Genomic DNA, 58,971 nt, shown 5'->3' with positions numbered 1-58,971 from the left:
AGGGGGCCAATAGCCAGGCCTGGGAGGGTGGGTGGAAGGCCCGGGCTCTGGGAAGGGGCAGGGAAACATCAGGACTGCGTGGCTGGGCCACACCTGGGCCCACCTGGCAGGTCGCTCCTAGCACCTCCCACGATGTGACATGGACAGGGGAAGTAAGTGTTCTGCGAAATGACAAAAGGTGCTCTTGATTTCCAGGTTTTATTTGCCTGTTATAATTCTGATATTATGTACATATATATATATACTTTTGTTTTTTGTAGAGGGCTTATCAGTAGACCAAGCACAGGCATACAGGGAGGCTGTGGCTGCTGAACAGGGGCATAGCAGTGCTGGGAGAACCAATCTTTCCTTTTTTTTTTTGTCTGTTTTTATTTTTCCTGGGATGGGTTCATCAAAGCTAATTGCTATCAATCCTAGAAACCACCTAGGGACTCGGACATCTGCCTACACACTAGTGATGTAAAGGGAAGGACAGGGGTACAAACTTTCAAAGTCACGGTGTATTTACATTCCCAAGGTGGGGGCAGGAGGAGGTTGAGGAAGACAATTGTTCAGACGATGGGAAGTGGGGGAGGGCAGGGCTGCTAAGGGGTCCTGGGAAGTGGGGGTGGCTGGAAGAGGCCGGCCGGTGGGCAGTGGGAGGAGGTGTGCCCGCCCCGCAGCCAGGTAGTGACGGAGGCCACTTGGATGTTGTCTGGTGGGTACCGAAGGCAGCATGTGTTTGGGGCTCCTGAAAGCCGGCTGTGGAGCGGGCTGGGCGGCAGGAAGAGGTGGTGCTGCCAGAGTGCAATGCTGGCGGCGGGGGTGGGGGGACTCTCTGGGCTCTCCAGATGGCCTCCCTTGCCCCTGCGGCCAGCTTGCCCACCTCCCATCCCAGTTGGAGCAGAGATGGCAAAGAAAAGACAGCAGATGGTAGGGACACCGAGTTTCATCCCCAGTCCCAGCCAGGCTGGCTGGGGAGTGGCTGGGGGAGGGGGAAGGTGCCAACTCTGGTTCTGAGGAGACCCCACCATGTCTGCCCCCAGTCAGGGAGCAAGAAAGACAGCATTTTGGAGATCCTTTCAGGCCACCCCTACTTCTCCCCCAAACCACAGCCTCTCTGCCCAAATGGGCTGGCAAGGCAGCATCCAAAGGCCCCTGACATGTGGGAGATCTGCCCCCAAGCTGGGTTTTGGCAATAAAGTGGGGACTGGGTGGTAAGAAGGGGATCCGAGGCAGCAAGTTCTCCTCTGCCCCAACTCCAGCCTCCCATGGGCTGGCTGGAGAGGAAGGGGCCTCGATCCCAAGGCCAGGGGCACAGCATCTCCTGTCCTGGATTCCACTATTCTAGGGCCACGGCAGGGTTGATGGGGGAAGTGGCCCCTGAGCTGTCGTTGCCCCCTGCCGCCTCCTTCTCCTTCTTGCCACTATACTGGCCAATGAAGGAGCCATCCTCGTTGAACTGAACATCCACACTTCCCCCATAATCGGCCAGGCTGTCGTCACTGCCCAGGGGCTTAATGTCCCCATTGAGCGATGGTTGGCTGCTGCCGAAGGCCTTCTCCTCGTTGTCACTGCGGAGGCACAAGGCAGGTGTGAGTGAGGGCACTGCCGAGCCCCTGCAGGAGCCTGGCTGGGGGTGAGGCAGATGCCCGCCTGCCTTCCATTTGCTTAGAATGCGCTCAGGAAGAGCAGCTCCGGCCACCCTGGCAGGCAGGTCTGGGGCTGTCACCTTTGGGCATTCCCCAGATCCTGGGGACTGTGAGGGAGCAAGTGTGCATTCAGCAGGGATTACAGGGCCTGGTTCCTGTCTGGGAAACTGTCTGGGGCCTCCCTTGGGGAGATGGGAGCAGTGAAGGTATCTGTTTGGAGAGAAGGGGCTGGGGTGTATTGGCCTCTCCCTGAAATGAGGAGCTGCCGGGCCTGGGGACTGGGAAGTAAGAGTCCTGTCAGAGCAGCCAGGGGACAATGGCACACCAGGCACACATTGTCTTTAGGGAGTCCCTGCTGTTGGCCCCTCCCCACTACCCCAGCCTTACCTCTCCAGGGACCTGAAGTCACCCAGCAGCACAGAGAAGAGAGAGAGGGGGTGAGATGTGAAGGCCAGGGTGGAGCTGAGTGCCAGCACCCACTCCTGCCCCAGCTCACCTGTACTCGCCAAAGGTCTCATCTTTCATCGGTCGGGCCTCAGAGTCCACCTGGGTGTCCTCCTTATCCTTCACTGGAGACACAGAGAGGGACAGCTTCTTCTCCCACCCTAGCCTGACCCAGGGCTCCAGGCCCCTCTACGCCCTGCACCTGCAGCACTCTGTCTCAACAGCGTCCAGAGGCAACAGGCCTTGAAAGAAACCACTCGTCCCCTGTGGTCCGGCCACCACTTGCCTGTGGCCCCAACCCCGGCCTAGGAGGATGATCCCCCTGCCCACCGCCACCATGCGCCTGTCGTCTTGTGGGGAGCTCGGGGAATCCAGGAGGCCTTGCAGAAGGGTGGAAGGGGCGAGGTGCTCCTCTCTACCCTCGGCTCCACCCCACTCACATGGGGCTCAGAGGCTACCTGAGTATTTGCCGCCCTTGCTGCGCTTGATGAAGCAGAGGATGAGCAGGACGAGGAGCAGGAGGATGATAGCACTCACAAAGCCGATGAACCAGCCTTCAGTGGCGAAGCCAGCAGGAGGGAGCCTCACGCGGCCTGAGGGTGAGACACCAGCCCCCCATGCTGCCGCCCAAGCCAGAACCCAACCTGAGGCCCTGAAGTATGCTCTTAAAGTCGGGGCCCTCTGGGGGGCTGAGGAGTGACAGGGACAGGGAGATAGTGAAGAGGGCATCTGCGGAAAATGTACAAAAGGGGGCTGATCTGGGGACACCCAGATTCTGGGAGGAGAAGCAGACAGGAGCCGTGGAGGGGCCTGGGCAGTAGTGGTCATTCAGGGGACAGAAGGGCATGAACTGTGCAGCCTCCACGCCTCCCTGGCAGGCAATGGCGGGCCCCCGGCGCCTCACCTGTGCCGTTGGTCTTCACAGCCATCTGGTGCCGGAACATCCTCTCCTTAAACAAGTGGATCTCATAGTCAGTGTCAGGCTGCAGGTCCCACTGCGTGTAGGAGCTCTGGTTGTAGCTGACATACTGTGGTGAGAGGGAAGCCCCGCCCTTCTCTTCTGCAAAGGCAAGAGGGTAGCAGCGGGGGTGACTTGGGGTGCCAGGCAGCCCTTCTGGCCCAGAGCTCCCTTCCCCACCATGCCCCAGGGCCCCCTTTCACGCTTACCTCCCAAGGCTTTGAACAAGATATGGAACCTAAAGTTGCACTGGCCCTCCTTGGGGACCCAGGAGACGACGCTGTAGTTTTCACCCGCTGTGGCTGAGATGTTGCCAAAATCTGAGATCCCTGGGGGATGCAGGGGCACGAGGAGAGTGTGGCAGCTGCCAGGCAGTCTAAGGCCCTCCCTCCTGGACCCGGCTGGCCAGGGCATCCCTGTTGGCAGGTCATTCCTCCGTCTCACCAGACAAGGCCATAGTGCCTCCTTCCCGTACGATGGCTTCACCAGGGCCCTCTTTGGTGGTGGCCTGAAGCTGGAAGCGGTACCGCAGGTGGGGACTGAGATCGGTCAGGTTGTGTGTCCGAAGTTCAGGGTCCCGAAGGTTGAAGGACAGCTGCCCCTTGCCCCCTTCATCCACTGTGGGGACAGGCAGGAGTTGGCTGTGGCTGCAGCTCTGCCCCCTCCCTGTGGCCCCTCCACCTCCCTTCCCTGCTGGGGCAGTGCACGCACAGGGGTGGTAGGAGAGCACGTAGCCGGTCAGCACACCGTTGTGGCTGAGTGGGGGCTGCCAGCGCAGCAGCAGGCTGGTGTTCGACTGGCACTCCAGGTGCAACGCCTCAGGGTGGCCAGGCACTGCAGGGCACAGAACCGAGTGGCAGGTAGGTCCTCGCCCAGGTCTGGGGAGGAGGGTATGGGATGAGGTGTGGGGTGCAGGACTCACCTCCCTCTGGGGTGCTGAAGGTGAACTCGCTGGCGGGCCCCAATCCCCGCCCATTAAAGGCCTGCACCTCCAGGTGGTAGGAGCTATAGGGCCGCAAGCCACTGAGGATGACACTGGTGGTGTTGGCGGGCACCACCACATGGTCTTTGTGGATATGTCTCTTGCTGTGCTTCCTCTGACTGCCCTCCCTCCAGTACGTCACCTGCACATGCGGACAGGAGACCTCACAGGGGCAGAAGGCACCCAGCAGGGCCCCCAGCGCACGCCCACCACCCTTGATGGGGACCCTCTTCTCAACCCAAGTCTTCCAGGAGAGTGGCTGACAGGTGGCAAAGCCCCCTCACCGTCCTGTCACTTTACCTCAGTGATCACCCTCCCGGGCCCCCACACCTTCAACCCTTACATTGTATCCACGGAGGTGGCCCTTGACCTGGGCCAGGTCCACCGGCCGCCACTTGACCAGCACGGCACTTGAGTTGAGGATCTCGATGCCTTCCAGCTCAGGGATTGCCTGGGGATCTGGAAACCACCAGTGACTTGGAAAGAGCCACAGGCTCTCACCCTAGCCCTGAGGCCAGGCCCAAGCCCCCAAACACAGAGAAGATGGATTCGGAAGTTTTATGAGGCACAGTTTGAGGAGGAGAGGTGCATTTGCATGATCTCAAGATCTCTCCCTGGGCTGCTTATTAGTTGCAAAGGTGAAAATCGTAGCTTATACAAAGGAGAAACCATGGCCAGGCGTGGTGGTTCACACCCATATTCCCAGCACTTTGGGAGACAGAGGCAGGTGGAACATTTGAGGTCTGGAGTTAGAGACCAACATGACCAACATGGTGAAACCCCATCTCTACTAAATATGAAAATTAGTTGGGTGTGGTGGCAGGTGCCTGTAATCCCAGCTAATCAGGAGGCTGAGGCAGGAGAATCGCTTGAACTCGGGAGGTGGAGGTTGCAGTGAGCCAAGATCGCTCCCCTGCACTCCAGTCTGGCTGACAGAGCAAGACTCCATCTCAAAAAAAAAAAGAAAAAAAAGAAAAGAAAGTAAAAAAAAAAGGAGAAACCAGAAAAAAACTTGACAGGGTACTTCAAGTTACCATCTGGTCATGTTCCAGATTCAAGGAAATGAAAGAAGCGTCATTGACTGATACAACTGGAATACCCTGCCAATTATAGAAATGTGAAGTGTGGGGAATTTCATAACGTCGCTCTGGTTATGTAAGAGAATATCCTCACCCTTAGGAAAGGCGCACACCAGCGCGGAGAGGTGTGGACATGGGCTGGGGTGGAAGCAGTGTGGACATGGGCTGGGGTGGAAGCAGGCGAGCTCCACCCTGGGCGAAGGAGCCTGCCAGATACTCACAGTCCTCTCCGGAGTAGCCAATGGTGACCTGGGGCTCTGGTCCCTTGCCCTGGCTGTTGACGGCCTGGACTTTGATCTCGTAGGGCACAAAGGTGGACGTGTTGGACACCACCAGGAAGGGGTCGCTGACAATCTGCTCCTGCCAGGGCCCTCGTGTGCCCTGAGGGCGCCACTGCACACGATACTGAACCTGGGGGGCGTTCCAGTCCATCCACCGGAGCGGCTGGAGGAGGCCAGCAGAAGAGGAGTTGGTTGGCCAAGAACACCAGCATTCTTTGGCCCGCCCCCCAGCGCAGACTGGCATCCCCAGACATCAGCCCCTTCCTTTGCACAGCCAAGGGGGAGCAACAGACACCCAGGTCATGGCCTCATGTCCCACAGGCAGCTTAGCCCAGGGACTCTCACCTTCCATGTGATGACCATATTGGTGGTCTCATTTCCTTCCCCCTTCACATCTACAGGGTTCTTCTCCGGGGCTGGAAAGGAATGTATTAACACATCAATGCTGCAGTCTCTTTTGGAGAACCATGAGGACTGAGGACCAAGGAACAAACGGCTCATTCTGGCACCAAGGGAGTCCAGTCCCCTCGCACTCCCCCTGGAAATTTGGAAGCAGAGGAACTTGGGCACGGCACCTCTCTCAGCCCTCCCTTCACAGCCCGGAGCCCCTTCCAGGTGGCATGGGAGTGGGTGCCAACCTGACTCACCTGCCTCAGGTGTGACCACAGTCTCAGAGACAGGGCTGGGCTCCCCGGGGCCGTATTTGTTGATGGCAGTAACCCTAAAGGTGTAGTGGACATAGGGCGACAGCTTGAGGGTGGTAGAGGTCTGGTTTCCTGGAACCTTGCCCAGACTGTACCATTTTTCAGGCGCCATTTCCTTGTCCTCAAATTCAATGTCATATTCTGCCAAGAAGTGAACCAGCAATGAAGTGATCGGTGTGTGGCTTTGGGGGAAGGGCTGTGGAGGGATTGGGTACAATCTGGGTCCCTGAGTACCCAGGCCAACTGGCATCTCCAGATTCCCATGAGGAACCGTGAGTCCCCCCAAGCCATGTCTCCCCAGGAAGGCTCCAGGAGGAGGGAGGACCCCAGGAGGGGCCAGGGCTGGCAGAGGTGATGGTAGGGTAGCACCGAGCTCAAGCCTCTTACTCTCAATGGGGGCATTGTGGTCTTCTGCAGGACTCCAGGACACGCGCACCTGGCTCTGCGTCAGCAGGTGCAGATCGGACAGCACCAGCCGTGGCACTGGCCCGGGGCTGCCTGAGGGTGGGGAGGGTAGGTGCTTGAAAGGGCCCAGCGATGTGAGCCCTGGCCTTCTGGAGTGGAGGCTTCCACCCTAAGACTTACCCACCACCAAGAGCTGTGCCCTACTCTCCACCACATCCAGCTCGGTGCTGGCCACGCAGCTGTAGTTGCCCTGGTCGCTGTAGTCCAGGCTGTGGATGACCAGGCGCCCATCCTCTATGAAGTACCTGTGGAGGAGCCATGTCTGTCCTTCCTGCCATCTGGGCTCTTCTCCCCTCTCATCCCTGCCTCCTGCCTTCTTTCCCCACTCCTGTCAGAGCCTTCCCCCTCAAAGCAAGCATGAGGCCAGAAGGTCTGGACTTCCAGCTTTTCCCACTCTGCTCCCTTTCACTATCACTGTCCTCACTTGTCACTGTCCCCAAGCTCCTGGAGGTCTCGGCCGTCCCCACGCCAGGTGATGCTGGGCTGCAAGGAGGGGTCAAAGGAGGCCTGGCACGTGAAGGTCACCCTCGAACCTTTCTTCTCGATTGCGCTGCGGGGTCCCTGCGTGATCTGAGTTGCATCTGAGGGTAATGCATACGTGAGGAAGTCACTCTGATGTCCTCCAGGGGCCCGGACCCTCCCTCCCAGAGGCACAGCCAGCCGTGTGGCAAGGGTAGCCTGACCTTTAACCTTCAAGTGAGCCACAATGGTCACATTGTTTTGGTCATTGGCAGCCAGGCAGAGGTAGCGTCCGGTGTCGTTGGCGCGGAGGTCTCGGATGCCCAGGGTCCCGTTGGCATAGGGGAAGAAGCGCTCATCCTGAAGCACTGTTGTCCCATCCTCATCCAGCCTGGAGGGAGCAGGGCGGGCCTGGCTCTGACTGGCTGGCCTGGGCTCCCCGCCCTCCCTGGCTCCCTGGCCACTGAGACAGGACTCTCACCACTACCGGGACAAGACACTCACCACTGAACGCTGGGCACAGGCGCTCCGAAGGCCTTGCAGAGAAGGTAGGCGGTGCTGCCCTGGACGGCCATGTACGTCTGATTGTCCGCAGTCAGGATCTTGACCGGCAGCTCTAGGGGAGGAACAGTCTCGGGAAACAGGGCGGGACTTGGGGCCACAGCTGGGCCAGGAGCCAGGGACCCTCTGCATGGCTTCCTCAGGCCCCCAAGAGCCCTGCAAGTCTTGCTTCCCTGCTCCCAGCCGAGGCCCCCGCCAGGCTGCGTCTCTCTCTGCCTTCAGACACTGCCCTCTGCCTCAGATGCGCCTCTGGTTGCAGCCACCCAACTTTTACGTTATTCCAGACCTAACTGACAGTCACCTCTCCCCAAAAACCTTTCTGGCCTGGTCCCCAGCTTTCCCTGAGGTTCCAGGAGAGGTGCCACCTGGGCTGGCCTCGGTCACATCCTGTCCGTGGTGAGCCTCCACTCAGTCACAGTGACAAGGCCTTTCCCCTCTTACATCTCCCTCAGCTATCATGAGGCTAAGTGAGATGGGGTGAAGGGTCTCAGCAAGGAGAAAGGCCGGTGCCAGCCTGGTAGGCCTAGGACACGTCAGCTGCCAGCTGAGTCACTCTGGTAGCCTGGCCCAGTGGGCTGCAGGGACAGACTGGGAGTTAGGAGGTAAGGAAGGGAGGGTACTCACGGACAACATAGATGTAGGCATTGGCCAGCAGGAGCCCATGCCGGTTGCGGGCCTCACATTGGGTCACCATTGTGTCACTGGGCTGCGCGTTGCTCAGGATCAGGGCACCACGCTGAATCCGGTACTTCTGGTCCTTGGCTAACTCTGTGCATGCAGCAGGTGTGCCCGTGGGCCCCAGCCCGGCATTGAGCTGAGTTGAGGCCCTTTCTCACCCTCCTTTTCCTCTCCCCCACAGCGCCCAGGGCTCACCACACTCCCCACTCCTGCCTGAGGCCCTGCTCACCCTCCATGGGGATCCCGTTGATTCTCCAGGTGACCTCTGGTTGGGGCCTGCCCTGGACTTGACAGTCCAGGCGGGCAGTCTCTCCCGGCCCATATAGATGGCTCTGGGGCTTGTGCAGCCAGTATGGGGCAGCTAGGAAGAAGGGGAGAGCCAACCTGAGCCCACAGCCGGCAACCGGCTCTTGCCCCAGCGAAGACCCTCCCCTCCCCCATGACAGTGGGCATCATGGGCCACTGTCCCAGGAGGTCCATACCCTCCACGGTGACATAGTAGGCGTGCCGGGCACTGCCCAGTGAGTTCTCGGCCAGGCAGCGGTACTCGCCATCATCCTCCTCGCCCACTTTCAGCAGCTGCAGGGTCTTGTTGTGGTTCTGGTAGGTGACACGGTCGGCTGGCATGGGGCCGCTGGGGCGCAGCCATTTGATGGTGGGCGTGGGACTGCCCAGGAGGCAAAAGGAAGAGAGCAGAAGGGAGAGAGGACAAGGCCACTCACCCCAGCCCCCTACACCCTGCAGTGGTCTGAGCTCCCCGCTAGGCCTGCCCCACCCTGATCTGCCCTGCCTTGGGTGCCCAGACTCACAAGCCCTCGGCGATGCACTCCAGGACCAATGGCTGCCCCTGCAAGGCCACCAGGTGGCTGCTGGAGTTGGTGGGGAAGAGCAGGCGCGGCTTCCTGTCAATCATGCTGTTGGCTGCCAGGAGAAAGTGGGTGGGTGGGCTGCCCACTCTTCCCTCCACCCCAAAATCGCAAGGCTGAGGGACTTAACACTCCAGCCAGCCCCTGGGGCCTCTGTTTCTTCCTCCGTGAAGGAGAGTGTGCTGTCTCTGCTCTCGACGCCTGGGAAGGGGTCTGGGCAGAGTAGAGGTGGGAGCCAAGCTGTTCTTGAGGAAGCCTGGAGCTGTCAGATGGACCTATGTTGGGAAGGGCCATGCCTGAGGGTGAAAGGAGTCAGGGAGAGGGTGCAGAGCCTCTGAGACTCACTGGCCTTGACCCGGAGGTCAATGGGCTCCTTCTGAATGATAGTCCTGGTGCCTGGGAAGTGGGCGTGGCAGATGTAGTCTGAGTGATTGTCAGAGGTGAGCACATTGGCAAAGTAGAGGTTGCCGTTCTGGCCCATCGTCACCCGCTCATCCTGTTTGATGTGCAAGATCTCTGCAGGGGGAAAGGAGGCTGAGGTCATGACCCTGTCCAGGAAGACACCCCCGCTAACACCCCGACCCCATGAGGCAGCTGCTCGCCGGCACTCACTGCTGTTCATCCAGTATATCCGGAGAGGCTCTGCACTTGGGGGAGGGTGGCAAGGCAGAACAACTGACTCCCCTTCCTCCACCTCCACGGGCTTCACTGTCTCCTTTGGCCACTTGGGGGCACCTAGAAGGGACAGACGGGCTGACACTCTCCTCTTGGCCCAGATGGTGCTGGGCAGGAGAAGGGAGGCGGGGGCGGGGGGGATGGTGGGCTACCCTGGGGATGGATGAGAAGGCGAGAGGGTCAGGCCAGGAGAAAGTTCACAGAAAAGGAGGCAGACACTCTGGATACCTTCTGGGCTCATGGCAGAGACTGGCACTTAGGGAGGCCAGGGTGAGCAGGAGGCCAGGAGGCCAGGAAGGGTTAACCCTCCACGGTTCTCAACTCTCCCTGCCCACCCCAGGAAAGGACGGGTGGGGGGAGGCTGAGGCTGAGGTGCAGTGATGGGGGAGGGGAGCTGTGGAGGGATGCAGGAGTCACAGACCCTTCCATCATCCTGACACAGAAACCATGGCAACGGTTCCCAAGGTAACCAGAGGGGTGGGGAGGGGAGAGGAGAGCGCTCAGGAGGCAGAAAGCTCAGGGAGGATGGAATGCGAAGGGAAAACCCCAGGGAAAAGGCGACACAGATCAAGACAGAGCCGTGGGGCAAGAGAAACCAAGTCGGAGGTGGAGAGGGAGAGATGGAGAGCCAAGTGGAAAAGCCAGAGAAGAGGGGCCCTGCTAAGGAGTGCGGGTGTGGACAGAGATGACTGCAGCCAGGCAGCCCCTCATCCCCGCCACCTTCCCACCCAGCCATGAGGCAGGCACCAGGAAAGCCTGAGGGAGTGAAGGGGCATGAGATGACTGGAAGCGCAATGGAGACAGAGACAGGGTAAAGAAGGAGAAGACTGCACAAGAAACAAGATGGGCCAGGGGAGAAGCTGGGGTGGAAGGCTGGCAGGGCACCCAGGCCCCTTGCCATGAGACAACCAGCTGAGAGACAGCAGCTTCCAGCCCACACTCCCACACGAGCTCCGGGACCTGCCCTCCCTGGTCCCTGCAGTGCCTCGCACCCTCGGCCATGAGTCGGATCTCATGGGACATGGCGGTGCCCAGCTTATTGCTGGCAAAGCAGCGGTAGATGCCCTGGAACCTCTGCGCAAAGTTGCTGTTGTTGCCTGTGATGGTGAAGGAGCCAGAGTGGGGTGACTGGTACACGGTCACACCCAGCTCTTCCTTGGGTTTGAAGTGGACACCATCCCTCGTCCAGCGGAACCTGTGGGCGGAAAAAGACCCAGAGGCCTGAGGCCCTGGAACCCAACGGGGGCTGGAACAGGCTGGAGGGACAGGTGCAAGCAGTCAGGGCCCCCAGGGGATGGACTGGGAGATGGCAAGGACTTGGGCTGATTAGCAAGGTTTGGGGCTTCTGGGCTTAGAAATTAGGCAGTTCAGGGAGGCACAAGGCCGGGGTCAGTGGCAGGCAACAGGGGCTGAGATGGCAGAGATCACTCACTGCACTTCAGGCTTGCCACTGGCCTCACACTTGAGGCTGATGTCATCTGTGGGGAAGACAACCAGGCGCCGTGGAGACTGTTCCGTGATGACAGGTGGCTCCATCACTGGAGACAGGGTGGAGAGAGCGGTAGTGAGGGTGCTGCCTGGCTGGTGTCATAGCCTCGGCCCCTGTCCCATTGTGAGGGAAGCAGGGTTCAGAGCCCTTGGAGGCCCCATGGCCACAGGGGGACAAATGGAGGGGAAGAACAAAAGAGGCTTGTGGGACATGAAAAGAGGGAGAAAGAGAAAGGGACACATGCAAAAATGTAAAGAGAGGCAGGGACAGAGGGGACAGCCACGGAAGTTACAAAGAGATGCCTGAAAAAGACAAAAAGCGTATGACAGAAAGAAGCCGGGATAACAAAAGCCAAGACACAGAAACCAAGAAGGACAAACCCCAGACAGGGGAGAAGGGACCAGAGAGAATGGCAGAGAGGAACAGTGAGGGTGACAGAGGACCCAGGCTGGGGCAGAGGCAGAACAAAGCCAGCCCTGCACAGGTGAGAGAAGCACATGGTGCTCAGGAAAGCCAAGCAGGACCCGGGCACTCAGGAGGGCGGGCATGCAGGCTCAGCCAAGGGCCCCCTTACCCCTCTTCTTGGCCTTCTTGGAAACACTCTCACCCCTCCCCAACTTACCATGGTGTCCTTCATCTGAGAAATCCAGGCAGGCAGTGAGGGAGGGAATGGAGAGAAATACTGACAGGCAGCCCCAGAGTGGGGCAGATGGCAGGGGACATAGTAAGCTTCTGCAGTCCCCCGGTGGAGAGGGAATGGCAGTAGAACAGGCCCTGGCAGTAGCAACAAGGGGACACACGCTGGGCTGGAGCAGTGGCAGGTCAAGCCCAGGGAGATGGGACAGAGAAATGCCCAGGGGGAGGGGCTGCACTGGATAGACACGGGATATGTAGCCCAGAGGCAACCAGGCCATGCCTCCAGCTCTAGCAGACAGGGAGAGAGAAATTCTTGCCTTTAATAAGGAGCGTCCTTGCAGCCCCCTGGCAGCGCCTGGCAGGGCCTGCAGAACTGACCCCACCCGTTCAGGATGCCTTGGAAGGCACCCTCCCCTGCTCCAGCCTGCTTCCCTCCTAATCCAATTAGCACAGCTGAGTGTTTTCAATTACCAGGGCCCAGCCTTCAGAGCCCTGCTGCCCCCTCCCCCTGAAAACTATCCCCAAGGCCCTGCTGCCTCTGAGTTTCCATAGCCTGCGGGGTTGGCACCAGCCCTCCTCTTCTCCCTCCTTCCTCCCAGTCAGTCACCAAGCTCTCTGGGGCAGAGGCCAGAGCTGCTGCCCCAGCCCCAGGACTCTGCAGAGCACTGGCCAGGGCGGCCTCGAGGAAGGGAGAAGAGGGAGGGAGGGAGCAGCAGGCTGCCTCTGAAAGCTTTGTCTCTGCAGAAGACCTCAGTGTGAAGGTCCAGGGAGGGAGGAGGGGGCTCCCTGGGGACACTGCAGAGGGCCCTGAGCTGGGAGGGAGATGGTGACAGGGATGACAGGATGCGGAAAGCCAACTAGGTGGAGGAAACAGGAAAAGAGACAAAGCAGGCTGGAGTGGCTGGGAGGGAGAGATGGAAGATAGGTTCCAACAGGGAGGGCCGGCTGCCTGCCACTGCCCACTGTGCCGTATCAGGGTCAAGAACAAGTGCTGGTCAGTGCCCAGGGCAGCCTTGGAGCTGCCATGGCCTTTGGCCTAGTTCTGTTCTCCCCACTCCCATCTTTCTGTAGAGAATGCACGGCTTGCATTCCACTGCACAGTGTTATATTGTGTATCCACCTCTGTGTCCTCTGTGTCTAAAAGCCTCACTGGTATGTGTTTCCACTTGTGTGGCCTCTCAGTGGCTCTGCTCCTTCATCCCTGTACCTGGCTTGTCTTCATGCACCAGTGTGCATGTGCCCATGTGCATCTGTGCCAGGGGAGTCTGCATGGCCCTGGCCCTCCATGTATGTGCCTAAGGGGCCAGCCTCTTTACCTCCTCCAAGCCCTCACTGCCTCCCAATGCCAGGTGCCTCCCCAGCCTCTCTCTCGCAGCCCCTGTCCCACTGCTGGTACAGACAGTCTTCCCAACCCCTATCCGCCAACTAATCTCTCAGTGACACTGGCCTCTTCCTTGTCCAGGCCCAGAGACAAAGGTGTCAAGATGAGGCTGGGAAGGGACTGGAGCCTGGTAGCTCAAGAGACACAAATGCCCTCACATATGATGCCCTGTGACATGCCCCTCACACAGCCTAACAGCTACTTAAAGAGAAAACACCATCACCATAACACCCCCCACATGCAAGTGTGTACTCACATTCAGCCCCACTCACACATACACATGACCCACTGCAATCAAATGTCGTGATCAAATACCTCCCAACCTCCACAAACCTGGCCAGTAAGTAACAGAGTGACTCACACAGTTACCCATGTAAGGAAGTCAAAATCACATTCACGAATATCTACACTCAGTCAATCACAAGAACACACAGCAATACACAGTGTATCCATGCTTAGTCACAACCCTACGGCCACACTCCCCAACCTGCTTTGCCCCCAACAAATGTTACAACCAGAGACACATGCTCCAGCAGCCCTGCCCCCACCCCCACCAAATAACTACACACGAAAAAGGGTCCAGAAGGCTGCTGAGCTGGGACCAGGGTTTTTCAAGCCACCTTTTCCTGTCTCAGTTCAGAGACAGGGTGGCCAAGGGCCCAGGAGGAGAAAGAGAAACGGGGACAAGACTTGAACACAGGCCTTTGCACAAACCAGCTGAGGGCTGGGACAGCCCCATTCTCCTGCTTCCACACCCCTGTAGTGGGGGATGGAAGCGGAGGAGTCGGAGTGGGGCGGGCAGGGATGGGGCGGGCTAAGGAGAGCATGGAGGAGGCCCAAGACCTCGTGGCCCTGTGCCGGGTTCGCTGTCCCTGGTGCTGAAATCGCCCCGGCCGGCCGCGCCTGTCCCTGTCCATGGTTCTGACACGCCCCGCACCTTCTACCCTGCCCTTCTCTCCAGGGGTACCCAACGTCCTGGCTATGTCCTGCCCACCCCGTGCCCAGGTAAGGCCAGGGAGAGGAGTCAGAGTGCGGAACAAGGAGAAGGTGAGGAGGCAGAAGATAAAGAGGGGCCCAACATAGCGGCGAGGGGAGGCGCCCAGGTTCCCTTCAGCTACTCACATTCCTCGGGGATCTGGATAAGCAGGCAAGGGCTGCAGAGGAGGAGAGGCCACACATACCGCAGCGCCACGACCATCTTTCCCGGCGGCACCGCGCAGCACAGCCAGCCGGGCTCGGTTCAGGCTCCGGCCGCAGGGGAAGGGGTCTTGTGGTCGGCTTGGGGCGGGAGCTGGGAGTGGGGGCACTGGGAGAGGGGAGAAGGGAAGGGAAGGGTGGGGGAAGAGAGACGAGAGAACGGAAGGACGTTAGTGACTAACATCTGGGTAAGCCCGGGCTCTTGGCCCCGCCCTCAGCCCCGCCCCCAGCTGGCCGGCTTCTCCAGCCGTCCCCTCCCCATCCGCACCCCTCCCCACCTTGGAGGGAGAAATCTGGAAGAGATAGCCCGGGCTGGGCCTCTAGGTTGCCTTTTATTCCCTCTCTACTCTCTGTCTGCACCTTTCCTGCCAGCTGCCTACCCAGCACCAACTTGTTGCCCCATCAGCTCCCCTGTGCATGGCACAGGCCACTGTGTGCACACCATCCCCGTATGTGTCTGCATGTGCCTGTGAGCAGGTGTCCGCGGGCATGTGTGTGGTTGTAGATCTGCATGCAGGGAGTGAGCTGAATGTGAGCTGGTATTTCTGTGGCGTGTCTTCTCTGGGAGGGGTTGCACTCATGAGTGGGTGTGTTGGTATGTGTGCCTGAGGGAATCAACACACAAGTCTGCTAGCTACGTGTGTCTTTATGTATCTGTGGAGATGAATCCATGTATCTATTATCTCTGTGTGCACATATATGTAAAGAAGAACTCTTCTTGCAGTCACGTTGCTATAGCTTTCAGAGCCAACTGATGCCTGGGTGCTGTACAGCCCTAAAAAGCTAATGGGGGGCTTGGAAAATGGGATAGAGAAGGGAGGAAAGGGGCCCAAGATGGCTGCATTTCACAAAATAGTTTCAAGAAAATGAAGAAAGAATGGAGAAAGGGCCAGGCATGGTGGCTCATGCCTGTAATCCTAGTACTTTGGGAGGCTGAGGCAGGTGGACTACTTGAGGGCGGGAGTTTGAGACCAGCCTGGCCAACATGGTGGAACCCTGTCTCTACTAAAAATACAAAAAAAAAAAAAAAAAAAAAAAGCAAAGAAAAAAAAATTAGCTGTAGTGGTGGATGCCTGTAATGCCAGCTACTTGGGAGGCTGAGGCACGGGAGTCACTTGAGCCTGACAGGCAGAGGTTGCAGTGAGCCAAGACTGTGCCACTGCACTCCAGCCTGGGTGATGGAGTGAGACTCTGTCTAAAAATAAAAATAAAAATAAAAGGCCGGGCGCAGTGGCTCATGCCTGTAATCCCAGCAATTTGGGAGGCCGAGGTGGGTGGATCACCTGAAGTCAGGAGTTCAAAACCAGCCAGGCCAACATGGTGAAACCCTGTCTCTAGTAAAAATACAAAATTAGGGCCGGGCACGGTGGCTCAAGCCTGTAATCCCAGCACTTTGGGAGGCTGAGGCAGGCGGATCTTGAGGTCAGCAGTTTGAGACCAGCCTGGCCAACATGGTGAAATCCCATCTCTACTAAAAACACAAAAAAAATGGCCAGGCATGGCGGCGCATGCCTATAATCCTAGCTACTCAGGAGGCTGAGGCAGAAGAATCATTTGAACCCAGGAGACGGAGGTTGTGGTGAGTAGAGATTGTGCCATTGCACTCCAGCCTGGTGAACAGAGCAAGACTCTGTCTCAAAAAGAAAAAGTTAGCCTGGTGTGGTGGTGCATTCCTGTAATCCCAGCTACTCGGGAGGTTGAGGCAGGAGAATCTCCTGAATCCAGGAGGCTGAAGTTGCAGTGAGCCAAGATCACACCATTGCACTCCAGCCTGGGCAACAAGAGAGAAATTCCATGGAAGGAAGGAAGGAAGGAAGGGAGGAAGGAAGGAAGGAAGGAAGGAAGAGAGAGAGAGAGAGAGAGAGGGAGGGAGGGAGGGAGGGAGGGAGGGAAGGAGGAAGGAAGAGGGAATGGGGAAGGAAGAGGGAATGGGGAAGGAAGCCTTCCCTCGAGAATTGGTGTGGGAGATGAGAGCAAGGAGGAAAACAGCCCCCCTGCTGCTCCTCAGCCCCCTTGGGGGCAAGAGAGGCCACTGAGGCCTCCTCCCTTCCAGATGCTCCAGGTTAGGGTCAGGACAGGGGTCAGGACAAGCTCTGGGACATTTTCTTTTTTTTTTTTTTTTTGAGATGGAGTCTTGCTCTGTTGCCCAGGGTGGAGTGCAGTGGTGGGATCTCAGCTCACTGCAAGCTCCGCCTCCCGGGTTTACGCCATTCTCCTGCCTCAGCCTCCCGAGTAGCTGGGACTATAGGCGCCCGCCACCATGCCCGGATAATTTTTTGTATTTTTTTAGTAGAGACGGGGTTTCACCGTGTTAGCCAGGATGGTCTCAGTCTCCTGACCTCGTGATCCGCCCGTCTCGGCCTCCCAAAGTGCTGGGATTACAGGCTTGAGCCACCGCGCCTGTCCAGGACATTTTCTGTGAGAGTGTTTCTGACACTTCTTGTGTGTCTCAAAGTCCCAACTTCTAGGTCTTTGTCTGAGTCTTCAGAGCTCAACTGCTGCAAGTGTCCACCCCAAACCCAAGCCACACCAACCATGTCCACATCCACCTACAAGTAAGGGGACCCAAAGACTAAGGGTCTGAAAGAGGGGGCTCCTCTGACAATGACAAGAAGAGGAAACAGACTCCCAAGTGGCCAGACCACTTCAATTACAAACAGGAAGTGGTTAAAGTGCAGGTGAGGCAAGAAAAGGTGTTGTTAGGTGACAGAGCTTGGAGGCTGAAGTCCCAGACTGGACGCTTTCATTTAATCCATTCTGCACATCCTCCCTCTGCCCAGCCAGGACCTTATCAAAGCGGGTACCGAGTCTCAGCAGGAACACTGAAAGGATGGTAGAGAAGTCAGCCATGCTGTGCTAAGGCTCTGGGCCTTGTCAGTTTTGTGTAACAGAGTCACCCAAGAAGAGCTGTGAATGCAGCAGATCCTGTGGGGACTCTGGGCAGGAGCTTGCTGCAGAGGGTGGTGGAGAAGCAGCAGGGTGGGTCAGCATGCATGGCCTGGAGGCCAAGAGATGACTTGGAGGGTAAGAAGTGTGATTCCCAACCTGCAAGAGCTGGACCAGGGCCCAGAAGGGAGGAGCAACAGTGGATCTGTTCCACCCCAGCCTCTCCCCACAAAGCCAGTGGATCAGGGGAGGCCCCAGGCAGCACTGGCCTCAACTTCAAGGCCTGTAGGAGCAGTAGGAGACTCAGATCAGAGAGCAGATGATCAAACAGCAGCCTTGGGAGCTCTGAGTATTGGTCTTAGGAGGGGGAGGGGAGGAAACTGGAGCAAGGAGAAGCTCAAAGAAGGGCCCTCCTGCATATCAGAGGCTTGGGTGCTCTGGAGGTTGATGATTTCTGCTACGAAAGTTCCTCTATTCGTCCTCCAAATCTAGAATCCTGGAATGGTGTGTGGCATGTACACTCAGGGGAAATACAATATCCCCAAACCCCTGGTCCCCACTCCCTGCCCCATCCTGGCGCTATCCTATCTTCCCACAGGCTCATATCCAACTTCTTTTTTTGGTCTCCCAGTATTTGCCACCCAGCTTTCCACCGCCCTGGGCACTTGGAGACAGGCAGGAAGCAGCCAGAAGGTTGCAAGGCATAACAGCTGGGAGGGGGCGCTCCCTCTTCCCCTCCCACTGCTGCTGGGTCTCTGATCTCTCACCGTTCCTCAGGCAATTACAGAGCAAGCGGCTAGGGTTGTCAGCTCAGCAGGCCCTCTACCCCCCACCAGCACCACCAAGGGCAAAGGAGCGGGGAGGGGGGGTGTTCCACAGATGGAGCCAAGGCCAGGTCTGCCAAGGGTGACAGACAGAGTGAGAAGAGGCAGGAGGGAGCAGGAGACAAAGACAGATGTAGGAAGACAGCGCTAACCACGATGGAGACGGTTAGGGAGGTGGGGAAATTCAGAAACGGAGACCCAGGCAGCAGGGAAAGGGAGAGAAGAGGAAACCGGAGCACAAAGGGTGAGAGGCAGCTGCAGAGAGCGCTGCTGAGAAATGGCAGAAAGAGCCAGAAGAGTGAGGGGTGGGGGTGGGCGTGTGCACGTGCGCGTGCGCACAGGCCGCCTGCACAGCATCCTTGTCCCTAGGGGCTGTGCCAGGCAAGGGGCGGGGAGGAAGGAAGATGGTCTTGGGTCAGTGGAGGGGCTTCCAAGTGTGGACGTCATGCTGACCTGGGAGCAGGGTAGAGACAGACAGAGGGTGGAGAAGCTGTGAGCTGGGGCCGGAAGAGCCTACAAAGCCCCACGCAACAGAGCATCAAGGCCCTGCCCACTTGTGGCACTGGGCAAGGGACGGCCATGAGACAGGATGAATGGTGCACTGCTGGCTGACCCATGCCATGCCCAGGGAACAGGTGGTGGGTTTCCTGCTGTGGGTAGGGATGGGAGAGGGAAAAGCACCCAGAAGATCCCAGGGAAGCCTTCCAATATTGCTGCTGGCTGGGAGTAAGTGGCCACCTGGCTGGAGGAGACACACATGTGTTAGGCCAACAGTGAGCATGTCTGACCATGCACTGAGTGGACAGTAGCCACTGTGCTGGGGCAGTTGAAGGTGGGACCGTTCCTAAGTAAGTCCGGTCCCAAACCCATCCTCCCCGGTGGGAAAGGACCAGGGAGGCAAGGGTCAGGCCCAGCAGCCTACAGGGAGGGGTTCAGCCCCAGAAGAACCTCGCCCCATCCCACCCTACCTGGCTTCCCACTATGACCACAGGTCCCTCAGGGAGTCCTCTGTCCTCTGCTCCGAAATGCCTCCTTTGGTCTGACGGGAAGCAGCTTGCCAGGGAGGGACCTGGGAGGTCGTGGAGCCTGGCTAGACCTGGGGTGGCTGCCTCCTCTCCGAAAACACACACACACACACACACACCATCACCACCACCACCACCACCACCACCACCACACACCTTGGGAAGGGAACCTCCAGCGGTGCCCTGCACATGTGCCCTGCACACCTGCCTGTCAGTTCTCAGGTTCTGCCTGGAGTTCCTCTCAAAGGAGAAGCAACAAGAGGGCCCTTCAACAGCACAGCAGAGACTCCCCGGCTTCTCCTGCCCTTGTCTTCTGGGGACATGGTGCCTGGTGACCCAATGGGCCAGAGTCGGGGTGGGGCTGGGGGCTCAGCACAGGGCACATGACAGGGTCAGAGTGTGGTGCTAGGCCCATATGCTTGCAGGCCTGGGAGCCTGGGGGTCTTTTGTGCCTGTTGGTGTGTATATGATGGTGTAGGTGTCACTTACACCCCTTGCACTGTGTCCCTTTAAGGCTCCCGCTGGCCCTCCCCCTGAGGCTGTGGCTGGCAGGTTTCTATGGTGATGCAGCCCAAGTCCCTCGGTAGCAGAGCTGGGGGAGCCAGAGGTGGGGAAGCCAAGGAAAGCCTTGTTATGTGTTATGTAGACAGCACATAAAGGGGGCTGCTCCAGGGAGCCCCCACAGGTACCTGGGGGCCCAGAAGTCCTTTATGACTGCTACTTAGTCCCTGCACTCCCCACCTCACCCCTCCCTAAGGGGGTACCCCCCAGAGAGTGAGCCTTCAGCCCCCTCATCTCGCCTGAGGCTTTAGTCTCCAAGGCAACTACAGCTCACCTGTCATGGACCATTCTCCTTAAAAGATGGGGAGAAGAGACAGAGGTTTACCCTTTGTGGGGGTGCAGGGAGGATGATCTTGACTACTGGGAAAGGGAGGGAGGAGCCCCACTCCATCCCCGCAATCACATCCCTCTGTGGTCTGTTCTATTAAATCAACCCTCGGTGTGGACTTACCACATACCAGAAAGTCTCATGAGCACTTCCAAGCACATCCACTCATCTCCTCCCCAGATTTGCCCCAGGGAGGGAGGTGCTATCATTATCCCCATTTTACAGATGAGAAACGGAGGCTCAGAAAACTGGAAACTGTGTCCAAGATCACAGAGCTGGCACTGGCTCTCAGCAGGGGTGGGGTTCTAGAGGGCATGGTGGCTCCCCAAGTTGCCTCTCAGAGGCTCTGGCATCCTAATATGTGTGCCTGCTAGGCTTCCCAGGGGACCAGTGGCCTGAGCAAAGATGGCCTCCAAGCCATCCTGCCCCACGGGGAGGGCTTATTTGCCAGGCAGATGGCAGGCAAATGTGGGGGGCAGGGAGTGACATCTTGGGATGGAGGCCATGCGGAAGAAGGATGTGATCAACATCACGTCTCAGCACAGAGCTGAAGTCCGACACTAAACAAACCCCCAAGTCCCCCACCCAGGTACTCAGTCCAAGAGAAGGCCAACTCCTTTCCCTTTTGGGTTTGGGGACAGGCTGGTTTCTTGGTCCCCTCTTCTGCTGTCTGAAATCTGGACTTTTTCTGATACCTTTCTTGCAACCAGAGGCTCCAGAACCCCTCCCAGAGAGGCCTGTCTCCAATCAGCACTTAGGGACAGCAGTAGACCCATTCTTGTGTCAAAGGGGATACTGATGCCCAGCAGGCGGCAAGGCTTCAGCCTCCCAGACCCCTAGAAGGCCAGAGAAATGAGGTAGCAGCAAAAATAGGGCTCTTCTCCGGCCCCGGGCCTCCTCAGTGAGCTAGGATAACCCTAGTACTAGAGGGGACTTCAGGGGTCAGGCTAGAAGGAACAGAGTGCATCCAGTTCCTGGGGCTGTGGCCTGAAAAGCAGAGCAGGGAGGGAGTCGAGCCTGAGGCAGGGAGAGGCCCTGGCCCACATCAGTCCTGGAACACCTAGCCTGTGTTGGTTTGAGGGGGCGGGGTGGAGGTGCCTGGAAACAGCTCAGACACTGCCAGGCCCCATCGGCCCCCTCCAGGGGCCCCACTCCCAAAGGGTTAAAGGGCAGAGGGGGACACAGGAAGCCCAGGGGCGGACAATGGAGCCTCTGTGATCCCCAGGGCTTGGGCATTCCTAAGTCATGAACACAGACGCAGATGGCTGGGGGAGAGGGCCACAGGGAACCCCCCTCCACTGAAGCACAGCCTGGGTTGGCCAGAGGCTCTGTCCCCATATCATGCAGCGCTGCTTCCAACCACTGCAGCCGCCACCCTCAGCCCCACCCCTTCCCAGCACAGGCCCTGTTGGGGCATCTGAGGAGACCCACGTGGCCACATGACAATATCTGTGTGCATGCTGGCTCATGAACACACACATACATGCAGCCAAATATATGACTCCACCCAGACAAACAGGAATACTGGAAGTTACACACACACAAATACACAAACACAAGCAGAGACACAAACCCCACACATGCAGATAGGAAGACTGCCTGGCTGGAGGGCTGGGGGCGGAGGGGCTCCCGGGACTCAGTCCCTTTCCTTCAAGCTCCACTCTCAGACTCACACTGGGATGGACGGGCTCAGAAGTCCTCCTTGGCCAAGTGCATGGAGCCCAGGACGCTGCCAGCCTCCTGCCCCACCCAACCCCTGGCCCGCACAGCTGCCCCTGCTGGGCATAAGGGCCAGTTAGATGAGCAGGAGCTGCTGACTGGCGGTGGCTGGGCACTCCCTCTGCAGCTTTCCAACCTGGGAAGAACACGGGGGCCTGGGGAGGGGGCCACTGGACAAAGAAAAGCTTCTAGAAAGAACAGCGGCCAGACCCTTCCCGGCTCCTCCCTCTATTTCCAGCCACAGCCTTCAGGAAGCCACAAAGACCCTGTTGATATCTGGGGAAGAAGCAGGCTGGGCAGGCTACCTCCTCCAGTGCTTGTCTGGCTGGTACTCACCAGGCACCCCCCCATCCAGCCTTCCACTCAGACAAGGCCCCCATGGGGGGTCTGGGCCCAACCCTAAGGCATAGAGTCCAACAGAGGGGTGCTGAGTGGCTGCTGGACAGGGCACAACCTCAGGGCCTTCAAGGGTGAGGCAGGGGCAGCTAGGGGGGACAGGGAGAGGAGAAGAGCGGTGGAAGACAGACAAAAGGGTAAGCAGAGAGATGGAGCAGAGCCCCGACAGGAAGGGGGAAGAGGGGAGGGAGGGCCAGGCAGGCAGAGGCAGAGGGAGGAGACAGGGAGTGGTGTACCCCATCCCTGGCAGCAGCAGACTTCTTCCTAGAAGGAGGGGGAAGGTGATGGCCCTGGGGGTGGGGCGCAGGGAGACGTGGGAGGCTTCAGAGGAGAGAGCTGCGGGGGGCGGGGGAAGCAGGAGAGGGAGGTGTCCGGGATGGGCCAGATCAGAGCAAGTAAGAGCGACTGTGAGGGCAGGGATGCTGCAGGCCCATTCCAGATGGCCCCACCCAGGGACCCAACCCCAGCCCATCGTGAGGGCAGAGGACAGGGCAATGAGCACCCTGCTGGGGACCCTAGAGGGGCATCCAGACCCCCTGCATCCCCCACTGTCTGAACCACGGGGGATGGGGGGCACAGCCCCCACTCATGCCCACAGAGGGAGGCCTGGCAGACCAGGGGCTTGGCTGGAATCCCCATCCTTGCAGACCTCCTCACAGGACCCCACCACTACCCCGTGTTCTCCCGTGAACGTGCCCTCCTGGAGCCTGGGCCACTCTGCAAGGCCACATCACCCTCACATCCAGAAAAGCACCCAGTTGCAGCCATTTCGAGCTTTGAAAGGGATCTTGGTGATCAAGGAACCTACCCCCATGGGAAAGGGACCGACTGTCCCAAGTCCTTGGGCTGGGGGCTGGCCAGTATGGCACACAGGCCTGTCTCCTCGACCCTCAGGGGTCAGTCCTGGCCAGGTGCATGCCAAGGAAGGCGCCAGCTGTAAGTCCAGTGGTGGAAAGAGCTCAGACCTGGGAGAGGCCGATTGGGGGCACAACCTGGGCACCCTGCTCACTGTAGCAGTCTTCAGGCCAGGCCCTTCCTCACTCTCTGCCTCCCTTTTCCCTTCAGATAATCATCAAGAAAAAAAGAAAACAAGTGACACCCCACGAAGACAGGGATGATGCTGGTCCAGTGTGTCACTGGCTCTTCCATGGGCAGCCCAGAGCCTGGCCCAAAGGAGCACTGGCAGTGAGCAGCTGCCCAGTACATGACTGCCCATCGCTGGGATGCTTAGCACCCGGGTAGGGAAGCTCTTCACTGGCTGCAGGGCAGGGGACCCCGCCACCCTGAAGCGCTGATTGTCCTCCTGATGCTCAGCAGGGGGCTGGCAGCTGGGAAGGGGAGGGGGAGGAGCCTTTTAGGAGTGCGGTGTAGCAAACCAGGGAGGCTGGGGCGTGCTGAACGTGTTTCCCTCTTGGTGATCAGATCACCAGCGATTCTTAATTTCTTTTGTTCTTTTCTGTATATTTCAAGTGTCCTACAATAAGATGTATTATTTTTGGGATCATACAGACACAAACATCAATAAATATGGAGAGAGACTCAGTTGCAGCAGAGAGAAATGACCAGGAGCCAGGGAGGTGGGAAGGTCCCAGGCCCAACCCTGTCCGGAACTTCCCATGTGGCCAAGACAGCTAAGTCCTCAAAGGCTCTGGGGCCCACAGGTGTGCACATGCGGGGCTGCATGGGAGCTGTGCCAGGGAAGAGGCCGGGCTGGGCCAAGTCCCACCACCTGCAGCAAGGAGCCGATGGGAGGGGAGAGGCCCCCGACTCAGAAAGATGACACTGGGCAGCAGCCCCCGGGGAAAGAAGGGAGGACTGCAGTGATTTACGTCAGGGCCACGTGAGTCAGCAGAGATGGCACTGGGCTGCCCCGATGCCCCTGCCCTCAGGGTGGAGTTAATAAGGGCAGGGTAGGGGGTGCCAGGCCCCACTCCTTCTGGGGAAGGAGCAGATGGCTCTAGGCCTTCCTTCCTGAGACGGGCAGTGATAGGTGGGGGGTCCAGATACCCTGTTGGAGGCAATGGATTGTAGTTACGTGTTCTTTGCAATCCCTGCCAACCAAGAGGCCCCAAAAGTCTGTCCTGGAAAGGAAGGAATAGGAATCGCTGACCTCTCCCATAACCGCACAGAGATGGGAAGATGTGGCAGTGGGCAAAAGACCTGCAATGCGTAGGAACCGTCTGAGCCAGTGAGGCCCACCCTCCTCACCCCGACCTGATGGACCCTACCTGATGGACACCCATGCACGGGAGGCGCAGCAGTGTGTGCCCGAACCGATCTCACCCACTGCAGCCCTGACTGGCCACAGAGCCTGTGGAAACGGGCTCCAGAGGTGCCCTGCGCCTCCAGGGAGGAGCCCCTGGCTCTGCGGCAGGTTTTCAGGTGAGCCCGGAGGAGCCCAGGCTGGGATTTGGAAAGAAGAAGGAGGAGAACAAAGCCCCCCCAACCTTGGGGCGGAGGGGCAGGCAGCGCCCAGTCCCGTTCACTCCCTTCCCCCCTTTGCAGGCGCGGCTTATTCCAATCTCCCCCTCACCACGCTGTCAGCCGGGGTTTTCAACCAAACTGGGCTCTCGGCTGGGGATGAGGGGGCAGCCACGCCCAGGGCCACACCCCACGGAGGCCGGTGAGGGAGCGCTCGGCCCGATCTGGCTTCTTTTCTCAGACACGCATACACGCACGGGGACCCGCCAACTTCAGCCCCCGCCTGCCCACACAGACCCTGCCTGACGCCCCCCGCCCTGTTCTCTCGCCCAGGCCAGCATATGGGGCGCCGCCCAGGTACCCTTCACCTGTCGGGCTCGGGCACCCGGCCTCCCTCCCCCGCCCCGCTCCCGCCCGCGGTGCCTGGAGCCGGACGCCCTGCATGGGTGGGGCTCCGTCAGCAACGCCGGTTACCGCGGGCCGGACCGGGCCGGGCGGCGCTCCCTGGTCCGTGCACCCCGGGCAGAGTGGGGTGGGGGACGCCGGGGATCGCAACCGCGGCCCGGGCGCACGGGGAAGCCAGCCCGCCTTACCTGCGCTGTGGCCACCGCTGGGGCTGCCCGCCCAGCCTCCGCGCACGCCGGCCTCGGACCCGCCGACCGAGCGCGTCTGTGATGCCGATGCTGCGGCAGCAGCGGCGGTGGCGGGGCGGGGCAGGCGTGCGCGCAGGGGCGGGGGAGGGGAGCGCCGGGGAGGAGAGGGAGGGAGGAGTGAGATCACCTCCCCGACCGCCCGCCCCGCCCCGCCCCGCCGCACCCTAGCCCCTGGTTCCAGCCGAGCGCGACTCGGGCTGGGGGCCCCCGGGCAGCCCACTCAGGGAGCTCAGCGGGATCCCAGTCGACGGGTCCCGCCAGACCCCCTCCCCTGCAGACCAGGAGTCTCCGGCCGGAGAGTGTCCCCAGCCCCAGCGCAAGGGAGCCCGCTGTGAAGGCTCGGAGCGGGAATCGCGGGGCGAGAGTGCTCCCAGAGACCTGGGGCCGGGCGGTGGAGAGAGGAGTCCGACAAGGAAGGGGATTCTCCCCCAGTCTCGGCCCGGCCCTCGACGGCGCAGGCCAGCGATGGGCATCGCACGTAACGCCCCCTCCCCCCGACACACACACACATACTCAGGGCAGGACTCCCGGGACCTCTCCCGAATGCCCCCCCCCCGATCCTGAGCTCCCAGTTCGGGTCCTAATGGGAGGGGTGCGGGGGCTTCGATCTCCAGCGTGTTGGGGAGGCGCCGCGGAGGGCGGGCTCCTGCGCACCCCAGAGCCCAGGCGGGCAGCAGGGTAGGAGGCGAGTCCAGGGGCGACAGGGTCTCGGAGAGGGTATCCCTCGAACTGCCACCCCCAACTCCCAGATTTTCCTCCAGCTCTCCGGTGTCTTATTTCTTTGTCCTCGGGATTGGCCTCATTCGACCTTTCCCGCCCGACCCCACTCTCTCCCACTCTCCCCTGCAGCCCTGCACAAGATCGAGAAGGAAGGAGCTCCTCCCCAGCATCCCCCTCCTAGGCTCAAGGCCATGACCTCACAGGCGAGGAAGCAAAATGGAGGGGTAGGAATTCCGGAGCTGGCGAGCTGGCTGCAGCCGCAGGGCTAGGAAGGCCTAGAGCCCTGATGGCAGATTACAGCTCTGGTGGCCAAGATATTTTTATGGGCATGCCTGTTGCCCAGTGAAGCATTCCAGGGGCCCTCAACTCAGTCTCACAAGATTCCCCAAGTGGTGTGGGGCCCTGGAGGGCCCACATGGGAGCAGCCCTGGCATCCTGGCTTGGATGCCCCACCCCCATAGTGCCAGCTTCAGTTCCCCTGGAATGGGAAGCTTGCGGTGGACCCACCTGTGCTCAGAGAGGGTCTGGATGCCATGTTTGCCCAGTCTTTAGGAGGGAAATGGACAAGACTAGGCACCTGAGTGAAGGTGGAGAGCTAGGGAGACTGCTCCCAGAGTGGAGGCACCTGCAGGGCATCTTCAGGTGACAGCAGGGGAAACTGAGCCTGCCTGGGTCACGAGGCCAGCGGGCCCATGAGCTGGGCGAAGAGGGTGTGTTTTCCATGAGGCACTGAGCTGTGGTCAGCTTCCTGCCTTTGCTGATCTGAACTCTGATAGGCCTCTCTCCTCTCCAGCTGCTGCCTCCACTCACTCCCTATGTTCCCAGCCTTTTCTCCAAGCCCCAACTTCTGCAAATCCTTTACCTAATCTAGGGTTTGATGCCCATCAGGATGATGACTTTGACAGGGGTGAAGTAAGCAGAGAATAGAGCCCGTTTATATGCTACTGCTAATGTGTAGTGATGGGTCCATTTATGATAACAAAAAATTCATTACTAGGACTACACGACATCACATTTCCTAGGCAGAGCCATGGACCTGCCATCATTACGTTTCCTGCACATTTAAATTGCACACCAACCTGGGGAGGTCTGTTGAAGCATTCGCCCCACGTTACAGATGAGAAAACCAAAGCCCACAGAGCTCAAGGGCTGGGTCCAGCAGGCACAGTTAGGAAGGTCTCTTTATCTCCACTGGCTCATTGCATCCACACACATACCTCCCCCAGATGACAGTGCTGTTATTATCCTCACTCTCCCAGTGAGGTACCCAAGGTCCAGAGAGGGGCAGTCATGCAACCAGGAAATAATTGGCACTATCAGTGCCCCCATTTCACAGATGAGGAAACCAAGGTCCAGGGAGGTCAAATGACCCACCCAAGATCGCCCAGAAGGTAAATGGCAGAACTGGGACTTGAATTCCCTTCTGCTTGACCACAATGTCCATTCTCACTTCTGTGTAATGAGGTGGAGGAGCCAATGGGAGCAAGAGCAAGAGTGACAGAAGACCAAGGGCAGGGCAAGTCCCAGGAGAAGCAGGGGGGACTGGCCCTGAACAAGAGGCAAGCCACCCCTCCACTGCCATGTGCTTGCTGTGGAGGTTAGGGAGACACCAAGCAGACAGATGGCTGCCTCTTTCCCTTCAACGTCAAGTGCTTCTCACAGCCCTGCTCCCTGTGACCCACCCCTCACAGACACAGTGGACTGGACAAGGGAATCCCCAGACTGACCCTGTGATGAGCATGTGGAAGTCGCAGAAGCCACAGCCAACAGTGGGGCAGGAAGGAAGGGCCAGCAGGCAGGCAAGCTGGGTTCAGCCAGACATGTCTTTCTCTGTTCTCCTTTCAATCTTTCTGTGCCTTTGTATCTCAGGTGTGGCGCTTGGAAACAGCACATGGTTGGGTTTTGGTTTCGTTTGACTCTGTCTAACAATTCTTGTCTTTTTAAAAATCAGCTTTGAGACCAGCCTGGGCAGCAACATAGTGAGATCCCATCTCTTCAAAAAAAAAAAAAATAGAAAAGTTAGTCAGGAATGGTGGTGCACGCCTATAGTCTCAACTACTCAGGAGGCTGAGGGGGGAGGATCCCTGGAGCCCAAGAGGTTGAGGTTGCAGTGAGCCATGATCATGCCACTACACTCCAGCCTGGGCGACAGAGTGAAACCCTGTCTCAAAAAAAAAAAAAAAAAAAAAAATCAGTTTTATTGGAGTATAGTTTACATACAGTAAAATTCATCCTTTTGAGGTTTACAGTTCAATGAGTTCTGGTGAATGTTGTGTAACCATCACCAAAACCATGCTCTAGAACATCTCATCACCTCTCCAAATTCCCACATGCCCTTTGCAGCCAACCACTCCCTCCACCCCCTGCCCTTGGCCACCTCTGATTTGATTTCTGTCTTTTCTAAACTTTATTATAAATTGAATCATGCGGTATGTATTCTTTTGTCTGGCTTCTTTCACGCAGCATACGTTTTGAGCTTCATCCGTGATGGTGTGTGTGTTTTTGTGTGTGTGTGTGTGTGTGTGAGAAAGAGAGAGAGAGGGCGAGAGAGAGCAGTGCATTTCCTTTTGATTGCCAAATAGTATTCCATTGTTTGGCTGGATCGGGGTTTGTTCAGCCATTCGCCCGCTGAAGGACACTTGGGTGGTTTCCTGCTTTGTGTCATTATGATGGAGTGGCTCTAAACATTTATGTGCAGGCTTGTGTGTAAACGCGCATCTTCATTTCTCTAAGGTAACTGCTTAGGAGTGGATTGTTCGGTCAAGTGGTAGATTGACGTTGAACCTGCCTTTGTCTTTGGACTGTGCAGGTCAGCTGGTCGCACAGTGATGACTGCTGTTATCTCTGGATGTAGTCATGCCAGCTGAGTGTTTGCTTTCTATTTGTCCTGCTTTCCCCATTTCTCTCCCCCACCTCCACTTCATTATTTTTTTATTAGTGTTGTTATTACTTTGAGACAGGGTCTTGCTATGTTGCCTAGGCTGGAGTGCAGGGGTGTGACCAGGGCTCACTGCAACCTTGACCTCCTGGGCTCAAGTGATCCTCCCACCACAGCCTCCCGAGTACTGGGACAACAGATGTGCCACCACCATACCTGACTAATTTTTTTTTCTTTTTTTGGTAGAAGTGAGGTCTCACTATGTTGCCCAGACTGGTCTTGAACTCCTGGGCTCAAGTGGTGATCCACCTGCCTTGGCCTCACAAAAGTGCTGGGATTACAGGAGTGAGCCACTGCACCCAGCCTCACCCCCACTTTGTATCAGTGAAGGTGTGTCCGGAGTTGGTTCCTTCCAGTGGGTTCTTGGTCTGGCTGACTTCAAGAATGAAGCTGCGGACCTTCATAGTGAGTGTTACAGTTCTTAAAGGTGGCACGGACCCAAAGTGTGAGCAGCAGCAAGATTTATTGTGAAGAGCAAAAGAACAAAGCTTCCACGGCATGGAAGGGGACCCAAGTGGGTTGCCCCTGCTGGTGGAGGGAAGGTGGGGTAGCCAGCTTTTATTCCCTTATTTTTCACCTCCCACATCCTGCTGATTGGTCCATTTTACAGAGTGCTGATTGGTGCATTTACAATCCTCTAGCTAGACACAGAGTGCTGATTGGTGCATTTTTACAGACTGCTGATTGGTGTGTTTACAATCCTCTAGCTAGATAGAAGAGTTCTCCAAGTCCCCACTCGACCCAGGAAGTCTAGCTGGCTTCACCTCTCAAAGGTTCAGGATAGGAAGCAGAAATTCCTCCTGTGATCATGAACAGAAAGGAATTCTGTAGAAGTGATCAGATGCGTACTTGACCATTGGATGGGTCAAAGGAGTGGACTCTGGGCTGGGTGTCAGTAACACCAGTGCAGACCTGGCTCCCCAAGGAAGCTGCTACCTCTGCCACCATCCACAAGGTGGGGGATTGGGAGGCGGCCAGTGTAACCTGTGAGTTCAAAAAGACACCACCAAAGTCATGACCTGAGGATCAGCAAGCCGGGACCTGGAAGCCATTGCCACAAGTGCCCCTCAACAACCAAGGAGTGGAGGTTAGACCCCAGAAATTCCTTGATGTCTAGCAGAAACGCAGCCCCACACAGCAGAAGGGTGACTTCTCTTCCTTCGGTCATCCAAACTTCATGTGAGCACACCAGATTGGCAAAACTAAATTTGTTTCCCAAAGCCCAGCTGCTCTGGAGTCTGGGACATTTCCAGCCTCTGCCATGCAGAGCCCACGAGGTGGGAGTGAGTGCCCAGAGCTGTCAACACACCCAGGGAGACGCTCTGCTCTTGGTCATCTTTTAGATGGACTGGATTTGCTTTCTCATTCTATTTTTCCCTCTGTTTGTTTAGAAGTGTTCTATGAAATTTTTAGTAGTTCCTCTACCTATTTTAACATGTATTCTTAACAAAGTCTAAAGTTAACCAATACCTCTGCTCTGTTGGTTTTAATGTAGGTGCATAAATTATTTGATACTCCTGCCTTCAAGAGGTAGTGCCTAATTCTCCTCCTCTTGAGTGTGGCTCACCTTTTTTTTTTTTTTTTTTTTTTTGAGATGGAGTTTTGCTGTTGTTGCCCAGGCTGGAGTGCAATGGTGTGATTCCGGCTCACCACAACCTCCACCTCCTGGGTTCAAGCAATTCTCTTGCCTCAGCCTCCCAAGTAGCTGGGATTACAGGCATGCGCCACCACGTCTGGCTAATTTTTGTATTTTTAGTAGAGACAGAGTTTAACCATGTTAGTCAGTCTGGTCTCGAAATCCTGACCTCAAGTGATCCACCCACCTTGGCCTCCCAAAGTGCTGGGATTACAGGTGTGTGAGCCACCACGCTGGGCTTTTTTTTTTTTTTTTTTGAGAAGGCGTCTCGCCGGGCGCGGTGGCTCACGCCTGTAATCCCAGCACCTTGGGAGGCCAAGGTGGGCGGGTCACTTGAGGTCAGGAGTTTGAGACCAGCCTGTCCAACAAGGTGAAACCCTGTCTCTACTAAAAGTTAAAAAAAAAAAAATAGCCAGGCATGATGGGGCACCTGTAATCCCAGCTACTTGGGAGACTGAGGCAGGAGAATCAGTTGAACCCGGGAGGCGGAGGTCTCAGTGAGCCGAGATCCTGTCACTACACTCCATCCTGGGCAACAGAGCAAGACTCCATCAGAAAGAAAGAAAGACAGACAGAAGGAAGGAAGGAAGGAAAGAAAGGAAAAAGAGAGAAAGCAAGCAAGCGAAAGTGACAGATGAAGCATTCAATTTCTCTTCCTCATGAAATCCCACCAAAATGACAGTAAATGACTTTTTAAAAAGAAAAACCTCCCAAGGACAGAAATAATGGGAAAATAGATAACAGCAGCAAAATCATGGGAGCTGAACAGTAACTGATGAAGCAGACCCAGGAAAGTGGGACAATGGGGAAGGCTGAGCACCACCTGAATTTCACTGCAGAACCCACACACATCCTAGAGAGGAGCCAGAAAATGGGGGTGAGTATGGAAGTGCCATTAAAAGTCTGTTGAAGAGGCAGTTAGATCTCCACGTGCTTTTCCCCATCCCAACAGAACAGAATGTTTACTCTTTGGAGATGATGAAGCAAAGAGTGTTCCAAGTGGGGAATAAATTCCAGGAGCAGCTTAGATGATAGCATACTAAAAATGAGGGGGTTGAATAAATATTTACCTACTGAATTTGGACCACTTTGGACCCTCTTGGCCCACTCTGTTTCTCAAGTGCTGACAACCAGCCTCAGGGTATTTGGCCATCCCAAGGTGAAGGAACTAAAGGTAGTAAAATTGGGGTTCTCCAGTAAAACAAGCCCAGCCAGATCATCCTATGATGAGGCTCATAGTTGACATGTCCTTCCCTTCCATTCAGCTCATTAGTGCCCCATTCTTTTTTTTTTTTTTTTTTTTTGAGACGGAGTTTCACTCTTGTCGCCCTGGCTGGAGTGCAGTGGAGCCATCTCAGCTCACTGCAATCTCCACCTCCCGGGTTCAAGCGATTCTCCTGCCTCAGGCTCCCGAGTAGCTGGCACTACAGGTGTGCACCACCACGCCCGGCTAATTTTTGTATTTTTAGTAGAGACAGGGTTTCACCATGTTGGCCAGGATGGCTTTGATCTCTTGACCTCAGGTGATCTGCCCACCTCAGCCTCCCAAAGTGTTGGGATTACAGGCGTGAGTTTCCACGCCCAGCCTACCCTATTCTTAAATATGAGAAGACAACCAAGGATCACCAGACACCTGAGGAAAACCTCTAGCATGAAAGCAGGAAAGATCAAGATCAAAACAAAGAGGAAAACAATTGTTGGGAAACATGACTATGAGAGATAAGAATTTTTAAAACTAGGCCAGGCGCGGTGGCTCACGCCTGTAATCCCAGCACTTTCGGAGGCTGAGGCAGGTGGATCACGAGGTCAGGAGTTTGAGACCAGCCTGACCAACATGGTAAAACCCGCTCTCTACTAAAAAATGCAAAAATTAGCTGGGAGTGGTGGCACATGCCTGTCATCCCAGCTACTCAGAAGGTTGAAACAGGAGAATTGCTTGAACTCGGGAGGCAGAGATTGCAGTGAGCTGAGATAGCACCATGGCACTCCAACCTGGGCAACAGAGCAAGACTCTGTCTCATTAAAAAGAAAAAAAAAAGAATTTTTAAAACTATTAACTCACTCAGGGAGATAATAGAATGCAAAAATATCCATGAAACAAGAAGAGGACGCTATAAAAAAGGAACATTCAGAGAACAAACAAGAGTTTTTTGTGGAAGCATGCATGAAAAATTCAATAGATGGATATTTTTCTTCTAACAAAACATAGAAAGTTGCAAGACAGGCCGGGCGCGGTGGCTCAAACCTGTAATCCCAGCACTTTGGGAGGCCGAGACGGGCGGATCACGAGGTCAGGAGATCGAGATCATCCTGGCTAAAACGGTGAAACCCTGTCTCTACTAAAAAAAATACAAAAAACTAGCCGGGCGAGGTGGCGGTGGCCTGTAGTCCCAGCTACTCAGGAGGCTGAGGCAGGAGAATGGCGTGAACCCGGGAGGCGGAGCTTGCAGTGAGCTGAGATCCGGCCACTGTACTCCAGCCTGGGCGATAGAGCGAGACTCCGTCTCAAAAAAAAAAAAAAAAAAGAAAGTTGCAAGACAACATCACTCCCATCCTAGCTACAAGAAGAAGCTGGATCACCTACAAATCATAGAATTTTTTTTTTTTATTTTAAGGCTATTGGGAAGCTGAGGTTGGGGGAAAAGAATCAAAATCTTGAAAAGCCCTTTCTAGGAGAAAAAAAGCCCCATAGCTGCTTTTATTTTTGGCAGAGCAGCAGCAGGAAGAGGAGGCTGCCACAGACTTGTGTAAGAAAGAAACAGAGAAACTTTGAACACATTTTAAAAGGCTGAGTGTGGGATGGCATGAGGCTATAGACTCTCTAATGCCTCCAATTCAAGAGAACTTACATTCACCCACTAACTCTTTTGCATGGGCCTTCACCAAGAGAGTTTGAAGGCAAAGCAGGTGGGTCGAGAGATACTCTCTGAGGTAGAGATGTGCTCAGGCTGCTGAAGTCTGGATGTGGGACAAGGGAACTGACAGGAAGCCCCCTGGGACTCCTGACCTTCCACTGAGTACAGAGCAGCTGTAACTGGTGACTGAAGCAGGGCAGGAGGACTGAAGAGTTCATCCCCAGGCTCTAGGAAGTCTTAAGGCAGGACAGAAGAACTGAAACAAACCTTCCAGTTGGTTCTAAGCCTTACACTGAGTACAAACCAGGAGCCAAATATGGGGTTGAGTGGAGGCAAAAGACCTACAATAGGCACCCGGGAACGTGCGTTCAGGGATCTGCTGAAGTCTACGGGTGAGGCAGAAGAGCCAAAGAAACTCCCAGGCACTCAGATCACAAGTCCTGCCAAAGAGAATGTTCTGATCCTGCTCTGAAATCATCTGAAGTATACAGGAAACTGAGTACGCAAAGCAACAAGAAACCCCAGACTCCGCTTAACTACACACCAGCCTCTAATACACACACACATGAACAAACAAGAAGGGTCATGCCCTTTTTTGGGCATAATTTTATTTGTGTCCTCCCCACTGTTCTATTACATATATTTACCCAAGAAGGTGTAAATATATATGATTATTTACTTCTTAAAATAGAAAAGACTGTGTCTCTACAAAAAATACAACAATTAGCTGGGTGTGGTGGTGCATGTCTACAGTCCCAGCTACTCAGGAGGCTGAGATGGGAGGATCCCTTGAGGCTGGGAGGTCGAGGCTGCAGTGAGCTGTGATCATGTCACTGCACTCCAGCTTGGCTGACAGAGTAAGACCCTGCCTTAAAAAAAAAAACGGAATTTGTGAAGGGCTCACCTGGGTAGTCCTGGCCCAGGTCTTCCATGTGGTGGCTGTCAGATGGTGGCTGAAGTTGGAACAGTGTGGTGCCGGAGCAACTGAGAGTTGCCTGGGCATCTCTCCCTCTTTATATTGCCTCAGAGCCATTTTTTTTTTTTTTTTTTTTTTTAAGACGGTGTCTCACTTTATTGCCCAGGCTAGAGTGCAGTGGCGGGATCTCAGCTCACTGCAACCTCTGCCTCCCAGGTTCAAGTGATTCTCCTGCCTCAGCCTCCTGAGTAGCAGGGATTACAAGCATGCACTGCCATGCCCCAGCTAATTTTTTGTATTTTTAGTAGAGATGGGGTCTCACCATGTTTGCCAGGCTGGTCTCCAACTTCTGTCCTCAAGTGATCCGCCCACCTTGGCCTCCCAAAGTGCTGGGATTACGGATGTGAGCCACCGTGCCTGGCCTTTCTTTTTTTTTGAGACAGAGTCACACTCTGTCCCCAGGCTGAAGTGCAGTGGCATGATCTCGGCTCACTGCAATCTCCGCCTCCCAGGTTCAAGCTATTCTCCTGCCTCAGCCTCCCGAGTAGCTGGGATTACAGGCACACGCCATCACACCCAGTTAATTTTTGTGTTTTTCAGTAGAGACGGGGTTTCACCATGTTGGTCAGGCTGGTCTCTATCTTCTGACCTTGTGATCCGCCCGCCTCAGCCTCCCAAAGTGTTGGGATTACACGCGTAGCCACCGTGCCTGGCCTCAGAGCTATTTCGTGTGGTCCTTCCATGATGGCTGATTTGGGCTTTCTTGTAGCCTCAGGGAAGTTGGAATGCTTACATGGTGGCTAAAGGCTTGAAAAGTGAGTGTCCCTGTTAACAAGGCAGAAGCTTCATTACCTTTTCTGCACTAGCCTCAGAAATCAATCAGCACCACCTTTACCATATTATCTTGAGTACAAGAAAGTCACAAGCCTGCCCAGATCATGGGGGGAGGGTTAAATTCCACCTCTTGATGGGGAAGTGGCAAGGTTCCAGGAGAGCATGTGGGATGGGAGATATTGTTGGGGCTACCTTTGAAAAACACAATCTGCCACACACACCAGTTAAAAGGCAGAGACTGTTGGGCTAGATAAAATAGCTATATGTTATTTACAAGAAGCACATTTGAAGCATAAAGACACAGACATGTTGAGAGTAAAAGTATGGAAAAAGATATACCAAGCAAACACTGAGCATAAGAAAGCTGCCATGGCATCATACTAATGTCAGGTAGAGCAGAATTTAAGACAAAGAGTATTACTAGAGATCAAGAGGGACAGTCATAATGAAAAAGGAACACATAATCAAGAAAACACAACCATTTCAAATATATAAGAACCTAATCTACCAAATATATGAAACAAAATTTATAGGACTAAAGGATTCTAGATACAGATAAATCTCCAAACATACTGGCCGACTTTAACATTCCTTTCTCAGTAAATGATAAAGCAAATAGGAAAACAATCAGAAGAATATAGATTTGAACAACACTATCAACCTAATTGACTCAATTGATATATACGGAACTCTACATCCAACAACAGCAGAACAAATATTCTTCTCAAGTGCAGATGGAACCCCAACCAACATAGACAGCTTCTGGGCAATCAAGCAAGCCTCAATAAATTACAAAGGGTCAAAATCATACAAAGTATGATTTCTGACCACAATGATGTTGAATTAGAAATCAACAACAAAAAGACATCTAGGAATTTTCTAAGTATTTAAGTATTTTGAAATGAAAAAATATCTACTTCCAAATAACCCAAGAACCAAAGAAGAAACCCCAAGTAAAATTATTGGTAGAACATATTTTTCACTGAATAAAAATGAAAACAAAATATCAAAATTTGGGAATTCAACAAAACAACTGAGAGGAAAATGAACTACTTATATTAGAAAAGCAGAAAGGTCCCAAAATAATTATTTAAGTTTCTACTTTAAGAAACTAGAGCCAGTCACGGTGGCTCACACCTGTAATCCCAGCACTTTGGGAGGCTGAGGCAGGCGGCAGATCACGAGGTCAAGAGATCAAGACGATCCTGGCCAACATGGTGAAACCCCATCTCTACTAAAAAATATAAAAATTAGCTGGGCGTGGTGGCGTGTGCCTGTAATCCCAGCTACTGCTACTCAGGAGGCTGAGGCAGGAGAATTGCTTGAATCTGGGAGGCAGAAGGTGCAGTGAGCCAAGATCGCACCACTGCACTCCAGCCTGGCGACAAAGCGAGACTTCATCTCAAAAAAAAAAAAAAAAGAAAAAGAAAAAGGAAAGGAAAAAGAAACTAGAAAGGAAAGGGCTAATTAAATCCAAAATAAGCATAAGGGAGGGGATAATAAACAGTATAAATCAGTAAAATAGAAAAAATTAAAAAGAGTAGGCAGTACATAGTGGCTCACGTCTGTAATTTCAGTGCTTTGGGAGGCCAAGGTGGGAGGATCACTTGAGGCCAGAAGTTCAAGACCAGCCTGGACAACAGAGCGAGACCCTGTCTCTACAAGTAGCTAGGATTACAGGTAGTCACCACCACACCTGGCTATTTTTCTTTTCTTTTCTTTTCTTTTCTTTTTTTTTTTTTTTTTTTTTGAATCAGAGTCTTATTGTGTCGCCCAGGCTGGAGTGCAGTGGTGCGATCTCGGCTCATTGCAACCTCCACCTCCCGGGTTCAAGCGATTCTCCTGCCTCAGCCTCCCAAGTAGCTGGGACTATAGGCGCATGCCACCATGTCTGGCTAATTTTTTTTGTATTTTCAGTGGAGACGAGGTTTCACCATGTTGGCCAGGCTGGTCTCAAACTCCTGACCTCAAGTGATGCACCTGCCTCAGCCTCTCAGAGTACTAGGGTTGCAGGCGTGAGCCACTATCCCCAGCCTCTATAAAAAAATTTAAAATTAGCCAGGTGGACCGGGCGTGGTGGCTCATGCCTGTAATCCCAGCACTTTGGGAGGCCGAGGTGGGTGGATCCTGAGGTCAGGAGTTCAAGACCAGCCTGGCCAACATAGTAAAACGCTGTCTCTACTAAAAATACAAAAAAATTAGCTGGGCATGGTGGCACGTGCCTGTAGTCCCACCTACTCAGGAGGCCAAGGCAATAGAATCACTTGAACCCCGGAGGCAAAGGTTGTGGTGAGCCGAGATCACACCATTGCACTCCAGCTTGGGCAACAGAGTGAGACTCCATCTCAGAAAAAAAAAAAGCCAAATGTGGTGGTGACTACCTGTAATTCTAGCTACTGGGGAGGCTGGGGCAGGAGGATTGTTTGAGCCCAGGATTTTGCAGTTGCAGTGAGCTATCATCACACCTCTGCACTCCAGCCTGGGTGACAGAGTGAGACCCTGTCTCTAAACAAACTAGAAAAAAAAAAAAAAAAAAAAACCCAAACAATATCACAAAGCAAAACAACAAATGAGGAATAAATGGGGCTGGGCACGGTGGCTCGTGTCTGTAATCCGAGCACTTTGGGAGACTGAGGTGGATGGATCTCCTGAGGTCAGGATTTCGAGACCAGCCTTGCCAACATGGATGAAACCCTGTGTCTACTAAAAAGACAAAAACTAGCTGGGCGTGGTGGCAGGCGCCTGTAATCCCAGCTACTTGGGAGGCTGTGGCAGGAGAATCACTTGAACCTGGGAGGCAGAGGTTGCAGTGAGCCAAGATTGTGGCATTGCACTCTAGCCTGTATGACAGAGTGAGACTTCGCCAAAAAAAAAAAAAGGAGAAGGAGAAGAAAGAAGAAGGAGAAGAAGGAGAAGGAGAAGAAGAAGAGGAAGGAGAAGAAGGAGAAGAAGGAGAAGGAGAAGAAGGAGAAGAAGGAGAAGAAGGGGAAGAAGGAGAAGAAGGAGAAGAAGGAGAAGGAGAAGAAGAAGAAGGAGGAGAAGAAGAAGAAGAAGAAGAAGAAGAAAGAAGAAAGGGGAAAGAAGAAAGAAGAAGAATAAATGGATCAAAACAAAATCTGCTTCCTTGAAAAAATCAGGCTGGGTATGGTGCTATTCCCAAGCACTTTGGGAGGTGGAGGCAGGTGAATTGCTTGAGCCTAGGAGTTTGAGACTAGCCTGGACAACCTGACAAAACCCTGTCTCTACACAAAATACAGAAATTAGCCAGGTGTGGTGGCTCATGCCTGCAGTCATAGCTACTAGGGAGGCTAAGGTGGGAGGATCACTTGAGCTCAGGAGGTCCAGGTTGTAGTGAGCTGAGATCTCACCACTGCACTCCAGCCTGGATGACAGAGTGAGACCCTGTCTCAAAAATAAAAAATAAAGAAAAGAAAGAAAGAAACGAAAAGATCATGGGATGCCGAGATGGGTGGATCACCTGAGGTCAGGAGTTCAAGACCAGCCTGGCCGACATGGTGAAACCCCATCTGTACTAAAAATACAAAAAATTAGCCAGGCATGGTGGTGGGCATCTGTAATCCCAGCTACTTGGGAGGCTGAGGCAGGAGAATCGCTTGAACCCAGGAGGTGGAGGTTGCAGTGAGCCGAGATCACACCACTGCACTCCAGCCTGGGCAACAAGAGCAAAACTTCGCTTCAAAACAGAAAGAAACAAAACAAAAAGATCAATGAAATTGATAAGCCTCTAGCCAGACTGATCAGAAAAAAAAAAAAAATGGAGAGAAGATACAAATTACCAATATGAAGAATAAGAGAGAGGGGGGCATTATTACAGATCCTACAAACATAAAAAAGTGATAATAAGAGGATGTTGTGAAAAACTTATTCCAATACATCCAACAACTTAGATGAAATGGACAAATTCCTTGAAAGATACAAATGGTCAAAGCTCGTTTAGGAAAAAATAGATAACCTGATTAGCCCTATATCTGTTAGAGGAGTTGAATTTATTTTATTTTATTTATTTATTTTTTTAATTTTTTTTTTTTTTGAGACGGAGTCTCGCTCTGTCGCCCAGGCTGGAGTGCAGTGGCGCAATCTCGGCTCACTGCAAGCTCCGCCTCCCGGGTTCACGCCATTCTCCTACCTCAGCCTCCCGAGTAGCTGGGACTACAGGCGCCCGCCACTGCGCCCGGCTAATTTTTTTCTATTTTTTAGTAGCGACAGGGTTTCACCATGGTCTCAATCTCCTGACCTTGTGATCCGCCCGCCTCGGCCTCCCAAAGTGCTGGGATTACAGGCGTGAGCCACCGCGCCCGGCCGAGGAGTTGAATTTATAACTGAAAAAAATTCTCGGCTAGGCGCAATGGCTCACGCCTGTAATCCCAGCACTTTGGGAGGCCGAGGCAGGTGGATCACGAGGTCAGGAGTTCAAGACCATCCTGGCTAACACGGTGAAACCCCTGTCTCTGTTAAAAAAAATATATACAAAAAAATTAGCCGGGCGTGGTGGCAGGTGCCTGTAGTCCCAGCTACTCCAGAGGCTGAGGCAGGAGAATGGCGTGAACCCGGGAGGCAGAGCTTGCAGTGAGCCGAGATCACACCACTGCACTCCAGCCTGGGCGACAGAGTGAGACTCAGTCTCAAAAAAAAAAATTCTCTACAAACTCTTCCAGAAAACAGAAAGAGAGAACACTTCCCAACTCATTTTATAAAGCCAGCATTATAGCCATCCCCAAACCAAAGATACTACAGAAAAGGAAACTGTGGACCAGCATCTCTCATTAATACAGATGTAAAAATGGTAAACAACGGCCAGGCGCAGTGGCTCACGCCTGTAGTCCCGGCACTTTGGGAGGCCAAGGCAGGTGGATCACCTGAGGTCAGGAGTAATAGCAAAACTCCAGCTCAAAAAAAAAAAAAAGAAAAGAAAAAAAAAGAAACAATTCAATACTCACTTGTGATCAAAGCTTTCAGTATACTGGGAGACAGAGTGAGAGACTATGCCTCCTCCCCACCAAAAAAAAATTAAAAAAAAAAAAAGAAGTTACAAAGTACTACGTACTCATTTATTTATTTATTTTTATTATTATTATTATTTTTGAGATGGAGTCTTGCTCTATCACCCAGGCTGGAGTGCAATGGCAAGATCTCGGCTCACTGCAACCTCTGCCTCCCAGGTTCAAGTGATTCTCCTGCCTCAGCCTCTGAGTAGCTGGGATTACAGGCGTGCACCACCACGCCCGGCTAATTTTTGTATTTTTAGTAGAGACAAGGTTTCACCATGTTGGTCAGACTGGTCTCCAACTCCTGACCTCAGGAGATCTGCCCGCCTCGGCCTCCCAAAGTGTTGGGATTATGGATATGAGCCACTACCCCTGGCCCTTATTTATTTATTTTTTGAGATGGAGTTTCACTCTTGTCACCCAGGCTGGAGTGCAGTGGTGTAATCTCGGCTCACCACAACTTCTTCTTCTTTCTCCTGGGTTCAAGTGATTCTCCTGCCTCAGCCTCACAAGTAGCTGGGATTACAGGTGCATGCCATCATGTGCGGCTAATTTTTGAAAATACTACATACTCTATGATTCTATTTATATAAAGTTCTAGAAAAGGAAATTCTATAGTGATAGATCAGTGTTTGCTAGGCTTTCAGGTAGGGGAAGAAACTTGACTGCAAAAGGCCACGAGGGAACTTTCTGGAATGTTCAAAATATTTATTCTATGTCATGATTGTGGTTGTGGTTACATGACTGTATGCATTTGTCAAATCTTATTGAACAGTGCAATTAAAAATAATGAATTTTACTGTATGCTAATCATACCTCAATAAAGCCGGGAAAAAAAAAGTCATTCTGGAGGAGAGAAATCATTGCCTGATGAGGGCCGTTCCAGGGTGGTGAGTGTGTGAGCACTGAGGACACCAGGAGCAGCTGCTGCAATAATCTGGGGGAGGAACGTGCAGGCGGAGAGAGCACGAGGAAGTCAGACTGGGGAACCCCAAGGCAGTTACCCAAACAGCCCACTAACAGGAACTGCAGTCGCCCGCCGATAGGAGGAAACGGGGAGGGCCCATTGCCTTTTCTAAAAAAAATCTCTGCAGCTTTGCCAGGGAGCCGCCTCCTGCCTGACTGTCACATGATGACCTGGAGGCCATCTATGGGTACAGCCCTCAAGCCCTCAACGCTCACCCTTCTTCTGCCCCCGGCCCCTCACCCCAGCACCTGCTGAAGACCCTGGCCCTCCCTTCCACTCCGCAGGGCTCCTCATCTATCCAGTTCCATGGGCTGCCTTCCCGCAGCCATCAACAGGCTCTGTCCAGCTTTCCCAGTTATTATTCACTTAGGTGAATGGACACAATTAGATGATCATCCGCAGACTGTCTTCCTGTCATCATTGGCACATGCACACACCGTCACACACACCACACACCACACACCCTCACGTGCACACCCTCACACACGCACACCCTCACACATGCACACCCTCACACACATTCACACCATAACACACGCACACCCACACACGCACACCCTCACATACACGCACATCCACACACACGCAAACCCACGCACACCATCACACACACCCTCACGCACACCCTCACATGTACACCCTCACACATGCACACCCTCACACACACCCTCACACGCACACCCTCACATGCACACTGCCACACACACCCTCACATGCACACCCTCACACACGCACACCCTCACATGCACACTGCCACACACACCCTCACATGCACACCCTCACACACGCACACCCTCACACACCCTCATGCCCGCAAACCTTCACACACACGCACACCCTCACACACACCCCCACACACACACCCTCATACCCGCAAACCCTCACACACACGCACACCCTCACACACACCCTCGTACCCGCAAACCCTCACACACACGCACACCCTCACACACACCCACACACACACACACCCTCGTACCCGCAAACCCTCACACACACGCACACCCTCACACACACACCCTCACACACACCCACACACACACACCCTCGTACCCTCAAACCCTCACACACACACACCCCCTCACATTCACACTTGTGCACTTGAGTTTTTATTAAATTTGTTTTTGTCCCCTTCAATCCCATCCTCCAACCCGTTGTTCCTCCCTGTCTCCTGGGCTCCACGTATTGTGCTCCTTCGGGTCACAGACCCTGTGAGGGCCGTTTCTGTTGACAGGCACTTGGCTCCTTCATCCTTCCCACTGCCCACAGGCTCCGCCATCTGCACATGCACCCCTCCCACACAATCAGGGGCCTCTTTCTCCACGTCCTTGGCTGCCTCCTCTTTGTCTTCCACCCCTTACAAATCCTTCAGGGCCCTTTAAATGCCTTTTCCACCTGCCTGCCCCCTCTAGCCCCGCTGCCCAGTGTTAGGTGGGTCACACCATTTCTCTCCTGGGTGACAGGCACAGCTTCCACTGGCCTCCCTGCCTCCACTCTTCTCTGCACAAGCCCATGTGCTCCTGGGGCAGAGCCCAGGTCCTTCCATCTCTGTAGCCACAGTGCTGGGCCAGCAGCACTTGCAGTTTGGTGAATGAAGGGTTCTGATCATGGGGAACCGGTGGATAGAGAGGGACAAACAGTGTCCCCCCAATCTGCCGCCTGTCCTTTTCTGCCCAGGTACTAGGCTGGAAGATCAGGAGCCACACCTTGGCACTCACAGAGCCCTTTCTGCAAGTCTTAGAGTGACCAGTGGGAGGTGTGCACAGAGGTGCTGCATTGGCAGGAGTGGGGGCCTGGCCCACCCCCAGATAGATGCCCTGCTCCTGTTAATGCCCAAGGGCAGGGGCTTGAGGCAGCCCAGTGCCATCCCTGCTGACTCACGTGGGCCTAGTGTGAATCAGCAGTCTGCCCTTCTTCCCATGGGAGCTGCTGCCCAGCCCCATCTTTCTCGGCCCCCGAGGGGTGTCTGTCCAGGGTCTGCCCAGGGCCTCTCTCCTGGCACAGTTCCATGTAGTGCCTGCCCGTGTGGCTCCCAGTTCCTCCCGGGGGTCCTGGCTGAGGAGAGTAGCGTTGGGTCCTGATCTAGCTTCTTGTGTCCCAGAGGAGACCGCCATGGGGGCCCTTCCTCCAGACTCTTCCCCAGTTTAACAACAGGAAGTGAGGAGTCCAGGGGGCAGAGATTGCCACAGGCCTGGCCACGTTGCTAGGGGAGGTCCCAGCCCGCTGCTGAGATCTGGCACTGCACAGCCTCTTTCAGGCAGAGAAACTGATAAGGAGACAGTTGCCTGCTCACCCCAAAAGGCTGGCATGGATTCCTTGGCCTAGCCGGCTTTAGACAGAGGGAACAAAGGTTTTCCCAAGGCCCTGCCAGTCCCCGGCCCTCCCCATCTTACCACTATAGGTCCCCCTCAATCATCAAGTCCCATTGCGCAGAAGGGGAAGCTGAGGTGCCAAGACCTGGCGTGGCCTGTTCAAGGTCACACTACTGGGCAGGGGCCAAGCAGGGGCTGGAGCCTTGCTTTCCTATTCCCCAGCCAGGGTCCCCAAATTCTCTGCCAATTGAGGGCAACCATCTCCTATTCCATTGATCTGGGTGGCATTAGGAAGGCCATTTCTATGCTCCTAGGTTAGTGACAGCGTGAGGATGTGCATGCACTGAGTAGATGCGGCTGAAGTGTCAGGCCCTGGGTGCCAGCACTCTGCAGCCTGCCCCCAAGGCGCTCTGCAAAACCATGGTAAAGATGCGTGTGTGCGCTGTGGGGTGTGATGTGCACCTGTGTGTGCTGCGGGTGTGTGCATGCATGTGGGTGTGTGGTGTTGGCTGTGCATGTGTATGTGGTGTGGTGTGGTGTGCAGGTGTGTGCATGTGTGTGGTGTGTATGGTTGTGTGGTTGGTGCATATGTGGGTGTGTGGCGTATGGGAGTGTGTGGTGTGTGCATGTGTGTGGTGTGTACGAGTGTGTGCATGGTGTGGTGTGTATGTGGTGTGGCATATGGGTGTGTGGTGGGTGCATGTATGTGTGTGGTGTGACTGTGTACATGTATGTATGTGGTGTGGTGTGTGCACTGTCTCTGGAAAATGCCCACCCTGTGTTCCCACCACCCTAACAGAGCCGGGAGGGGCCAGGGTGCTGCCAGGTTCTCTGGGCAGGAAGAGGAGGCCTTGGCCACGGGCTGGACTTGGGCCTGGTCTGTGAGGCTGTTTTGGTCTCTGGCTTCACAGTGCAACAGAGAAGACAGATAAACAGGAAGAAAGCAGCTGCCTTGGGCTGGGCTGGGCTGGGCTGGCCTCGGCTGAGCTAAGCCAGGCCTGGGTGCGGGGGGAGTGGAAAGAAAACGACTGGGATGGGGGCTGGAGGGGGTGTGGGGGCAGGGGAAGGAGAGAGGTGTTGGGGGAGGGACGAGAAGGGCCCAGGTACAGGGAAGGTGCATCCACACTCATGGCATGGTCAGGAACATGAGCGAGCGTCTCTTGTGTTGTGTGTTTGTGGCTGTGTGACTGTATCATGTATGTGAGGGCGTGTGTGGTGGGAGGGAGCCCTTGAGCACATGGAGATCCCCAGCCCCTCTTCCTGGGACAGGTAGTTGCAGGTGCGGCAGGAGGAAGAGGGTGGGAGTGTCCCTGGATCTCACAGGGGTTCCTGAAGCCTGGCTTGGCCCCTGCCCCACTCCTCCCTTTCCTGTCCCTCACCTCCGGCCAACTGGGCCCTAATTGAGGAGGAGGAGGGGCCTGCATGGGCCTGGGAGGGGCCCAGCGAAAGTGTTTTCACCCCTTCCTTGCCTGGGCCCAGCGAGGAGCAGGAGGACCCCAACTTGGGAAGGGGGCGTGAAGCTCCCACGAAAAAGCAGCGCAGTCCTGGACCAGACCCACTGCTCTCTGGCCTCAGTTTCCCGACTTATAAAATGGGAATGCTGAACTAAGTGACCTCCCAGAGCACTGCCAGCCCAGACAATCCAACCAGGGGAGTGTGGTAGGGTGAGAGTGGGCGTGGAGGCTATAGCAGTGGGAGGAGGGAGTCCTGGGCCAGGACCAGGGAGGCCCTGGGGAAAGGAAAGGAAACGGGAGGCCAGGGGAGGCCTGGGGGAAAGGGGGAGGGGGAGGAAGTCCCCTCCTGGCCAGGTCACTCCCAGAGGCTGGGCTGGGCCAGGGCGGGGCGGCCGATGGAGAGCAGATCTGAGTACCCAGCCACCTTTACGCTACCACCCAGCTGCCCAGGAACCCAGCCAGGTAAGGGGCTGCACAGGCCCGCCCCCGTGCCCAGTCCCCAGCCCTCGGATGGCCTCTCTCGGCCTCGGTTGGGGCAGCGGAGTTCTGCGTGTCTGCCTGGGGCGCCCACTTCCAAACCCGGGACTCATGGGCTGCCTAGGGGATCCTGCGTTTTGTGCATCCATCTGTCTGGCCGTCCCTCTCAATTTTCCCTGCCCAGGACTGGCCATACTCCCACCGCACACGTGCACACACCCGAACAGGCACCCACTGTGCTAGCATCTCTGTAAGGGCTCCAGTTCAGAGACCTGTGTCATTGGGCTGGCCCCTCGGGCAGAGGCTGAGTCTGCCCATCTCCTCCAGGCCCTCAGAACACCTGTCCTGGCCCCACCATGCTCATGACGTTCACCACTTCCGGTAAGGCTTGCCCCCCCCATGAGCCCAGTGGGCAGAGTGGCCTTGACGATTCAGGGAAGCCCCTCTTTCTAAAGACCTCCTTCACCCTCACCTCTGGATGCGCCTTTCCAGGCTGCCAACGAGCGGGGAGGGGGACATAGCCCCACTTCCCTGCCAGGGCTGGGGCTGGGGCTGGGGCTGCCCTTCCTTATGGACTGCATGAGCCTGGGGTGTGTATCCTCCATAACATGGCTTTCCTGGAGTCCCCTCTGCCAGGAGCCAGGAAGGGGGTGTCCAGATGGGGGCACGGGAGGCAGGCCTGAGTTCCCATGCACAGCACCCTCTCTAACCAGGCCTTCTTCCTCACCCCTGCCCAGCTGTGCTTGGGCACCTCTCTCTGCCCAGCAACAGCAGCCAGGAGAGGCCGCCGGACACCCGGGACCCGCTGCTAGCCCAGGCGGAGCTGGCGCTGCTCTCCATAGTCTTTGTGGCCGTGGCCCTGAGCAATGGCCTGGTGCTGGCGGCCCTAGCTCGGCGGGGCCGGCGGGGCCACTGGGCACCCATACACGTCTTCATTGGCCACTTGTGCCTGGCTGACCTGGCCGTGGCTCTGTTCCAAGTGCTGCCCCAGCTGGCCTGGAAGGCCACCGACCGCTTCCGTGGGCCGGATGCCCTGTGTCGGGCTGTGAAGTATCTGCAGATGGTGGGCATGTATGCCTCCTCCTACATGATCCTGGCCATGACGCTGGACCGCCACCGCGCCATCTGCCGTCCCATGCTGGCGTATCGCCATGGAGGTGGGGCTCACTGGAACCGGCCAGTGCTGGTGGCTTGGGCCTTCTCGCTCCTTCTCAGCCTGCCCCAGCTCTTCATCTTTGCCCAGCGCAATGTGGGAGGTGGCAGCGGGGTCACTGACTGCTGGGCCAGCTTTGTGGAGCCCTGGGGCCGTCGCACCTACGTCACCTGGATCGCCCTGATGGTGTTTGTGGCACCTACCCTGGGTATCGCTGCCTGCCAGGTGCTCATCTTCCGGGAGATTCACACCAGTCTGGTGCCAGGGCCGTCAGAGAGGCCTGGGGGGCGCCGCAGGGGACGCCGGACAGGCAACCCCAGTGAGGGAGCCCGCGTGTCAGCAGCTGTGGCCAAGACTGTGAGGATGACGCTGGTGATTGTGGTCGTCTATGTGCTGTGCTGGGCACCCTTCTTCCTGGTGCAGCTGTGGGCCGCGTGGGACCCGGAGGCACCTCTGGAAGGTGGGTATAGCCATGGCTAGGGCTGTCGGGGGCCACTCGGGCTTGGCGGCGTGCCCTGGTGCACCACAGGCCATCCTGAGCCCAACGTGGATCCCACCACCTTCACAGGGGCGCCCTTCGTGCTGCTCATGTTGCTGGCCAGCCTCAACAGCTGCACCAACCCCTGGATCTATGCATCCTTCAGCAGCAGCGTCTCCTCAGAGCTGCGAAGCTTGCTCTGCTATGCCCGGGGGCGCACCCCACCCAGCCTGGGTCTCCAAGATGAGTCCTGCACCACCGCCAGCTCCTCCGTGGCCAAGGACGCTTCATCCTAAGGAGCTATTGGGTGTCTTGCTTCCAGAAGCTTTGAGAAGCTCAGCTACCTTCCTGGGGCTGGTCCTGGGGCCACTGGGAGGGGGACCCATGGAGAACTGGCCAGAGCCTGTGGCCCCCAGGCTGGGAAACTGTGTGTCCCTGGACAAGCCGCAGCCCCTGCCGGGGTCTCCACATCCCCAGCTGTATGAGGAGAGCTTCAGGCCCCAAGACTGTGGGGGCCCCTCAGGTCAGCTCACCGTGCTGGGTGTGGGAGGAGCTGCAGCAGAGGGCTGAGGGGCCTGGGGGTGGCAGGAAAGAGCGAGCAGGTGCCCCAGGTGAGACAGCGGTCCCAGGGGCCCGAAAAGGAAGGACCGGGCTGGGGCCAGGGGACTTTCCTGTCTCTACCTTTCTAATCCCTCCTTTCCTCCATCTCTCCTCATTCTCTCCCTAATAAAAGTTGCAGCTCAGCTCATTTTCCACATGGCAAGGGGTCTCTTTGGATCAGGATAACAGTGGGTGTGGAGGCAGCACACAGCCATACACAGACCCCCACACACATATCCACAGTAATGTGCACAGCTCTGGAACCCATGGTGCAGGCGGCCAAGTCTTCAAAGCTGCAGGACCCCCAGGGAAGCTGTTCTGGCCTCCAGCACCTACCCGCCCACCCCTGAGACACAGAGCTGGCTCCCATCAGGGAATCAACGCGAGGTCTTTATGAATCACCACCCAGCCCTGCCAGGCATCTGAGCAAGGGTACCTGCCACCCAGCAGCCACTGACCAGCCCTCCACAAAGTCGCAGAAGAGGGCTTTCCCCAGCCTCCAAAAGGGGCCTGGGCCAGGGCTGAGAGGCAGGCAGGGTGTGGAGTGGGCATCCCTGCACGTGCGGCCCATCCCACCTCCGCACAGGGTGAAGTGCAGCACCCTGAACTTGCTGGACAGGGTTGGAGAGAAGCAAGAGGGCTGGGGAGAGTGGCCGGTCCAGGGGGTAGCCGCCTGGGGCACACAGCTCCAGCAGCAGCACCTCAGTGTGGCTTGGGGGTCGTGTCCAGGCCCTGGGGGTGGGATGCTGAGGGTGAGGCTGGGGCCCCAGGGCCCCGGGAGAAGCCTTTGTTCTTGCCCAGGCGGCTGCCGGCCGGTGCCTTTGGGCTTCGGGGCCCAGGGCTGGGAGAGGTGGCAGATGCTGGCCCGAGGCCCTGGCGGACAGAGGTCTTTCCCAAGAGCTCCTTAAACACAGAGTCCATGTTCTGTGCCACAGCCTAGTGGAGGGGAAAGAAAGGGAGGGTGACCAGTGAGCTCCCCCGACTGACCCTGCCCAAGACCCACCTGAGTTCCTCCCACTCCCAAAGCAAGTCCTCAGACAACATCCCCAGTCCCTCAGCCTCCAGGTCGCTCTCCCCTACTTCGCACCTGGCATCCCTCCTGCCCCTTTTGGTGTCTCTGTCACAGTCTCCTCTGAGGACAGCAATTCCTTGGTTTAGCCCGAAAGTGGGGACCCCTCTCTTCTCGCCCCCACTCTTTCCTTGGCAGAGATCACAGTCCCCCTGCCCGTGGCCTCAGGGACCGCCAGCATTCGGGGAACTCCCAGGTCAGTGTCCTCCCATGGCATCTCCCAGCTGCTCCGTCCCTGGCTCCCACTCCTGCTCCTGTGTGTCTACCCGACCCTCCCTGGGCTCCCTAAGCCGGAGGGCTTGGCCACACCTGGGACACCCACATGTTCTCAGGTCTCTCCTCCTTGGGCTTAGCAACTTTCCCTGGGCTTCCACGTTCAGCCCAACAGTGTTCACAGGTCCCATGGCACAGAGCATGGAGCAGGGTTCCCCAGGTCGTGCGCTTGCCAGAGCCACATCTTGAGCCTGCGCTCTGCTCCTTCGAGAGCCACTGCTGCCCCACTCCAATCCCCAACCAGCCACCCCCTCCTGCCTCCCTGCCATCTGTCCCTTTCATCCTCCCTGGCATGCCAGGCGCCTGCCATGGCACCGCCTGTTACCTAGCCCAGCTACAGATGCCAGCCTTGAAATCTGCCCGGGAGTCCCTTGCCTCTACCAGGTAAACAGCCTTAACTCAGCCCTGCCACTCCCTGCTCTGAAGCCGAACATGAATTCCAACGTGCAAGCCCCAGGCTCTAGCCAGGCCAGGTGTCTTCTGTCCCTCTCATCCCTGCCTCTGTGGCCATCCCTCTCCATCCCCACTCGCCCTTACATCTTTGCCTTCCTACCCTCCATGGGGTCTGCCTTGGGCCTGTGTGTCTGGCGGCAGGTTCCCCTGAGCTAAGGCCAGGGAGGGCAAGGACTGGAACCTCAAGGAGGGAGGAGTGTGGCTCCCAAGGGAAGGCAGAGATCCCCCCAGGACAGATGTCCCTCACCTGCCACACACCCTCTCTCACCTTATCCACCTCCACGTGTTGCTCCGGGGAGGCTGGGACCAAGCAGCGTCGTCTATGTCCAGAGAGTCCCACGGCCTCGGGTGAGATGCATGGCTCTGGCCTGCAGGACAGACGGGGAGCCTGGTGGGGGCTCTGGGAAGTCCCTGAGCTAACTGGACAGTGGCTCCTCCCATCCTGGGGTGTGGCCAAGGAAAGGAGGCTGGCCCAGTGGTCCCCAAGCTCCTCTAGAGCCTCTTTCCCTGTCACAAGCTGGGTCACTCTGTCACGTCCTCATCTGCCAACACCTCCCACTCCCACGGGGCCAAAGCCTGACCCCAGTCCCCTCTGGCCTAGAACAGCACATGTATGGGCCCCCCAAGCCCTATCTTCTTGCTCACCGGTGAACCAGCTCTGATGCCAGGAGGCCCTCGGGACTGCTCCCAGACTCCCCTGCAGTCTGCGGCCCTGCGCCCACCACCTGCTTCTCTGCCCTGTGGTGGGAAGCACCAGCCTGTTTTGAGTGTTCCTTCCCTGCACGGGGTCCAGGGCCAGCAGCCTCCGTGCCAGTCAGAAGTAGTCAGACAGGCTCCATTCTCTGGCCTAGCCCAGACCTTCAGAATCTAACTTGGGGTCAGGGGAGGGCTGGATGAAGGGGAGGTGGGGAGATTCCAGGAACCCTGGGGCCTGAGGGCGCAGCTCACTTACCCCTCAGGCAGTGTGATATACTTGTGGGGGATGAGGCCCCGCACGCCATTGTGCTCCCCCCGCCACCAGTCGCTCGAGGCCCTCTCGTGCAGCCGCAGTACGTCCCCCCGCCGGAAGCTCAGCTCCTGGGCCGTTCGGCCCGTGTAGGCAAAGCAGGCCACAGCCTCCACAACCCCCTCCAGGTCTGGGGAGGAGAGGGGGTCCAAGCTGTGCGGGGGGGCGGGTGTGGACACTAGGGCAGGGACAGGGTGGGGCTCTCTGCCCATTGCCCTCACCATCCTCCTGGGCAAGCATCTCAGCTTCCAGCTCCGGCTCGTTGTCCACCCCCAGGCTCTCCAGCTGGGCGTCCCTGAGGTTCAGGGCAGAGCAAGGTGGATGAGGGGGGCTCTTCTCCAGTGGACCCCCCATCCCCTCTGCAGCACCAAGGGTGTACCCCAGGCAGCTGGCGGAAGGCGGTGCCATGCACTTCTCGTAGACGGGGCCAGGCAGTGAGGTCAGGGGCGGGAAGACCCGATCTGGCTGCAGTATGAGCGTCTGCACCAGCTGGTTCACCCGGCCCTGCAGCGCCACCGGGTCCTGCCCAGCGGGCACCGGTAGCAGCGTGGGCCCAAAGCACACGGCCAGGTTGTAGGGGTCCATCATGTTCTCATCGCTGTACTGGGCCAGGCTGGGGGGACACACACATCACAAGCAGAGAGCCCGCACCCCGAGTCCCCTTATCCCCTCGACCCTGGCCCCCACCCCAGCACTCGCCCCACAGCACTCACTGGTTGAGGAAGGTGAAGAGGTAGCGCAGAACCACCAGCACTGGCGCGGGCAGCCGCCATAGCAGGCGGCTCACGTGCTCCACCCTCTCTGCCGGGGCCTCCAGCTCTGTGGCCAAAACCGCCCAGAGAGAGTCGAGTGAGTGGGGCTGCCCTAGCAAGTGCCCTACCCCCACTGGCCTCAGGCCCCGGCCTCACCCGAAGAAGCCAGCAGCTCGCTGAACAGGTCTGGGGGGAAGAGTGGGGGCTCCAGGCTCCGGAAGTAGAGCTTCAGCACCCCGGCCACCGAGTCCAGATCATGGGCAGTGCAGCCCTCCACCAGTGGGTCCTCCCCTGCAGACAGGCGAGTGGTGCAGTGCGGGGAGGAAGCTGGTAACGTCTGCCCAAGCCCCCAGCCCTGCCCACCCTGCCCGTCCCCACCTCTCTCGAAGGCATCACGGATCTCTGAGACCCGGAGCTGGGCACCCGACACCCGGAAGATGCCTTCGTGCTGCAGGCCTGTGGGAGGACAACGAGCTGGTGGGCACTGAGCATCTTCCCCAGCCCCTCCAGGATGGCCTCCCATGCCAGGTGCTGGGAGCTGGGTGCTGGGTGCCAGGACAGCGGGAGGGGCTGGGTCCTGCTTACCGTTGAGGTTAATGAAGCGAATGCAGCTCTCCACCACCAGGGGCACAGGCTGGCCAGAGCACTGGGGACAGAGGGTGTTTACTTCACCATGGACACAGCATGCCCTGTGTTGTCATTCAATTGCTTTTTCTTTTTGTGAGACAAGGTCTCCCTCTGTCACCCAGGCTGAAGTGCAGTGGCATGATCTCGGCTCACTGCAGCCTCGACTTCCTGGGCTCAAGTGATACTCCTGCCTCAATCTCCCCAAACGATGTGATTACAGGCATGAGCCACCACACCAGGCTGAGTGCTTTTATTTTCTCTCAAGAACACATCATCGTTGTCGGCATAGAGGCCTAGCACACTGTTTGTTAGATCCACTCTTAGGTGTCTGATATCTTTGATGAGGTTTTAGGCAGTACCTTACATTTTATTTGCAAATTGTTGCTGGAATATAAAAATGCAATTAAATTCTGTACACCGACCTTGAATCAAGTAACATTTAGAAACTCAAGCTGGGTGTGGTGGCTCACGCCTGTAATCCTAGCCCTTTGGGAGACTGAGGCAGGAGGATCACCTGAGGTCAGAAGTTCGAGACCAACCTGACCAACATGGTGAAACTTCACCTCTACTAAAAATGTAAAAATTAACCAGGTGTGGTGGTGCACACCTGTAGTCCCAGCTACTTGGGAGGCTGAGGCATGAGAATCACTTGAACCCCAACAGGTAGGAGGTGAAGGCTGCAGTGAGCTGAGATTGTGCCACTGCACTTCAGCCTGGGCAACAGCACAAGACCCTGTCTCAACAAATTAAAAAAAAAAATAAAATAAAAAAGAAAGAAACTCAAAGTGTTCATTTAAAGAATCTGTTGATTTTTGAATGTTCTACACACATAACCACATCACTGAAAGTGACGGTATCAGTTCTGATCTTCTGGTATTCTCCATGCCTGGCCCCCTCTGATGCTTTCTTTACTTTTCTCTTTTCTTTTTTTCTTCTTTCTTTCCTTTTATTTCTCTGTGTTTCTTTCTTTCTTTGTTTCTGTCTTTCCTTTTTTTTTTTTCTTCCTCCCTCCCTCCCTCCCCCCTCCGCCTCGGATTACAGGCACGTACCGCCATGCCCGGCTAATTTTTGTATTTTTAGTAGAGACGCGGTTTCACCGTGTTGCCCAGGCTGGTCTTGAACACCTGGGCTGAAGTGATCTGCCCACCTCAGCCTCCCAAAGAGCCGGGATCACAGGCGTGAGCCACCGTGCCTGGCACCCTCTGATACTTTCTGATCTCAGTATTAGTTTTCTGATCTTTCTTGCTTCCCCTTATTTCACTGTCCAGGACCCCCAGTACCACGCTGGCCAGAAGTTGCAGGGGAGAAGCTCTCAATATCTCGCACCTAAAAATGCTGCTGCCCCAGGTTTTCTATACATTCCCATTACTAGTTAAGGATGCTCCCTTTAATCAGCAGAGGCTACAGGGGAGCCCAACAGCGGCCTGGAAGAGGCCCACCCAGAAAGGGACAGTTGATGACTGAGAGTGGAGGACCCTGGGATCAGGCAGATGCTCTGGTCACTGAGGTGACCCAGGGCTGAAGAAAGACCAGCATGTACAGGTGGGCTGGCATGTGGGGCAAAGCAAGTACCTGGATAAACTTCTCCATGTCTCCCCCAAAGAGTCTCTGGTTATATTGGGAGCTGGGGCGGGGGTGGCGGCTCTTCTGGAATTTTCTCTGTGTGTACTGGGTCCTGCGGTGAACGGGAACTGGCTCTGAGGGGGCCGGGCATGGAGAATAGGGTGCCCCACCCACCAGCCCAGCCAAGTAGGGCTCTAATTCTCTGAAGTTATTCCACAATCCAGTGCGAAAACTGGGATATTGAGGCTCAGGGAATTAGGCAGCTGAGCTGGGCCTGACGGAGAGAAGAGATGGGGGACCATCGCAGGGCCCCAGCTCCTCAGAACACACCAGCCCCTCATGAAGGACTCACCAAGACATCTCCCGCTCCTCCTTGTCACCTGTGGGGTGGGAGAACATTGGTCTGCCTCTCAGGCCAAGGGTCTTCAATGCATCCCAGAGAGAAAGGTGTGGATAAGGGCCAAGGACAGGCAGGAGGGGAGGACCGTGGGCTACATAGGGTCCTGGGCCCACCTCGCTGAAGGGCCTCCTGCAGCTTCTCGTGCTTGGCCTGCAACTTGGCGAGGATGCTCCGTCCACTCAGATACTCCTGGAGCTTCTAGGCAGCCCCAAGAAGAGCCCAAAGTGTTAGCCCTGGCTTGAGCCCCTCCCTCTGCCCCAGTCACGCCCCCACGGGTCCCACCCACCAGCCCAGCCCTCCCCACCGTGAGGTAGAAGGTTTCGGTCTCCTGCTGCTGGCCACGCCTCCGGCCTGCCTGCCGGCTGCCTGGGTCTGAGCTGGTGGACTTGAGGGACTCGGTGGAGGGGCTGGTCTGGAAGGAGTCGAGCACATCCCCGTCATCCGAGGCCACCACCTCCAGCAGGGCCTGCAGTGTCGCCTTCAGCGTCTTGTTCACCTGCAGAGGAGACCGCACAGGGTGGTAAGAGATGGGGGACAGGGATGGAGACAGGAAGTCCAAGTCAGAAGGAAGGGACCAGAGGGAGGCGGGCAGGCAGGGCAGCCACTTCCAACAGCAGGCTGTACAGGCTCCAGGTCCCTGTCTCCCTCTAACCCCCAGTGGGCTGCCCAGACCTCCTCCGTCTCGATGGTCTGTCGGTCCAGGCGGCTCTGGATGTTCTGGGCTCTGGGCAGAATCTCGTCCTGCAGCTCCATATCAACGCAGATCTCAGCCACCTGCAGAGGGTGGCGGCCAGGGGGCTGAGGGCTGCGCTTGGGCAGTAGGTGCCAAGATTCCCGGGGCATAAGGGAAGCAAGCACCCTTTTGTGGCCTGGCGGCCAGACACAGGACCACCAGCCCAGACGCTCAGCTGAAGAATGGCAGAAGTGAACACACGCGTCCAAACTAAGACTTGTCCACAGAGGTTCACAGCGGCACCACTCATCCAACAGATGGATGGCTAAACTCAGTGCAGTCTACCCACAGAATGGAAGAGGATTCAGCCAAGAGAAGGAATGAATCCACTTATGTAAAGTGTTCAGCCAGGCAAATTCATAGAGACAGGAAGCAGAGGAGTGGGTGCCAGGGGCTGGAGAGGGGAACAGGGAGGAGTAGTGGCTAATGGCTCCTTTAGGGAGTGACAAAAATGTTGTGGAATTAGATGGTGATGGCTGCACAACTCTAAATATACTAAAAACCACTGAACTGTACACTTTACAATGGTGAATTTTATGGTATATGAATCATACCTTAATAAAACTCTTATTTAAAACAGAATGGTGGCCCAGCGCAGTGGCACACGCCTGTAATCCTAGCACTTTGGAAGGCTGAGGCGGATGGATTATCTGAAGTCAGGAGTTTGAGACTAGCCTGGCCAACATAGTGAAACCCTGTATCCGCTAAATATACAAAAAATTAACTGGGCATGGTGGTGTGCATCTGTAGTCCCAGCACTTTGGGAGGCCGAGGCAGGCAGATCACAAGGTCAGGAGTTCAAGACCAGCATGACCAGCACGGTGAAACCCCGTCTCTATTAAAAAAATACAAAAATTAGCCAGGCATGGTGGCACGTGCCTGTACTACTTGGGAGGCTGAGGCAGGAGAATCGTTTGAACCTGGGAGGCAGAGGTTGCAGTGAGCCGAGATGGCGCCATTGCACTCCAGCCTGGGTGACAGAGCGAGACTCCATCTCAAAATAAAATAAAATAGAATAGAATGGTAAGGAAGACTGAGGTCTGAGACAGAACAGGGAGGGCCCAGCCCCACTTCTTCTAGGGAAAGGAGTAGACAGAAAAACTGCTCACTCTAACTAGGCAGACATAAATTTCCGTGTGGCAAGATGAGAGCAGCTTGCATCATGGGCAGAGTGGGAGCCAATACTTTATGAAGGAAGGAATTACTCTTTTAAGCATGTAAACATCCAGAAAGTTGACATTACAGTTAAAATTGAAAGTGAGGACTCATCTGTGGCTAAACACTTGCCCTGCTCTCCATCTCCACCAAGCCCCGCCTTACAGGACTGCAGGAAAGTGCAAGTCATGGAGAAGAAAGTAAGGCCATTTTGAGATGGGCTCCGACATGGCTGACCCTTGAGGACATGGGACTCAGTGAAAGGAGCCAGTCACAGAAAGGCCCGCACTATAGGATTCCACTCCTGTGAGGGGCCTCAAAGGAGAGCCGTAAACTCTGTAGACGGACAGTGGAAGGGTGGGTGCCAGGGGCTGGGGGGTGGGGAGTTGGGGTTGAACGGGCCAGAGCTTCAGTTTGGGAAGATGAATAAGTTCTGCGGCTGAATGGTGGTGATGGCTGCACAGCACCGTGAATGTGCTTCTGCCCCTGGGCCGCACACTTAAAAATGGTGAATGTGGTATGTTTTATGCTATGTGTATTTTGCCACACATTTTTTTAAAAGTCCATCTAGGCCGGGCGCGGTGGCTCAAGCCTGTAATCCCAGCACTTTGGGAGGCCGAGACGGGCGGATCACAAGGTCACAAGATCGAGACCATCCTGGCTAACACGGTGAAACCCCGTCTCTACTAAAAAATACAAAAAACTAGCCGGGCGAGGTGGCGGGCGCCTGTAGTCCCAGCTACTCGGGAGGCTGAGGCAGGAGAATGGCGCGAACCCGGGAGGCGGAGCTTGCAGTGAGCTGAGATCCGGCCACTGCACTCCAGCCTGGGCGACAGAGCGAGAGGCTGAGGCGGGTGGATCACTTGAGCCCAGGAGTTCGAGACCAGCCTTGACAATATGGTAAAATCCTGACTCTACCAAAAATACAAAAATTAGCCCATCTCATAACCCGGTCTCAAAATAAATAAATAAATAGATTAAAATTTAAAAATAAAATAATTGTTTTTAAAGTACAAATCTTAGCCACACATGGTGGTATGCACCTATAGTCCCAGCTACTCGGGAGTCTCAGGCAGGAGGATGACTTGAGCCCAGGAGTTGGAGGCTGCAGTGAGCTATGATCACACCACTGCACTCCAGCCTGTACAACAGAGCCAGACCCTCTCTCTAGAGAAAAAATAAATCTATCCATACCCTAGGGAACATTGAAATTTGATCCCTCCCTTAAACTCACACGATCAGTAGAAAACTAACGATTTGCTCTCTGGAAAGGATATAGCATGGATTTTGGACTCAGGGTCCTATCAGCCCACTCTCAGTGCTGTCCTGCTGAACACCGGAAATCCAGGACCAAGCCCCACTTACCTGGGCCCTCCCCACAGATCCCCTAAGGCAAGCCCAAGTCCTCTACCACCCTCTCACTGAGAGGCCCCAGGTTCCCCACAGAGCAGGGTTCCCTCTAGCAATGGAGATTACAGGACTGTTCCTGCTAGGCTTTGGCTGGAGGGCGTGGAACTGAAACCAGGTAGTTCCAAGAAAATCCACACAGCAGAGTGAGCTCCCAGCCCTCTCGCCCCCTCTCCTCCCTAGACAGGGTCAGAAGAGTTTCTACTGGGGAAACTGGCTAGACCAGGAGGAAACACCACAGACATCCACATTTGTGGGGTGTGTGTTCAGGCCTCTTCTTAAATATGAACTGACGGCCAAGAATCACCAAACAGACATGATCAGCAGAAAACTAACGATTTGCTCTCTGGAAAGGATATAGCAGGGATTTTGGACTCAGGGACAAAAGCAAGAAAATAGAGCAGATGCAGGAACAGGAGAAAACAAAAAACATTTCAGGCGGGGCATGGTGGCTCACGCCTGTAATCCCAGCACTTTGGGAGGCCAAGGCAAGCAGATCACCTGAAGTCAGGAGTTCGAGACAAGCCTGGCCAACATGGTGAAACCCTGTCTCTACTAAAAAATAAAAATAAAAGGGTCGGGCATGGTGGCCCACGCCTGTAATCCCAGCACTTTGTGAGGCTGAGGCGGGCGGATCACCTGAGATCAGGAGTTTGAGACGAGCCTGGCCAACATAGTGAAACCCCGTCTCTACTAAAAATACAAAAATCAGCCAGGCGTGGTGGTGCACACCTGTAGTCCCAGCTACTTGGGAGGCTGAGGCAGGAGAATTGTTTGAACCTGGGAGGCAGAGGTTGCAGTGAGCCGAGATTGCGCCACTGCACTGCAGCCTGGGTGTCAGAGAAAGATTCTGTCTCCAAAAAATTTTTTTAATTTAATTTAAAAAATTAAAAAATTAGCCACGTGTGGTATCTGGTACCTGTAATTCCAGCTAATTGGGAGGCTGAGGCAGGAGAATCACTTGAACCTAGGAGGTGAAGGTTGCAGTGGGCCAAGATTGTGCCACTGCACTCCAGCCTGGGCAACAAGAGGGAAACTTCATCTCAAAAAAAAAAATAAATAAAAGTTTCAGAAAGATTCAAGAAGTACTGTATTCATGAAATAAGAATAAAGGGTTGGCCGGGCACGTGGCACACCTGTAATCCCAGCACTTTGGGAGGCCGAAGCAGGCCAATTCTTTGAGCCCAGGAGTTTGAGACCAACCTGGGCAACATGGTGAAACTCCCTCGCTATAAAATATAGAAAAATTAGCCTGGCGTGGTAGTGCAAGCCTGTAGTCCCAGCTACTTGGGAAGCTGAGGTGAGAGGACCAGAAGGTTGCATCTGCAGTGAGCTGAGATCACATCACACCACTGCACTCCAGCCAGGGGGACAGAGTGAGACCCTATCTCAAAAACAAAACAAAACAAAGAATACAGACATTTTCAGATGTGCTAAGTCAGGAAACCCTTGGTGAAGGTGTCCACGAAAACAAGGGTATCAAACCAAGAAAGCTGCTGCCGTGGAATCCAGAAACAGAGCACTGGGCAGAAGTGAAGCAGTCCATACTGGAGGGCTCTGGGGCTCTGAGGGAGGGCGCAGAGGAGAAGGTGGACCCCACAGGGTGTCTGGTGTGGAGGACAGTGCTGGGACGAGGTAACAATCAACTCCTAGCAATGGGTATGTTCTAGCAAGCAGCATTCCTGAGGCGAGGGAGTTATAAATTTCAGAAGAAAAGGAAAAATTGTCCAAGGAAGGACATGTGATCCTAATACAGTACATGGCTCAGCTGCCAACAGTACCTGTTGTCATGGTGATTGAAACATTGAATGTTAATTTAGCCAAAAATTCTGGAATAAACCCACTGGGAGAACAAGATGCAGGGAAGCGTGTGGTGGCTGCGAGAGAT

The 58,971-nt window shown here is 55.6% G+C and overlaps 3 protein-coding genes across 13 annotated transcripts in view; 1 reads left to right on the top strand and 2 right to left on the bottom strand.

Annotated features, from left to right (window-relative positions):
* Nucleotides 1–309: 309 nt before the first annotated feature.
* Nucleotides 310–25,345, bottom strand: L1CAM (L1 cell adhesion molecule). Of its 4 annotated transcripts, XM_007993102.3 has the most exons (28): nt 25,240–25,345; nt 14,412–14,595; nt 11,895–11,909; nt 11,216–11,321; nt 10,776–10,978; nt 9,721–9,843; nt 9,454–9,624; nt 9,052–9,163; nt 8,725–8,909; nt 8,472–8,603; nt 8,189–8,332; nt 7,508–7,619; nt 7,228–7,394; nt 6,969–7,125; nt 6,665–6,789; nt 6,467–6,577; nt 6,023–6,220; nt 5,721–5,791; nt 5,316–5,538; nt 4,359–4,474; nt 3,956–4,157; nt 3,745–3,867; nt 3,478–3,651; nt 3,243–3,362; nt 2,980–3,135; nt 2,534–2,668; nt 2,128–2,200; nt 310–1,553 (listed from the first exon to the last, which is right to left on the bottom strand). In XM_007993102.3, the coding sequence occupies exons 2-28, from the start codon at nt 14,485–14,487 to the stop codon at nt 1,322–1,324; spliced, it is 3,762 nt and encodes a 1,253-aa protein (XP_007991293.1). In that variant the 5' UTR covers nt 14,488–14,595; nt 25,240–25,345; the 3' UTR covers nt 310–1,321. The 4 variants fall into 4 exon arrangements, with proteins under 4 accessions (XP_007991293.1, XP_007991295.1, XP_072869430.1 ...); XM_007993104.3 differs by lacking the exon at nt 11,895–11,909; XM_073013329.1 differs by lacking the exon at nt 25,240–25,345 and having other exon boundaries at nt 14,412–14,658.
* Nucleotides 25,346–43,728: 18,383 nt separating this feature from the next.
* Nucleotides 43,729–47,804, top strand: AVPR2 (arginine vasopressin receptor 2). The gene is made up of 4 exons (XM_007993105.3): nt 43,729–45,399; nt 45,742–45,795; nt 46,152–47,027; nt 47,136–47,804. The coding sequence occupies exons 1-4, from the start codon at nt 45,333–45,335 to the stop codon at nt 47,339–47,341; spliced, it is 1,203 nt and encodes a 400-aa protein (XP_007991296.1). The 5' UTR covers nt 43,729–45,332; the 3' UTR covers nt 47,342–47,804.
* A 210-nt stretch (nt 47,805–48,014) lies between these two features.
* Nucleotides 48,015–58,971, bottom strand: part of ARHGAP4 (Rho GTPase activating protein 4) — a 20,533-nt gene continuing 9,576 nt past the window's right edge. For 3 of the 8 annotated variants that reach the window (XM_073013326.1, XM_073013322.1, XM_007993106.3), the window contains 14 exons: nt 54,461–54,562; nt 54,093–54,284; nt 53,902–53,986; nt 53,741–53,768; nt 53,398–53,500; nt 51,784–51,844; nt 51,577–51,654; nt 51,355–51,489; nt 51,160–51,265; nt 50,668–51,059; nt 50,393–50,576; nt 50,086–50,178; nt 49,709–49,808; nt 48,015–48,581 (listed from right to left, as the gene is read on the bottom strand). In XM_073013326.1, the coding sequence (XP_072869427.1) occupies nt 48,348–48,581; nt 49,709–49,808; nt 50,086–50,178; nt 50,393–50,576; nt 50,668–51,059; nt 51,160–51,265; nt 51,355–51,489; nt 51,577–51,654; nt 51,784–51,844; nt 53,398–53,500; nt 53,741–53,768; nt 53,902–53,986; nt 54,093–54,284; nt 54,461–54,562 (1,893 nt within the window). In that variant the 3' untranslated portion in view covers nt 48,015–48,347. The remainder of the gene's footprint in view (nt 48,582–49,708; nt 49,809–50,085; nt 50,179–50,392; nt 50,577–50,667; nt 51,060–51,159; nt 51,266–51,354; nt 51,490–51,576; nt 51,655–51,783; nt 51,845–53,397; nt 53,501–53,740; nt 53,769–53,901; nt 53,987–54,092; nt 54,285–54,460; nt 54,563–58,971) is intronic. The other 5 variants (XM_073013323.1, XM_007993109.3, XM_073013327.1 and 2 more) reach the window with 4 other exon arrangements.

Source organism: Chlorocebus sabaeus, chromosome X (genome assembly GCF_047675955.1).
Source record: "Chlorocebus sabaeus isolate Y175 chromosome X, mChlSab1.0.hap1, whole genome shotgun sequence".
In the NCBI taxonomy this organism is placed as follows: Eukaryota; Metazoa; Chordata; class Mammalia; order Primates; family Cercopithecidae; genus Chlorocebus; species Chlorocebus sabaeus.
Note: the sequence above shows the minus strand (reverse complement) of the source record. Positions and strands in the feature narration are given on the sequence as shown.

Coding starts and splice junctions, on each gene's coding strand:
- AVPR2 (XM_007993105.3), top strand. CDS start 45,333: ATGGAGAGCAGATCTGAGTACCCAGCCACCTTTACGCTACCACCCAGC. Junction 45,400..45,741: donor CTGCCCAGGAACCCAGCCAG/GTAAGGGGCTGC, acceptor CATCTCCTCCAG/GCCCTCAGAACACCTGTCCT. Junction 45,796..46,151: donor CATGACGTTCACCACTTCCG/GTAAGGCTTGCC, acceptor ACCCCTGCCCAG/CTGTGCTTGGGCACCTCTCT.
- L1CAM (XM_073013328.1), bottom strand. CDS start 12,186: ATGGCCTGGTTGCCTCTGGGCTACATATCCCGTGTCTATCCAGTGCAG. Junction 9,844..10,775: donor GATCCGACTCATGGCCGAGG/GTGCGAGGCACT, acceptor TGTCCCTTCTAG/GTGCCCCCAAGTGGCCAAAG. Junction 8,910..9,051: donor GAGTGCATCGCCGAGGGCTT/GTGAGTCTGGGC, acceptor CCTCCTGGGCAG/TCCCACGCCCACCATCAAAT.